This window comes from Phalacrocorax carbo, chromosome 1 (assembly GCF_963921805.1).
Source record: "Phalacrocorax carbo chromosome 1, bPhaCar2.1, whole genome shotgun sequence".
NCBI lineage: Eukaryota > Metazoa > Chordata > Aves > Suliformes > Phalacrocoracidae > Phalacrocorax > Phalacrocorax carbo.
Window position 1 is genome coordinate 113,350,858 of NC_087513.1, and position 52,645 is coordinate 113,403,502.

General features: G+C 44.2%; 1 protein-coding gene across 1 annotated transcript; it reads right to left on the reverse strand.

Moving 5' to 3' along the window:
* Positions 1-20,953: 20,953 nt before the first annotated feature.
* Positions 20,954-28,864, reverse strand: ADAMTS1 (ADAM metallopeptidase with thrombospondin type 1 motif 1). The gene is made up of 9 exons (XM_064470266.1): positions 27,720-28,864; positions 27,015-27,361; positions 26,439-26,571; positions 25,831-25,998; positions 25,225-25,511; positions 24,791-24,977; positions 24,513-24,688; positions 23,462-23,637; positions 20,954-23,087 (listed from the first exon to the last, which is right to left on the reverse strand). Exons 1-9 carry the CDS (start codon positions 28,279-28,281, stop codon positions 22,346-22,348), a joined length of 2,778 nt encoding a protein of 925 aa, XP_064326336.1. The 5' UTR covers positions 28,282-28,864; the 3' UTR covers positions 20,954-22,345.
* Positions 28,865-52,645: the final 23,781 nt, after the last annotated feature.

A 52,645-nucleotide genomic window follows, 5' to 3' on the forward strand; every position in this document is an offset into this window, starting at 1 on the left:
TTGAGAACAGATGACTCTTTTTTTTATTATTATTTTTTTGGCAGAAATGTTAAAAAAACACATCAGTAACTGTAAAATAAAACTGCAAGTATTCACCCTGAGGCGGAGGCCTGGCATAAGAAATTTCAGAGCACTGAAAAATAATTTACCCCAGCAGAAGCAGGATTTTACATGGGAAATTGTTGGCCAAATGTAACTATTGGCAGCATTGTCAGCTCCGCTTATAAGAAATAACACACCTATGCAAATCAGCCAGTTCTTTAAAATTACAAACCCCAAATGATGTACTCAGCCATATAGCCAAAAGGAAGGTTTATTGCTTCAAGAGATGTTAGCCATGTTTTGAGTAATGTCTTTTCAGGAAAGGCTTATAGAAGATTAAGAAAAAAGAGAACTCAGCTGGCACAACGTTACTAGAAGACACTGGAAGCTGGTAATGCCTCCAGCTGCTCTGCTACCACTCTTTTCTATTCCCCCAGTTTCAACTGAGTTACGTTTTTCCCAGGCAGGGTGAGGCCCCTTTGGGTCAGGACTGTTACCGCATGTTGTCTGTCTCCTCAGTTTCAGCACAGCTCTTTCAGCACACCTCCAAAGTTATACAGGCTTTTGTTGTGCATGAGCCTTTCCTCAGCATGTGCGTACTGATGTCACTGCAACGTCACTGCACAAGCGACTGTGGAGAATGAGGGCTAGACCCTGCTTTGAGCCCCTTTGCATGCAGACCCCTGCCATGTCACTCTCCTTCATGGGAGGAGGCTGATATTTTGCTCAGAGAGAACGTGGTGAACATCTTACTGCAATCCCTTTGGCACTCTGGGAAGCGAGATATCATCATCTTTCTCTTCTTTGCTCACCACTCTCTTGTAGCATGCATTAAATGCAGAAAACCACTGACTTTCTAGTTGTCTTTATCAAATGTCAGAGGATATATAGGAGCTCGCCTTCAAGACACAAATGTATGCGAAAACAGACTTTGTGGGTTTTGCTGTGCACTGCTATAACACGCTTGTTACTTGGGAAATGTGATCATTGCTCTTGTAGGCTAGGTGTGTGCTCAGGGCTGCAACCTCTATTTCAACCAAGGCTGGATACCAAAAATTTTGCATCATAGGATCATAGGAAAAAAGTGTAAGGGGGGGGGGGGGGAGTGAATAAAGGGGGAGGCAAAAAAGAAAAAGAGGGATCAGCTCATTTTTGACAGATAGAAAAATGTAGCAAACCTAAAAATCTCCTCAGATCCTGAAAGCAAGGAGAATAATTTGAGAAAGGTATAGCTATATATTGCAGGGGTAAAACAGGATGCATTTTAATATCTTTAAGCTAGCTCATGTTTGACATTTAGTATTCTTACAACAGACAAATAAGTATTCTAGCATTAAATACATTTCCCCCAATATGCTCTTTTATATTTTACACACAATTTGAAACATCTGGTAAATGACTTGTTTTCCTGAAGCACAGCAGAGAGCATGCTTGGATGATGCACTGCTGTTTGTGAAATGTTTCTCTCTGTGGAACACTTCCCTTCTTCCATTTCCTCTCCATTTTTACTATTTGCTTATTCTGAAAATAACAACATTAATCTGAAAGTACCATAACAGATTAGAGTATTGATTGCGCTGTATGAATGAAACAATAATATACAACAGATGACATGTTTTACTACCGAAAAATCACAATGTTGATAAGATGGGGTCTTTAGAAATAAGTATGGTCCTCTTGAGAGTGATGAATTGAGATGCCACACTACTATAGTACAGACCACTGTACATAGTTTATTTGGAATTTGTCATTTATTTTGAGTGGTAATTTTTTGACAGGCAGCTTGGTATAAAGGTGTTCTCTGACTCTTATTATTCAGGAAATGTTGTTGAATGCCATTTATCTTTTAATACATGCCCTAGTCATCTTTCCCACTCAGTTCCTAGGCGATACATGAGATTTTTCAGTTTTCAGCTACAGTTATAAGTAGCCCCTAAAATTGGGTTGACTTTTTGTTGCAGTAAAACATATGGCCTGTTATAGAACTGAATAGCCTTCTAATGGCTACTGTTTTGAGAATGCCACCATCAGCATTGCAATAATTGAGAAAGGACATAATCGTAAACAAGATCAGACTTCTAGCTAGTTCAGATGAAATACGTTAGGCAGACATTATGGGAACTGTTACCTTCTGCTCTTTGACTAGAAACACCATAAGAGATACAAGAATAAGTAAATCTCTGCAATGCATTTATATATCTTGCAAAGTCTTATGTTGAATGCTCATTCCACTTCCTAAGCTTTACAAGCCCCGTACCTGGTTTTTTTTTTTAACACTTTTAGTTGTGAAATTGATTACATTCTTCACAATAGAATTATAGCAGTCAGCACACTCAGAGAAGTTGCATTCAAACACAGCAAAATAATACTGACCTTACACAAGCCTGTATTCCACTGAGCCAAATTCATCCCTTCAGTCATTTTAGTGACATCTGCATGCTAGCATACACATTTTTTGCCTAGAAGATATTAAGAATGAGGTGAGCAGAAAGTATCAGCCACTGCAAGCCCAGTCTTGCAATCCATCCAAGAATGGTGGTCTCTTGAGATGAATACTTTATAGCAGTGGGTTTTGCATCTACAAGTCCAGTGGGTGTATAGTTTGAGCATGTAGATTTCTGGACTGAAGACTATTTCTTTTCCTTCTACCTGTGTGAGATTACTTTCAGAGTTAACTAACAGTGAAGGCTTTTACTCCCCCAGTCCTTTAAAAAGATATTTTAATTATTTATTTTGCACGTGACACCCTTAACTGGCTCAGGAAATAGATGCGAAATGCAGAAATACAAACCTTTCCCCCTAATGCAGATGGCTATTACATCAAAAAACAAGCACTTTTTCACATGATAATATTTTTAGGAAGTCTGGGGTGGGGGAGAGCTTATTAACAGATATGGCCCCTGAGGCAGCTTATCTTTTAAAAACAAAACCCCAAAACTTAAATTACTACAAAATTTACCCAGGCTGAGTAATGGCCACAACTATTCTTACATTATATCACAAAATATAAAGGTATGTTCAGAAGTAGAGCTGGACATGAGAAGGGATAAGGTTATCGAAAGGTAATGGTGAAAGGTTTAAGGAATCTCTCCCTTACAGACCACAAAAATTAAAGACAAATGCAATGACACAACTGAAGTGTGTTTCCTCTAAGGAAAAACAAATGCCGTCTCTGGAAACTTGTCAGACAGCACTTCAGACAATAGGCAACTGGTGTGAATTTTATTTTGTAACTGATAACTTATTTTCTTACTCAAGTCTATAATAGGCCTACCTTCTAAGTGGACATTGAGAGTCTAGAGGAGTTTCAATTACTCCAAATATTTTCAGATGTTTTGCAAAAGCAAAGAAGTAATCTAACAACACTAGGTCATTGATGGAGAAACGGGCAAAGGGAGGAAAGGGAGTGAGGACATCCACAAGGACGTCTGACCTCCAGAGTCCAGCTTCCCCCATCCCCTCTTTACAGACTGAGGCCAGCAAGAAATGAAGGTCAGTGATGAACAAAAACAGAAGGAAGCACAAAATAACAATTTCAAGCTGTATAAGAGATGTGAAGGGAGAATGCCATATTCTGCATATTTCTCGTCAATAACTGGAAATGGCACTGTCTCTTCACTCTTGTTCCTCAGAGACTGCCCATACACTTTAGGAAAAACAGGTAAGCAACGAATCAACACCCTTATTTTATGCAAATTTGAACCATTATTGAGTTTCTTTGCTGTTACAAGAGTTTTCCTCTTCAAAGAGATCCTTATTAGTATTCTTATTCCGAGAAGTCAAGGTGACAGCTTATTACTCCATTTCTGTTAGAAATAATACCTAGCAATGTGTAGTCATCTAAAACTTACAAAAACTGTAGACATACAAATTAATATTGTGTGGACTACACGATAGATAGAAAAACAAGCTGCCAGAATCTTCTACATGAAAAAAAAGCCCCCAACTTAAAAACTCAGAAGGATTTTGGTGAGGGGAAAATATGAATTTAAAAATAAATCTATAGGTACTTCAAATGTCACAGTAATCCCCCAAACTGGACCTTAATTATGCTAAAGCAAGATCAGAATTTATCCCCTTACTGAACACTACCAAGCCAACATCAATAAAATCTTCACTTAGTTCCATTATGAAAGAAAACCGGTTATTTTGACGTTGAGGGCGCCTGACATGAAGCTGACTAGTCACAGTTCCTTGAAACTGCTGGCATAAATAATACATCTACCAGCCCATTATCTCTTTTGTTTTATTTTGCTGTGGAGGATAGGATTGAAAAGACTTGCTTTCCAAACCGTAACTGAGTGAGAACAACTCTATCTCTGTCTTCACATCTGAAAGCACGCAAGTGCAAAGATGAGTGTATTTTCTGTAGTGGCAGTAATATGAAAACCTAGATGTGTATTTGGGAGTGAGTGAAGTCCCTAGGTGGCAGCTGCGCTCACTGACTAAAGCAAGATTTGGTCATTGGAAACCTACTGTGATGACTCATAAGCAGAAAACCTCAGCCCATATGTTCTTCACATCTCAACACACAGATGTGAAAACCCTGAAAGGAATCTTCATTAAAATATCTGATAATACACTGAATGGATTCATAACACTTAATGAGCCCTGTCAGAGGAGTCACTGGTCACTTTTCTCCAACAAATCCAGAAAGGAAAATGGAAGGTGCTGTCTGAAATGCAGGGTAAACCCAAAACTTTTGACATAACCGGTCAGTCGCTGTGGAAGCTGGAGGAGCACCTGAAAGAAGATGCTCAGAAACTGTCAATAAAACAGCAGGAGGGAAAACTTATGGGGCTTCACAGTACGCAGGACTTGCAGAGGGAAGCCACCATGGGCAAGGATGGCAGAACCTTGTTTGCCTCCTCAGAGACATCTGAGTGGGAGAAGGGATTTAGGCAAGGAATAAGAAGTTACAAGGACTCTTTGCTACATGTGCGTACAAGCCAGACGCTGTGCCCCAGGAGGAAGAGTACTGCGAAATAAGTACTCAATTACCTAAAATTAGAACCAGTGACATGGTTAACTTATTATTCTGCAAGCTGCTGCCTTAGGACATGCTTGATATTGAGAAGATTCATTTCTATTCATGTATTTTAGCCTGCCAAGCAAAATTTTAATAAATAATTGTTGTGTCCCTGAACTTTCCTATGCTTTTATGCAGATTTGAAAAATCAGTTTGCCATACTGCATGGATAGAAGCTTATTTGAAACTGAATGCACGGCAAAATAATGCAAAACCAAGTGATGAAGTGAATAACTAGAATTTCATATAAGAACTGGTAAGGTGAGAAAAATTATGTAACTAAGCTTCCTGCATGCCCTTCACAAACCTTTGTAACTGGAAACACTGATACCGTTTGAGGAAAAAAACGCCATGGAGACTGCAAGATGAAAGATTTTATGAGAACCATTAAAGGGCCTCTCTTTTCTTCACATCTGGCTTAGCCTATGTTGTAGATTTCATGTGGTTCAGCTATATCTAAAAATATGGAGGCAGAATTGCTTAAAGTCAAGCAAATACACTATTAATGAAGCCTAGGACAATAACTGATATATCTTTAAGATTACCTCAGAGGTTGCTTATTCATGTCTATATATCTTCTGTTTTTTACTTATTTTACTTAGCTTAAAAAAATAAAATTTAAGAGTTTTTACAGTAAAAACTGTCAGGTATTGGCTTAAGACTACTTAGCATGCTGATGTGGCACAATGGTACAAATCACACCAAATTACACAAGGTGTGAAGAATTGTTTTCATTTCCCTTTCCCAGGTCTCATTTATTTTGTAGACCCCTGTGTCATTTAAAGGTTTATTTTCACAAATATTAATATACTATTAATTTATAGTATTTACTGGATAAAGAAAACAATGCTGGAAAGAATTGAAGCCTGTCTAGCCATATACGTGGTGCAATCCCAACTGCTTGCCTACAGTCCTTCCATGGGCTTGTCTATTTTTAGACAACTATGAACCAGAAAGAGAACTGGGGTTAATCATAGAAGGAGCCATAGTATTTTACATGAGGTTTTGGGACAAGAATTTTAAAACTTGGCTTTTATGTGTCGATGCAAAATCATTCTTTCTGCAGCTGTTTCCAAAAGATTCTTTTTGCCAAACTTTTATCTCTTTGGAGGAAGTAGAATTAGGGAAGGGAAACTGAAGACGCTATGGCCTAATTCTGCTCTCAGACTTTCTACAGTGTCATGTTTCTCTCTCCTTTGCTTCTGAGACCATATTTTTAATGTCAGCAGGATAGGGGAATGGGTCCAATGTCATGGAGGCACCGAAATTTGACCCTTCCCTGTGAAAGAAGGCAGGGATTTGCGTGTCTGAACTTGACTGGAGGTAGCTACCTGTCACACGAAGCCTGAGCAGTGTGACCCCAGGAAGAGGAGACATAAATGAGGGGACGCAGAAGTCTTGATTGACTGACTTACTGCGCCTCCTCAGCCACCTCCATTTCTTCCAACATGCCCATCTTTCTCTACTGAGCGTACTGGCAACTGCAGTTCTCCATGATGCACCTAAATACATTGCTGAGAAGGGTGTTCACAGCATCTTCTTTACAGGCGGGACTATCTAGAGGTTGTTTGGGAAGCCCATGTTTTCTAATAAGCACTAGATTTTCCTTCTTTTGTACAGACTTTAAAGTGCCCCAGAGTCCTCACCACCAGTTTGGACACTCAGACTTGTCTTTCCAAAGTAATTAAGCCCCTATATGTGAGCTATCAAGTCTGATTTGCTCCTATTGCAAAAGGCTTTGAGCCCAGTTCATCTTTGCTGTATGTGGCCTGGGACAGCCATAATGGGTGCACAGCACCAACAAACATTTTACCTTCATTTTTACCAAAATTTAAATTGTTCCAGGGTGATTGCACCGTGCTAAGGTGTGAGTGCCCCAGCTGTTGGCCGAGGCATGTCAGTGCTACGTGCTGTACTGTCACAGAAAGGGAATTCCCCTGTCCCAAAGACCCATCCTTGCAATTTGATCCAAGGGCAATGAGTATACCAGCACTGCTCAGTCTGGGGTCGATGAACTGGAGCATTTATTTTATGATGGTCATGTAAGTTGTCAGTGTGCTCAGCACGCTGCCCAGAGCCATGGTGGGTATGTCACTAATGCAATATACAAGTTGGCAGAGGGCACCTGAAACATGGCAATATCGTGTAACAAGTTCAAATGAACTTACTGTTCATGCTGTATAGCAGATGACTGGAGTCATAAAGATGTATCTGCAAGAGGTCTGAGATGTGATGACCATTAGCCATCTGGATAGTGCAAAATGCAGACTGAAAAAGCAAAATGTATTCACTGTCAAGACAGCTTTTCTCCTCACAAAAAGTTCTGTTAGTAGGAGACTAAAATAGCAACAAAAATGGACAGAAAAGCAGCACATTAAGGCCTAGTCTGTCCTATAATCTTGAATGTATAGGCAGGATTCTTCACAAGCATCTTCTATTCCATACTTCCTAAGAAGCCATTTAATTAGATCCTCCCTTCAGTGCTCCCTAAAGAAAGGGAGCCTCCCCCTGCAGCTGGTTTAACTCTTTGTTCACAGGCCTCATATCCTGCTCTGGAACATTTGTACAAATTCCTGTCCAACAGATATTTTTCAATTTTTTAAACATCCTTAACTTTTTTCTCCAGAAAAAAAAGTCCTCCATGTCGATCCATCTGAACGCCCATCCTCCCCACCACCCTCCCCCAGAAAGAAAAAAAATAAAAAATAAAAAATAAAGAGGTGTCTTTGCTCTCAGTGCTTCTAAGTGGACCTGTTTGTCCAGGAAATTGAGCGGCAGGTAAGTGATAGTTACCTACATCTCTGAATGAAAACTTTATCTGAAAGCAAACTGCCTGCTGGGTTCCATTAATTTGTGTTAATACATATATATCTCTTCTGCTTAGGAACAGAATCGTTAGACACCATCTATGCATTCCCCCCTTTCTGAAATGCAATGTGCCCCTTGCCTTGCTCTCCACCCAGAAGTAGGAGGAAGACACTTGTTTCAGTGTTTCCTCTACCTTAATGGCTTGATCTCTGTAAGTAAGGACACGGGTGTTGTGTTTACTGCTACACATGAACACTCTGCAAAAGATAAATATAAAAAAGCAATGAAAATGACTCACAGGCCTGCAGCCGGGTTCCTCCGCTCTGCTTCTGCAGCCAAGAGCCCTCTCCCTGAGGAGACATGGCCTCCTGCCGCCTCAGCCAGCCTTGCCCTGCTGCTGCAAGCTACCAAACACATCACCTGTGTCCAACAGCCCTCAAACATTTCTGCATTATTATTCTGTATTATGCTCACAGTTTTTTTCTGGGGCTGCTTAAATATGAGATGAAGCGCATGAGCCTGTGGTGCAAAGGGGAATCTACCCTGACTTGGCTGATGGGGAGAGTGTCCAGGGGTGGGTATTGCCCATTTGGGTTCTCTTTGTGCCATCCATGTCTCTGTTTACCTGGTTGATGTTGTCCTTCCTGACTCAACCGAGTGACAGCAAACCCACCCTCTTTGGTTAGAGGAAGCCAAAGAGACATGATGAGAGAAGAGATAAATTACCCCACAGCAGATACAAAGGGAAAGAAGTAGGTGCTCCTAGGTAGGGGAAGTGGTGACGTGACCGGCTCCAGCCCACCTGTCAGGTTACTGTGTCCCATCCCTCACCTCAGGTAAAGGGACTGCAAAGCACCAGAAGGCTCCGCCAGCAGAGAAGGGGAGAACGGGCAGGGGTGGCTGCAGAGGTGCCTCTGAGACACCAGCCCCACGCCAGCACGGTGTCCGTCCCTCCCCGGGCTGGGGGCGAAGGCGGCTGTGCCCAGCAGGGTGCAGGAAAACCAGCGGTGTCCTCCCTCTCTGAGCGCCCTGCCAACCCCACCTCTGAGTCCCTGTGTCATCATTTATTGAAGGTGATGGTGGAGGAGAAGGATTACAGAGCACAGAGCTACGTAATGAATATATATCTTCTCTTTTCAGGAAGGGGGAAGAAAGTGGAGGGTGTGAGGTAGGGTCTCTGGAGATGCAAAACTGAATTCTTCTAGGGGGCTGTAGGGACTAACATTGTCTCACTGATTTTGTAGTGAAACTCATCCTTAATTCCAAGAGAGAGTTTGAATTTTGCTTTGAAACAGATATCACATTATCTCACCCTATAAATTAACTTGCTTTCATTTTATTTAGCACTTTCTCTGCCCAAGAAATGTGCACATTTCAGGGATGGGGAAAAGAAAGATAAAAAGAGAGCAAGATTTCAATGCAGAAAGAGAATGGAGAAGAAAGAGAAGGCCATATGGCCGAGATACTATAGCCGCTTATTGTACAACATGCAGAGACAGGATTTTATGATCTGCTGTTGTGCTTGAATAACACAAGGACATTTGCTAATGTAAAGCCCATCATGTTTGAAAGGCCTGCTCAGCCCTTGACAAATAAAAAAATCATCTTCTCCGAATTTAAACTAAAAATCACAATAAAAATAAAATGTTTGCTTATTTGTGCAACTACTGAGATGAAAAAAAGTTATAGTTTAATACAAACAATAAGGGCTAAATTACCTTCACTCTACTCCAGCCACTGCAAATAGGCTACTCGGTATTTCTTTTAGCTGCTAACAGCTTTTCAGAGTTCCTTTCTATCATTTGCAACACGTACTCTATTGCACAATATTTACATTTTAAACAAAAAAAGGAAAGCTTCCTGCTCTCAAAAATAGTTGTTTCTGATAAAGCCACTTAAAATAATACTCTACCTCTTGGTCTCAAACTCTCCAACAGCATCATTTCACCACTTATTACACACATAAAAGAACATGCAGGTTGTAAAGATAAGTACACAGAATGTAGGAAATTCAGTAATTAAAGGCTGCATCACAATATGTCTTAACCTCCATCACTTACAGCAAACATTGGCCTATAATTGGGATTGTTACTGTTGCACTATAGAACAAAGCATTTTACAGGCAGAGGAATAGAAAGCCACTGCCCCAAATTCAATCAGCTGCAGCTAATTCAAGGGCTGCATCCAATATGTCCCACTCAGTCTTGTCTTCCAAGGCATATTTCTTGCATCTGCCACCTGGGTCACATTAAACTAATCAGCACAGATTGAGCAGGGAAAGTGCAGGCAACCTCCTGGCCTGGGAGGCCTAACCCTCGCTTGTGTGTATGGCTTTCCCAGCACGCTGCTGGCTGGGGAAGACGACATGGTCAGATCTCCAAAGCCATGGCATTACCTTGGGAACAGCCCTTCAGTTTGTGAAACAGGAGGAAAAAAGGCTCTGACCTGTACTTACTGCAAAGAAAATGTCAGTGATAAGAACTGCCTCTTTGGAGACCACCCCTCTCACCAGCATGTCTCTCTTGTCAGTGCCACCCAGAAGATTTTCCAAGTCCAAAAGCCTTATCTGAGTCTGTGGTCTTGCTCGGCTGTAATAGCCCATAATTAAAAACTAGCGAACTGTTAAAGCTAATAAATAGGCCAAATGTTGATCCCTGCTGCCATTGCTTCCCCTCCTTGGGCAGGATAAGGAGACTGTGAAGTTGCTAGATCATTTTCTTCCCCATCCCAAAGACTTCCTGCCCTCAGGTGATGTGAAACAGCTTGTCAGCAAAGAGCATGGCCTCTCCCTGGCATGGAGGAAGCCCACCTGAACAGCCACTGGGTCCCTCGCAGCTGTTTTGGAGCAGGGACTGCCTGGCCACTTGCCTCCTTTTGCCTGTGATGGAGGAAAGCGGTATAGCTCTGCATTTTCCTGCTCTTTCCCTGCGGCGGTGCCATCCTTGCTCTGCGTGCAATTTGGGCAGATTAGGGAATCTGGAATATTTCAAACTCTACTTGATAAGTGTTTCCAGTCATAATTGTGACTTTAGCAGTTCTGGGCCCAAACCTCCCTGCTGTGACTTTGCTAAGAGGAATGGGCTGATCTTACTCTCCTCATAAAGGGAATTGCATTGACCTCACGTGGCTTTACTCTTATAAGTATATCCATAGGGTTGGACTCCTTAATCAAGCCACTGAGATTTGCATTTATCGTTACTATGAACTGCTAGCAAATGCATTTCATTCCCCCGTCTCTCTTCATCTGCCAATACGCTATAAGAGCAAAGTGTTGTGGAAAATCACTTCATCAGGAAGGAATCAAACACTGTTGTGAAATTTTCCTTAGAGTAATCCCATAATCTGGCAGTTCTTTGAAGAAGTCGTGCATCTGTAATGTGCAGACATCTTATTGCTAGGGAACAAAGCTCGCCTGTAATGACTATTTGATGTTAAATTTAAGCTTAAACAAGACTGCTGTTAACTGTTGCTTCTGCATGACACTGCCTTCACATTTGGATTTCAAAGGACTGTAATATTAAATTGTTTAAAAATAGCATTTATTGTTTCCAAAAATAATGCTGCCATCCTCAGATTTTAAAGTGCTGCTGACTGTGCTTTGTCTTCTGAAAGTTTGTCAGCTTTTCCATCACAGACCCTGCTGAGAAGCATATGGTGTGGGATTTATCATCTTCAGCTAGCTGAAATGGCATGTGAGGTGAAATTTTTAGTCTCCTGGGTATTGGAAGCTTTATTTGTGTAAAGTTACATCCATTAAGATGGTTTTGGTGGAGGCGTTGGCAAACCTCATATGCTATGCAGTTCCTGAAATATTTTGAAATCTCCCTCATGTTTTGTATGGGCCAGATATTTAAAGGTAGTGGATAACTAGCAGGGGCATGGGGGTATATAAGAGATGGTATGTGGTGCACAACCTCCTTCACAGTCCCACCACACTGTAGTCTGAAATGTGGGAGAAATGCAGGAGCGCTGGCCTTGTCATATCCTGCGCCTCTGAGCAGCAAGGAGGGGTAAGAGAAAAGAGTTATTGCCTCCCTCTTCCTCCCACCCAACATGAAAACCAAGGGGGAGAGGGAGACTGATTTCCTAAAGCATACAAGAGAGAGAAAACTATTTAATGCCTGTCCGTGTGTAACTGGGTTTGCCAACATGGCTTTAACCAGCGGGGCTATTTCTGTACATGTGAAAGTGCAGAGCTAATTTAGATTAGCGAATGAAATTTCCTTGTTGGTATAGCTTAGATCAGTTCTCAGAATAGAATAAAGGACTTAGGCCAGTATAAATGCGTCTTCATTAGGATTTTTTGCTGTTACAGCTATAACAAATTGGGTTGTGTTTTTCTTTTCCGTGTTCTTCAATGACATTACTATGCCAGCAATGCTTTTAAGAGCAAGCCTTACTTAGGCAGGTCTTGCGTGAGTCTGTCAAACAGCCCCTAGCAAAAGCAAACAAGCTCTCACTAGTCAGACGCGTAGGCAGACCCAAAGCAAGAACAGAACTGGCTGGCTACAACATACATTGGGCTCCGCTGCAGGATAACATGAAGTAGATTTAGACCACTTGACATTCAGGATGTCAGATACTTAGGTGGATGGAAAAACCCATGGCCATGTGAATTGTGGCAAAAAGCAGCTAAGCAGCATGTCTGTAAGTTAAAAATTCTCCTCTAGGGTTGCGAAAATGTATGTGCCAAACCCTTATCTTTTAGTAGTTCAGGTCTTGAGTAGCAAATAATTTCTGTTCTTTGAAGCACTTTCCTGGAATCCAACTGAAATTGAATGCAAATCATAGGATTTATTTTCCTGGTACTGAAAAAATCCACCATCTTTTTGTTTTCCCCTACATAGCTCTCAACAATGCCCCACAATAGGCCAGGTATTCATGGGTGCAGAGCTGGCGCTGTCTGGATGACACCAGGTCAAATGTCACTCTTCAATCCAGTTCTGCCAATGGACCCTCCGTAGTCACGGACATAAAAAAGAAAAGTGATTCTCCCCCAGAACTGAGAGCTGAAAACACCAGGACAATAAGGACAGTGACTTTATGAAATTGTATTTTCTGTTCTCTGACACAGTGTTCCTCTTCAGGCCAAGTCACTAAACCCAGTCTCTGCGGGAGCCAATAAACTAGATTTTGTCCCCTCCTGCTTTAACAAAGTCCTTTGTAGTTTTGCCATAGCAAAGCTGTTTGAGCTGAATGACTGGGACCTGCTATCTCTATTCTTGGAAGTTACGGCCTATTCATCCTTACAGGCAGCTTTGTTGCTGCACATTAGGTAGTCTGCAAACAGTCATCAGATCAACCATTTCCAGTGGGAAGCCCTCTCCTGGTATCTTTAGGGAATGTAGTGTGCAAACATTGGTTTTATTTTTCATTCTTTTAACAAATAATTTACACGCTAGGTGGGAAAACACATGTCTTGAGAGAAACCAGCAATCTGTAGAATAAATGATGCCAAACACGCAAGTTGTTTTGTTAGCTCTGAGCCCAGATCAGGTTCACCCCGGCTACGGGCCACGTATGATTGCGCTTGGCCCTGTGCTGGAGTGGGTTTCGGTCAGTCCGTGGCTCAGCAGCAGCCCAGGAGCCCAAGGGAAATGCCAGTACCTGCAGCACAGGAAGGCTAGAGAGGCTGCTTTGCAAAAGCCCAAAGCAGTGCTGGCACCAAGATGGTGTCGCTAGCTTACTTTAAATTTTCTACTGTTGCCAACATCTTTATCTTCTCCTTCAAGCCTTTACATGACTCTCTTAATACTAGAAAGTGAAATTACCATACAGCCATAAGCAACCCAGGTGCTCACATACCTGTCAAATTCCCAACAAATATTCTGTCTGTGTTGCCCGTGAACTCTCATCCAGAAACTCTTGAGAGCCTGTGTCCCTCTAGGACAGCCCAGCTGCAAAGCCCCACTCCTGCCCTCCCAGCACCGGGGGTGTCTTCAGCAGGATGGTGTCAGTCTCTGCCTCCTCCCCCTCCTCTGCGCTACACCCCAAAGGCAGGGGCTCTCTCATTCATTCCTTGCAGTTAAAGCTGTCATGCAGTGCTGAGAACATCTGTGGCACAGACTTAAATAATATCAATCTACTGATTTTTAAAGTCAGACCAATAGGAATCTAATTTAAAACCTGGAATAAAGTTGTAAGTATATGACTTAGCCTCACCAAAGCCAGTGTCCTTATGTGGGTAATATCCTTTACTTCAGACTGAGCTTTGGAAACAGGCTTATACAAATTTTTGTCTCTGTGCAAATGGAAGCATTAGCTCTGAATTGCCTGGCTTTTCCTAGCTTATATCAGATTCAAAATTATTTTATGCAGGATTTTAACATTTATATTCTTTAATGCCTCCGACCTTCTTGTCTGCCAGGCAGCTGTTTAGTGTCCCCTTGGACCTGCTCCAGCAGGAGTTGAATTCAGATGTCACTCTGGGGGCTCTCCTTTCTGACATCAACTATCATTCCTTTAAAAGTGCAAATAAATAAAACTATAAATTAAAAGAATCGAGAGGAAACATGTGCAATTTTTTTTTTTGTGCATCAAAGGCAACTGAGTCCCTCTAGTGCTTCCGTGTCATGCTCTGCACTTGTTCCAGCAGGAGGATAATGAGAAATGGAAAACATCAGTCTTCATGATTTTAGCGTATCCCCAAATGTGTGTATTGGTTCACTGGGAGAGAAAAAGGAGATGGATGTTACATTGCATTTAATTCACTTCTAAACCTGCCCAGGCCTGATTTCTAAGCCTGAAATCACCCCAGCCTGAAATCTAACTTTCAACATACGTTTCAAAAGTTTCCACAATTAACAATTTCACAAAACCCCTTCCCTTCCCTTCCCTTCCCTTCCCTTCCCTTCCCTTCCCTTCCCTTCCCTTCCCTTCCCTTCCCTTCCCTTCCCTTCCCTTCCCTTCCCTTCCCTTCCCTTCCCTTCCCTTCCCTTCCCTTCCCTTCCCTTCCCTTCCCTTCCCTTCCCTTCCCTTCCCTTCCCTTCCCTTCCCTTCCCTTCCCTTCCCTTCCCTTCCCTTCCCTTCCCATCCCTTCCCTCACACAGTTTTATCTCTATGAAAAACTTCTAATCAAAGTTTGGCCTCTGGAGTTAATTCAATGTGTAATTAAGATTCCGACTGAACAAAAGAAGGTACGCGTTTTGTTGTCTCTCTCAGGTTTGTCCAGTGCTGCCCTAAATTACAATGGGTGTAAGCACCCGCTTCAGTGCCCTCGTGAATCAGAGCTGTACCCACAAGACATCTTTCTTTTATTAAAGTAGCTACGGACAAGGCCAGTTTTGTGACTCAGTTTAAAGAGTACTTCATGTTTTTGCTGCTTATTATTCAAAGCTCTTGGTCGGCAAAAGTAGATCATATGTGTGAGAAACAGAAGTAGTACAGACTTCGGTGGGATGTGGTCAATATCTATGCAACTTTGAAGCCATTTCTAATATAAACGATGCCCTGCTGCTGTCAGATTTAGCCACTGCCCATGTGCCAGACCCTGCAGAATGAACCACTTTTTTGTGCTTAGCTGTGCCTTCGGTGCATGTCGTCGAGCATCCCTCTTTCTTGATATCACAGGATCCAATTTTTTTGACAGTCTGGCTGTCAGAAATTTGAAGAAAACAGAATAAGAGAAACAGAAGTGAATTGTTTTAAAGCTTCATATTTTTTATGGTATTTGTTTTCAATTAGAATTAAAAATTAGAAAAGATTCCCCATTAATGTGTTGCTTGACAGAGAAATTTTGAATCCAAAGAATTTAATTGCAGTTGTTTTCTTATCCCTAACTTCATCTCCAGTTTTGCGCAAGGAAAATCGTACAAGTGGCAGTATGTATTTAAATTGTTAGGGAGAAGACAGACATATTGTCTTAGTTATACTGAAAAATATATTGGTGCACAATTAAAATGGCCACTGCTTTCAGCTTGCCTGATTATAATCTCTACCATATGACTTCCCTCTTCCCTTAGCTCCAATATTTCCCACTGTATTGGAACAACCAGTGCTTGTAGGAAAATGTATTATAGTTGAGTGCAACTAATATTGGAGAAAACATTAATTTTCAAATGGAATATCTGAGAAGAATCATGAGCTGGTAGAAACTCAAATTAGTTTTGTAGCATTCTTACACAAAAGTACAGTATATTAAGGATGACAGATTTTGCACTGGTTCAGCTTAGATTTGGGATGCTTAAAATTTAAATATTGTCCAGGCATCTGGGATCTCATTAGCTTATGGTCATAGGCTGCAGTATGGCAAAGGACTATCCTTTATCACATTGAAGCTTTCGAGCACATGTAGCCAGCGTACAGGGAAAGGTACTGCATGAAACTGTACTTCTGTTGCCCAACATTAACTCTCTTTTGCACAAGACCCTCCTACACTGCCAAGTACTGCAAAATAGGTCTGCGAGTCCAAACAGTGCTACTTTCATCTCCAGCAATAATCAGTATCAGTCCGCCCCAGGCTCCGGGAGCATGAGCATTTATTAAAACACCATGTTCACAGCACCGCTTGTGAACCTGCTAACTATGTTTTGACTTCCCTTCTGTTGATACGGGTTGTTTTGCATTTTGAGGGGGAATATCAAGCGTGAATGCATGTTCGTGGCTGCTGTTTTACTAGGCAATCACCAAAGTTTGGTGCTGCCATGGAAGAGCTATCAAGTGGGCACCACTAAGAAAGGTGGCAAACTCCTGGTCTCTTTTTCTGTCTCCACAAGTTGTAACAGTACACTCTGTTTACTCAAAATGGGGCAAAATGCAAATGTTTATGCAAAATGAAGGTTGTTGCTGAACGCTCACTTACACTCCTCTTGCATCCTGGACATGTCCTAGGGATTCATCTCTGTGTTTTGGGGGTGTGGGGGCAGGCGATCAGTTTACTGTGTTCGGGTGACCTTTGCTAGGGAAAACTTTTCACCTAATTATACCCTCTTTGCCTTGAGGACTAAGCAGTCATGACCATATCACACAGGATTTACTAGTTGCTCCAAACGGTGGCTGGTAGGCACGTTTGCAATTGCATGGGATGAAAAGCTTTCCCGGGTGTATGAGGCTCAGAATAACATCGGGCGGTTGAAGCAAAGCTGTGTGAGCAATTTCACAGCCAGCTGATAAGCAGAAGCCAGACACTACAGTGGGAGTGTTTGCCTAGGAGTCTGGGCTATTCTTCTGAAGCTGTCTTTCCGAATTTCTTTAGGAGTATTTTCTTCTCCATTCCCTAAGCTAGCTAGTGGGTTAAGGTATTTTGTGTAAAATTTCCCCCCCACCTAGACCATATCACCTATTTGTCCTACAACATTCAACAAATCACATTACTTTGCACCTGCTTACCCACTTGCGACGTGGCAATGATAAAAGCACTTGTTTTTCTGTACGAGGTGTGCCAGACTTCACTGAGACACGTACGGCGCTTGGAGACGTTGATTTGAATGAAAGCTTCTGTGACACTACAGATGAAGGAATCCAGTTGCCACATTACCAGCTACGTGGAGCTGCATTTCAGGAAGAGAAATGCCAGTTTTGCTAGTACCTGGCAAATCAGAGTGCTGTTCACATACATAACTCTGGGGCCTTTATGCTCTAAGTCAATGTCCTGACACTAAAATTATAGCTCTGAATATACTCAGGCAACTGATGGCTCTGAAATGCAGGTATCAGCTGCTAAAGTATCTAGCAGCTCTAGACAATTTCAGGATTTTTCCATACAGATATACAGTTACTTCTTTACTCTGAAAGCTCAAACAGAAACAACCTCAGTAACAGCAACCAACCTTTCTCTGCTCTGAAACCACATGTACTATAATTAGTGGCAAAATAGTTCTTTGGGCAACACCAACATCTCTTGTTTTTACAGCAACAATTGGAGGGGAAAGCAGCAGCTTAAGAACCCTATCGCATACTGTTTTTTTGTTTTCCTATTTACTGTTAATACAATTTCAAGCAGTAAATCATATTATTTATGATTTTAACAGTGCCACAGGATAAAAGATTCTCCAGATTTTCTAGTAGCACCATTTACAGTGCTTAGCCAGCATAGATACCACAATTTTACACGTAATCAGACTAGAAGGTAGTCCTCCAGCATCACTATTTCCCTCTTTGAACTCCCAATTTTCTAACTCAGATGGTGAAGTTTGACGAATGGGTTGTGGAGATCTAGCCCTCAGACTGGACTTCTGTCCCAATGCCAAGCTCTTCAAGGCCACTGAAAGGCTGGAAGGAGTTTTTCCTCGGTCTCATAATGCCTGAAATGGTGAAGAACTACTCACTACATTGCTTTCATTTGCCCCGCTCTGCCCACAGAGAGATTTCAGCCTTACCAAGAGGCAGTTCCTGCCTCCACCAGGAACTGGACGATCACTCAGCCTTGGAAGCAATGAAACCGGGGGTGATTAAGGAAGATGCATTTCATTCATTTAGACACCTGCCTCTGTCCACACCTCTGAAAATACTTGAAGATACAGATTTAGTCTACCAAGCCCACACTACTCAGCTAAACCCATCTATCTTAGGACACCAAAATGTTAAAAAAGCAGGCTATAGCATCGGGCTTCTCGGCACCTGGGAGGGAGCCGGACAAATGTGGCTCCAAACTGGAGTGAGGTTGTCCTCAGCTGGAATGCTGGAAACCTCCCACCCAACCTGTCAAGCTGGCCAGCTGAGACAACCTGGTTGAAAACAACAGCTTTCATCTAGGGCCTGGAGCCCATTTGGGCACCAGTGGAACCAGTGGCCCTGGCCCAAGGAGAGAGCACCTGGGCTGGCAGAAAGCACCAGCTCTTACACTCACCCCAACACAAGCTTCAGCGCCGCTTCTGCTCCCGAGAGCATGCCTTATGAGTCACTAATAGAGTGTTGTGATTCCTGCTCACAGCAATGAACGCACACACAAGAAGCACTTAACTATCCAGTCCTTTGTAATAAAAGCTATAAATTGCCAGACTCTTGGTGCAGGGGATGTGTTTAATTGTGAGCTTGATTGCTACACGGCTAAACTATGCTCCACTGTGTTTCCTTCTTTCTCTTTGCTGGGTCACCCAGAGCAGCAGACTTTCTTGTAACTAAAGGGCGCTTTGGAAGGGAGCAGCTCTTTGATTGCGTTGCTTAATTAATACATTATTTGAAGCATGTTCTCTATAACCCAGCTCTACTAAAAACAGTGTATAATTTCATGAACCATATTACCGTATTACAGATGCAACTGCTGAGAATTCGTGATCTAGTCAAAGTAAAATACGTAGTCAGTAAACTCTGACTTGGAAATGCCGTCTCGGTCAGCTGCGCTACAAATATGGGTAAAGAGCTGACCTTCTGCTGCTGTGTTTATGCTCTGAAGAAACGAATGCCATCATAGAAAACAGCCTGCCATTATATCATAACTTTTTATTAGTTCATCACTCATTTTATTATGCAGACTTTTGCAAGAGTGTAAAAGAAAAAAGTGGTTGTTATTGCCATTTGTTACTGTAAAACACCAAATGTGTTTGATTTTCCTCACCCCTTCTGACGCCTCACTTAGCTCTAGTTTACCACGGGGCTGACCGATCCAATCTAGATAAAGCGGGCCGAAGCGTTTTGGAGAACAGCAGCACCTTTTGTTAAAACGGGGGGAATGTGCTGCGTTTGACTGGATCCAAATTCCCTTCAGCACGAAAGGCGGTGCCTGAGAAACACCATTTTTCTCTCCCAAGAGCCTCCTTAAGCACTGCTGCAAGAAGTGAGAGTACGTCAGCACCTTGGGATTGCTTTAATTGATATGGGTAGGTCTGGGAGAAGCCGTTTCCTCCACAGGGCTTTTTTAGCCTTGCCTTGAATGTTTCTTCTAGGTTGGTGAGAGCAAATTTGGGCAATCGCCTTCACCCAGAAGTTGGGGGATCTCGCCAATTCTGTAGATATGGCAGGGTCTTGCAGTTCCAGGGTTGTAGCTCCTTGGGCCCTTAAATGGAGACTGTTTCAGGCAACACCAACCGACAGCTATGTGTTAGGATATGAAGTCTACGAAAAGAAAGAGCAACAGCAGAAAAGGAAAATAAACCCGCTTTTTTTTTCTCTTGAAAATGTATATGTTCCTCATTTTAACCTGATGGAGCAAAATATACAATTAAAGAAAGTATTATTTGTTGTATTTATAAATACTTTTAAGTATTTATAAAAACAGGAAGTGATTGGGTCCCTCCTAAATAATGCTAGAAGTAAAATGTTCCCCAGTAATTTTGCATCTCAAAGACAAAATAGTGGTCAATGAAGTGTGACGTGATGAGAATTTTTCTGTGGGCTTTAGAGGGGCCAGGATTTTATCCGTGGAATAAAGTGGGAACTATTTCTGCAAGACAGAGTCCAAACATTGGCAAAGGAAGTTTTAATAGATTTTTACATGACACAAAGCCAAAAGTATTCATAAATGACTGATGTCAAATTCCATGGCAAAAATCCTACCGAGTTCAACAGAAGATTTTCCCTCGACTGCAGTGGTCATGAGATCAGAAACGAGGGAGCAAAAATCAGTTTCTCGAAGCTTAGTATGTATTTTAACATTATAAAACGTGTTAGCAACAGCGTTAGAATGGCTCATTCATAGAGTACTGCTAATTAGAAAAGCATGATCGGGAGGCCCTCCAGAAATCTTTGAGAGAAACCTCTGCCTGCTAGTTAATGGTTTTGAATTTTGCCTCCTTCCTTCCCAGCAGGGTAAGGTTAAGCGGAGCAGGTAAAACTGCTACTTTTGTACATATTTTGTTGGTTATAAACACCACTGACAGCAATACTCCCTCTGTAAGCAGCTGTTAAAACCAGTGGCATCAGGCTAGTTGCACTCCACTTTTTTTTAAAAGACGAAAGAGCAGTGCTGAGCGCCCTGTTAGTGGTTAAGTAATAAAATACAAAATTACCCCTTTTAACGTGGTATATGACATTATGGGTCGACTTTTCCAAATCCCTTCACTAACACAGTCAATTAGTAGCCTAAGCTACCAGTCATTTTGAAAAATGTGGTTTAGCTTCTTTTGTAACATTGCCTTAGATTCCAAGCTCTTTCCGCTCCATGGACTAGTTTTACTCCAGTGAAATAAAGACGCTCCATTTCCAAAATTTATAGGGTTCATTTATTACCTCTAGTAACATATTATACTGTATAAATACTCTATCCTTGTTATATGTCCTTTTAAAAAAGCGATAACTTAGAAGGTCACATTAGACAAGAAGTATAAAAATAAATACGCTCATTATATGCATTTATTACAAATTATAACCCTTCCCAAAAGGGAAAGAAATATAAAATACTTATAAAGTATATAAAATCTATAGTAATATATTTTACTATATACATATGGAAAGCCATATTCTCTCATTGTCTATGGACTGGCACAAACTTTAATTCTGCAAATGCTGGCGTACTGCTGTGGATGGACCTGCTATCCTTCAGCTTTGCCTTCCCGCCTTATCAGTGATCTGAGCACTACAAACCCATCAGGGGCCACAGAGGAGAGGTTCCCATTCATAGCGGGATTTCTTGGATCTTTTTTTCTTTCAACCCAAATGCAAATAATTTCCATTGGCTGGGGTACGGTGAAAGACTTGAATGTGAAAGCACGACTCAGATGCTCACAAATGCCATCAGTCTGGTTGACAGGATGGTAGGACCAAGCTCGAATCAGAAAAGCCAGTGGAAGGTATGCAGGAGGTACAAAGAGCAACTACTCAGAGACGCTACCTGCTCCATGCAGATTTCCACTTTTCCTAGCCTCTGGATTACATATGTCACCGCAACGGCATCAGAGCGGATGAGAGAAACGGACGGGCACATTGGGATGACATAAAGATACTTTAAAAACGTGACGTTCTAGTTATTTGTGGAGTTGACTGACTGTTCTTAGTATTGCTTACTCTTTACAGGTAGAGAATATGGCTTTATTTTTATATAAAACTATTCTCTGAAACAATAGCAGCCATGAATGACATAGTTAAAGCTCCTTTTCCAATCCTGTTTTTTGCCCTTCGTGAGGTAGGTAAGCCCTGACCAATTATTTGAAGCTATCTTTTCCACGCCCCTTTCCCTCCCCGTTCCTACACACGGGGACTCGATCAGTACCAAAACATAAATCCAGAAGAAGGGAGAAATAACTGAACCCCCATGGGTTTGCTCAAATGAGTTTTGGGCACTGCTCATGTTTTGTTTTGTTTAATTTGTAACAGACTTTAAAAAAGGCAACTGTAATGCCTTCGGGCCTTATCTGCTGAAGACGAGTGAGTGACATGGGTCTGCTATCCTCTCAAGTTTTCAGTTGGCAGGGTATTTTTAGGATGCAACACCAACCAAAGCTATTTGCACTGTCCCACCTCAACGGATCCTCACCATGAATTCGGTATGCAAAAACACATGCGCTGCCTCTAGCCCTCTTTTTTTCAGTGCATTGTTCTGAAGGAAACAAAATAAAATAATAAAAAAAATTTAGCTTTCCCAACTTATACTATTTAACTGCAGTCTGTAACGTTGCAGAAGTCTATTAGGTGTTTCGGTTTCTTGGAAGGCTCACAGCTTTCTTGCGGCAGCACGCTGCCGTCGTAAGAAATACATTTCAACAATCTCTTCTTAAAACCTTTCCCGCACGTCTTGGAGCAGGGCGACCAGTCCCCCAGCTGCCACTGCGTGCAGGGCACGTCGGCGCAGGGACGGACGTCGCTGGGCTTCAGCTCCCGGGCGCAGTCGGCAGCCGGCCGCCCCCGGGGGTCCCGGCACTCCACCGCCCGCCGCTGCCAGCCCGAGCCGCACGACTTGGAGCACTCGCCCCACTCCTCGATGACCCACTCGGAGGAGATGATCTCCCTGATGGCGTTGAAGGACTCTTTCTTTCTACTGGGTGCCTTCTCCGACCCAGGCTGTGCGGGCTTCTTCACGAAATAGGTGAACTTGATCTTGGGCTGCGGCAGGTCCCCCACCGTGAGGACCTGGATGGTCAGAGGCTCCTTTAGAGGGCTGAAACTGCGGATCCTCTCCAGGGCGGCGGAGGAGCCGCTGTACCTCAGCACGCTGCCCTTGTAGGTGATGTCCTGCTCCAGCGTCGACAGGGTGTAATCGCCGTTGAGGACGTAGGTGCCATCTGCGGCTTTGATGGCGAGGAAACTGCCGTCGTGTCTTGCGCCCCTGTGGTTTCGCTGCTTCACCTCGATGTTGGTCGCCCCGGCTGGAATGGTGACGACGTCGTGGTAGCCGGGTCTGCCCAAGAAAAAAGAGAAAGACTGAGTCCTCCGCCCCTCCCTGCGGAAGGGAAGGCACTGCTCAGCACAAGACTGAATTTCATTTGAAGCCAAAGCGTTAAGCTCATGAGCTGCCAACCTAATTGAATTAATGGATTAAGGGATTTGCAAAGTCACATCCTAAGTTATTGCTACGGCAGAGGCGTGCCCACATGGAAGGGGCTTCCTTTCGCTGGGATGTCACTTTAAGTTATCTTCAGTCAGATGGCTCTGACAGATCAAATCCCAGTTCCAACAATGAATGGGGGCAGCAGCTCACTGACTTGGAACCCCAAAGCTTACACCCACAAAACATTCACCAAAACAAAATAATAGTAGCAGTTACACACTCACTTTGCTCTAACGAGTGTGCCAGACACTTTCTTGCAAGTAGACCCGTTGCCACCACAGATACCGCATTTGTCAAACTTCTTATTGGATCCTATCATACGGTCGCAGCCAGCCTTTACGCACTGTCCCTGGACGCAGACGGAGGTGGAATCGGGGCTACACGGGGTACCGTCCACAACCTTTGCAGGAAAGAAGCATTAGGGCATTTGATTAGAAGGTGCACATTGCTTTGAAATTGCAGAATACGGTCATGTACAAAATATGGACGTGTGGAAGACCTGCAGCACCTCTATTTTCAAGGCTTTTGCAACAAAAAAAACCAAAGCAGCCCACAGAGAGTTGGAGGTATGTAGTGCTACTTCACCTCACTTGCAAAAATGATGCCGTGGTGACAGGAGAAAACAACCCATCTCCCCTTGAACCCCTCCGTCCACAAAACTGTTTTACTCATTTCATGTAGAGAAAGAATGTTGTTTTCTAATGTCACTGGAAGGGAGTCATGTCCTCGAAGTACAGGACCAAAATTGCTTTTAATGGTGTTCAAAGTATCTTTCATTTCCAGCAGTACAGTACTGCTCTACAAAAAACATCCATGTCATCGCCCTGGTACTTATCAGCTCTGAACATCTTATGACAGTGAGTTCAAGTAACTATGCAAGATGAACATTTTTTCCTTCTGTTTGTTTTAAGCTGTCAGTGTATTAGTAACCGGTATGAGAAAGCACCAATGTTTTGGCAAAGAACCCCCACAGTTTTCCAAACATATCTCGACGTAATCAAATTGGTGGAAGGAGAGGAAAGGAAACCAGGGTGGAGTGGGTAGAAGAAGCAGTACGTGTGAAATAACAACTGGAAGGACTGTGCCAGAATATTTAAAGCATGCTTGCACTGATCAAGCTGTACATGTAGGAAGAGGAGAAGGAAGAATCTAGCTTAAATATGAGAAAGACCTAAGTTCAGATTTCTACACACCTTGACTCTTAACTTCGCATAGAGTTAGAGGAAACAAAAATCTTACTCATAATTAGATGGAAGAGGTATAGTTTTGAAATACCTTTGGCTGTAAAACAAAGAAGTATCCTGTTCCTTTTGCTCGGCAGACCAGCTTGCACCTGTCTTTTGGAGAGACGCCAGCAAACTTGGGCGTCCACTCCACTGCAGGTCCGCTTCCAAAGGGAGACTTGGAAAACTCATTGTGCTTTTCACATTGTTCCTCCCTAAAGGTTTTGCCTGCAGGCAGAGGAAAGACAGGTGGACATCAGATCACCTTCTGTACATGCTCTTCCTCCACAAGGTACCTTTCCTCCGCCTCAAAAATGGGGAAAAGATTACCATCATTGTCTGGACAGTCCTCGATGTTACATGATCTGTATTGCACCCGCTTCCCTTCACAGTACTTCCCCCCGTTCCTCGGGACAGGGTTGTCGCACTCCCTGAAGGAGTACTGCACTCCACCGCCGCAGGTCCGGGAGCACTCTCCCCACGCACCCCAGGAGCCCCAGCTCCCATGCACCGGTGTCTGGAATGACAAGCAAAAGCAGAACAAAAAAGTTAATGCAGTAAAAGCAAAACCAAACCACAAAACCCACAACCACGCTGATTTTTACCTAAGCCACTTGTAAAAAAAAAAAAAAAAAGCCCCAGGTTTGTTTTGTTAGCTACCTGCCCAATTTATTCAAGCCCTTTTAACTGATAACTCCCACTGAAGCATTACCCGTGCTACTCTGCTACCCAGGATATAATCTGATTTCTGTTTTAATACTTACATCATAATGCTTCTTCTCAGTTTTATTCACACACTTGCCATTCATGCACCACTTCCCTTCCCCGCAACTGGTGCCGTCTGCCCAAGGGAAGTGTTTGGTTTGGCACACGAGCAGTCCTCCAGAAGTGCCAGTACACCACAGCGTCGTACACGTACTGGCTGCATCGGGGCAGTGCTTGGACTCATCTCCAAATGTAAACTGGCACTGCCTGTTGGCGTCATACAACGTGCCAGGCAAGTCAGAAGGAAGCTGGATTGGTTTGTGGGGCTTGTCCAACAAACACTCACCTGAAAATGAAGAAAAAAGGGAAAAAAAAAAAAAAAAAAGCAGACAATGCAGTCAGTGAGTTCGGTTTCAGAAGGGAAAAATGTATTTCCATCTCTGGAACAGCATTTGCTTTCTAACACAAGTCTTCGAGCCAATTTGTGCCACCATTTTTGAAAAGCTAAGGGTCTTCTAAATTAATTTGCAGGATATAAAAGGTTAACTCTATGCTGTAGCAGAAAGCACTGTTAAGAAAAAAAAAAAAAGGAAGAAAAAAAAAAAGCAAAGCAGTAAAACACAAGAGCTTAAATGCCACATGAATGGAAAGCTTAATAATCTTACCATGACCATTATCCAAAAATGTTGTAATCATGTAGGCGCTACATGGAGACCAAGGCTGGCTGCGATCCAGATTGGAAAGCATAGATGCCATCATGTGGAAATCCCGGCTTATTCCATTAATACCAGCACATTGCTTTGCATCGTCATGAGGCATGTTAAACACGTGGCCTTAAATAAAAGAAAAAAAAAAAGGAAAGTTTGTGACTTTAGGAAGTCTGTCCTATGCATTACCGATACTACTTTAAATATTACTCTAGGGCTGCTCATAGCCTGGTCTTTAAATAATAATCCGACTCTGAATACTGCCAAACTTTAAGCAGATGGCACTGTGTCTTTGCTCCCCTCACAGGCTTCTCGCGTGTTTTTTTTTCTGCAATCAGTCAAATACACAGCTCTTGCAGACAATGCCATGCAGACCAGATTTGCTTTCCCCAGCTCAGCCCTGCTACATGGCAAGGCTTTGCCTCCTCCCGACCCCGCCGGGGAGCGCCGGGTGCTCCATGCCTCGCAGGGCGAGCCCACGGTGCGGGCTGGGCAGCTCTTTGCTTTTATGGCACTGAGCTGGCTTCAGTTAATCACGTGAAATCGCCTTTCGAAGTTTCAAGTACCTAGTTCGTGGGCTGTTGTGAAGGCAGCCTGTAAACCGTCATCTTCTATGATAGAGCAACTGCGGTTTAGATCACAAACTGTTCCCACATCAGCCATCCCGAGAGTATCACATGTCTTGGCACCACAGAGGTCCTGTAAAAAAAGGCAGTTTCATTATTAATCAGATCAGAGACTTAACCTTGGCAAGAAACACCCAGCCCTGGCAGTTTGCCTTTACTTATGGAAAGAGCATAAATATTCAGCACTTCAATGGGTATGATGGCAAAAATCTGTCTGTGGAACATACGCAAGGGTTACACGTAGAAATAAAATGCATAATTTCCATACTAAATCTGCTAAAAATACACGAGGCGGAAATACGTTGCACAGACTGTGAGTTTCACCTGAAAGGGCGCAAACAGCAAAATAAACGACTAAATAAAAAAGCAGTTCATTTCATTTTTTGCCTACTCTGCCGAAGCTGTGATGACACAAGGCTGCCTCTGAACACTTTTTCAGGGGTGTCCTGGCAGAGGGGGCCTCCGGGGGTAGGAAGCAACGGGTGCGGGGATGGATTTGACCTCCGTGTCCCTCACCTGCCTGGTGAAGAGGATTGCCGTGTCATAGTGTTCAGCGTGACGGTCACTGGGGGGGTTGTGCTGCTTCTGCCAGCTACAGAAGTTTCTCAAAGTCAGAGCTGCGTTGGAAGAGATATCGGGTCCCTTCCGCTCCTCGTAAATGACCATGATCTTCACCACCACGAGGCTGATGGAGTTGCGGATGCTGGGGTGCTTGTACAGCTTGGCTGCCACGGAGAGCAGCGTCAGGAGATAGTGCTTCAGCCCGCTGCCGTGGAACTCGGCCATGGACTGGTCGGCTACCAGCATGGTCTCCACGTAGCGGGGGCTGGACACGAACCTCTTCTTCCTTCTGCTTCTCGTTTCTGCGTTAAAAGGAGAGAGAGGCAGAGGGAGGGAAAGCGCAGGTTAGCGCAAGAGGAGGAACCCAAACCCCACCGATACTCCAGGTTTGCACCTAAGGGATGTACTCCACGGTTCCCGCCCCCAAACTTCGGCAGCCTCGGCCGAGCGACCCCCCCGGGTCGCCGCCGGGCGGAGGGGCGGCACCCGGACCCGCACCCGAGCGGGAGCGGCCCCCCGTCGCCCCTCGGGCTGGGGATGACGGGGAAACGCCGGCCGGGGCTACGCCGGGGCGGGGGCGCAGGTGGGCGCAGGGCGAGGCGGGTCCCCCCTCTCTTCCCTCCCCGTCCCAGCGGAGGGCGGCGCGCCCCCCGACGGTACCTGCGTGCCCGGCGGGCTCCGGCCCCGCCGCCTCCGCCTTCGCCTCCGCCTCCGGTCCCGTCTCGGCCACGGCGCAGCGGGCGGCGGGGGCGGCGCGGCGGGTCCCGCGGAGGCGGAGGAGGTGGGGGCCGCGGCGGTGCGCCGTGCCGGGGGCCGGCTGGATGAGGTACTGGCGGCCCCGCAGGGAGAAGGCGCCGCGCATCCCCGCGCAGAGGCTGAGGGCGGCGGCCGAGGTGGGGTCGCGGTTGACGGTGCCGGAGTAGAAGCAGCGGGAGAGGTCGTCGTCGTCCTCCGGCGGCGGCGGCGGCGGCCCGCCCAGGTACTGCAGGGTGAAGTCCGGGGCCAGGAAGCTGCTGTCGGGCTCCAGCTCCAGCGTCAGCCGCTCCCCGAAGGCCTCCAGGCGGAAGCGCTCCCGGCCGCCGGCAGCGCCCAGGCGCCGCGGCACCACCAGCGCCCGCCGCTCGGCGGGGTGCTCGGCGCTGCACAGCCCCAGCACCGCCGCCAGCACCGCCACCGCCACCGCCACCGCCGCCGCCACCGGCGGGCGCCCCCCGGTCCTCATCGCGGCCGCCGAGCTCGGGGCGGGGGAGGCTAGCTGCTGCAGCCGCTGGCTTGGCGGAGCCCTTTTTATTTCTTTATTTGCTTATATATTTCTAGATGTATATTTTGGAATTTTTTGCAGTTCAGGTTTTGGGGGTCTCTCAGTCCCTCGCTGCCGGCGGAGGGGCGCGGGGGGGCCGTGTCCCGCGGTCACTGCTGAGGCGGCGGCGGCGTCCCCATGGCCGGGGCGCGGCGGCAGGGAGCGAGGGTCTGCGAGGGGAGCGGCCGTTCCCCCCGTCTGTCTCTCTCTGTCTGTCCGTCCCTCTTTCTCTGGCTGCCGTTTCTCCTTCCCGCCGCCTCCTCGGCTCTCCCCAGCGGTAGCGGTCGGGGAGGGAACTCCGGCGAGTCTCCGCTGGCGGCCCCGGGACGGCTTCGCCTGCACTTCCACGGCCCCGCGGGGCGGGGGGAGGCGAGGGCCGAGACGCCTCCCGTCCTTGCGGAGCGGAGAACGGAGCGAACGCCGCCCCCGGCCCTCCGCGCCGGGCCCACTTCGCCCGCAGTCCGGGCGCCTCCGCCGTGCGGGGTGAGTGCGGCGGTCGGGGCGGCCGCTGCCGCCCTTTATGGGGTTTGCCCGGGCCGCCCCCACCCCCGCCGCAGCCCGCCGCCCCCCGCCGCGCCGCCCCTCGGCCCGGGCCGCTGAGCTCACTGCCTGCGTAACGCTGCCGCGGGCGGCCCCCGCCCCCCACCGCCCCCCCGACGGGGCGGGACGGGACGGGACGGGGCGCGGCGCGGCGGGCTGAGCCCGGGGTCGGCCCTCGGCGGCCGGGCGGGGGGCGGGCTGCGCCCTGCCTCCGCGCCGCCGCCCCTGCCTCCCTGCCTCCGCCCCGGCCGCTTCCCCCCTCCCGGGGGCCCGCCCGGTGGCGGGGGTGTCGTACCCCCCGCCCGGCCCCCGCGGATGTGCGGGGCGGGAGGGGTGCCCCGCCGCCGCCGCCGCCCCCGCCCTCGCCCCGCGCTCAGCGTGGCTTGGCTCAGCCCGGCGGGGGCACGGGGCCTGCCTTGGAGCGCCCGGAGGGGCTCCGGGCGGGGGCTGGGGGCTGCTCCCCGGGCTGGGGAGCAGCAGGTGGGCGGCCCCGGGCTCCGGGGCTGGGTGGGGGGGAAGGGGGGGGGGGGCGGAGGGAAATCCCGGTCGTGTTCGTGGCTTTTCCTCTTCTGTTTTTTAAAAGCAATACCTGCCCTTTCGCAGCCGCAATAGCGCCAGTCAGCGGTGCACCTGTACTTCTGGGAAATGGTTCCTTTCCAATCAGTGAAGCAGAGACATTTACGTAGGTGCAGCCAGTGTTTTCCTCCGAAGCCGCAACCGTCCATAGTGGTTCGGCTAATCCACTTAATTCTTTACATGCAATAGGGGTGTGACGTGGGCGGCCTGAGTAATGCTGCTTTCTCCTTGCTTGAGGCCTTTTTGGAGGATGAGGGCAAAGATTTGGCGAGCAAAACACGTGAATGAAGACAGAAGCTGTGTACCTGTTGGTGACAGCTCCTGGATTTCCAAATTAAAAAAGATGCTTGGGTGTGAGTTGGCGCTGCGTTTTACACAAGCATGAAACTCAGAGGCTGGAAACAGGTAGCAAAATAGGTTGTCCTGTGACAGAGCAAACATTTCTAAAACTTTATTTATCCACTCTCTCTTAGGATGGAGTGGCCCATTTATGCCACCGAAGGGCTGTCTTCCTAATTTAAACCATGTCATACAAACTCGGAGCCATGCTTATGTGGCAATTGCACGGTCTGATTGCCGGCTGCGTTCCGATAGTACATTTATTTCCTGTAGTGTTCTGTAAATCATACAAGTTTAGAAACACACGTTTTTTGAAGTTGTGCAAAAAAAAGGATGAACAGATGAACCCAGTTTCCAGTTACTTATTCCACAAAAGTGCTGTTGTCCCACATAGTGATGAGCAAAACCAGAACTGGGCCTCAAATGAGGGATTTTCCTTGGTGTACAGCAGGAAACGCTGGACTTTCTGAGCAGTCTTAGCTTTGACAGCCCGTGACTGCTGCCCGTTAGTAAAGTCGGGAGTGGAAATACCCATTCAGTTACAACAGAGGCCTAATTTTTCGCTTAAGTTGGAGATGTGTGCCAATCTCTACCCTTATCTTTGCGAGCTGGCAAAGTGTGCCCAACTCTGTCATGCTTCTCCTAGGATGGAAAGCTCACAACAAAGGTGCGGTTTATTCAAGCTGTTGATTTTGTGTTACATATGGTGCATACCTGGCAGTCGTATGTGTTTTGAACACTGCAAGTTTAAAAGTCTAGAAATGGGGTCTAAGAAACACAGAACTGAAAGGAAAGCATTTTTATAACTTATTTCTGAACTCATGTTAGATGCTTGCAAAAATATTAATTAAAAGTACGAAAACTTCCCAGTCTGTCAGCGTAGTCAGTGTAACGCCCAGATCAGCAGGGACTAGAGCTACGCCACCTCGGTATCCGCCCAGGACACGTCTGCCCAGCTGCTGGGAGCACCTTTCTGGTAATTTTTTGGGGTTACTTTTTAGTTTTAAAAAAATCTCTCCCGACCACCTTAAAACAGCTTTTTTTGGTGTGAAACGTCTTCCTGGTTTTCCACCAGGTGGCACTCGCCTATAAAAAATTTTTCTCGAAGACTGTTTCATGGTTCATCGCTTGGGTTTCAAACCGTGCTCTGGTGGAAGAGCTTACATCTTCGTGCTGGTCTCAATAGTTCCATCGTTAAGACAAAAGTTTTCCTGGCCTTTGTGTAACATCCGAGAAAGTCTTTTAGTAAAGAACTCGGCGATTGCCTTGTTTCCCCCGTACTGCTAGCTGTGCCGCTGCCAACAGGCACATACATCACGGTGCGTGAACATGGATCAAGTCGTGAAGGAGCATTTACAAAAGGTTTGCTTCCTAGCAAATGTGCGGTGTCGCTACACACCGCCCGTAGCGTCTTGCAAGCACTTAAATCTGTTTCTGTGAATAACCCGGGTGAGTTTAGCTCGATTATTCAAGACTAGAAGGCGTGTGCACGCGTGTTTGCAATCCGTATCAGTTCGTATCGTGTTTTGTGTAAATCAAGATTTAGAACTTTTGCAGAATTCCAGTTAGAGGGATAAAAATCTAGAAAAGGCATAAAACTTGTCTTTTTCATAATTTCGTTGTGCTTCTTGGAAAGAAAAAGGTCAAGGAAAGAAAAAATGGTAATGCAAAGTAAGCCACCAGGTGGAGTTAACAGATCATTGTATTTTCGTCTACTGTGCAAGAACAGTGTTTTCTGGATTAGACCTACGTGCTATCAGTAGCTGCGCAGCATTAACAATGGCAAAGTTTTAATTTCTTTGCCACTGTTTAAACTGCTGTTTCCAAAATTCTTAAAAAAGAAAAACAACCCACACTTTTTCAGCCTATTTGTTTAAATGCTGCAAAATGATAACTTCCTTCAAAAAGCATTATAATTTAGAATTAAAACAGCAGGTGGCACATTAGGCCTGCATTAAAGACATGATGCTGTTAAAAAAGTCCTCAAAAGAACACTTCCAATACCCTTAAGCCATTTATTTTAGTCAGAAATTAATCGCTCTTTGCAGAACTCTTCTCCCATTGCTGCTTGTGACTAGGGAAAGGTTCACCCACCATCAACGCTCCTATTCTAAGTACTCTCTCATTAGCTGTTGAGCAGCGTGAGTGGTTTGGCTTGGTGTAGAGGAAGGGAGTCCGTGGTCATTCAGGGTGAATGACTCTGCCGAACAACATTATTTGTTGAGACTGTTTCTCTTTGCCATCTTTTGTGATACACATGATTAGCTTATTTTTTCCATTTATTTATTGATTTTCATGTCATTAACAGATGTCTTTTGCGAAGCAGGATAACAAGGATAAGAGAGAAAGCCTCTGACTTTGCCTAAGTGTTTTGGTAATCAGCAGTGATGGGAAAAAGCAAAACAGTGTCCATCATCGCTTTAATGAGAAGCATACTTTTTTTTGGGGGGGGGAAGGAGGAGCATAATGCGTTTTATCGTGGTTATCTGTTTCCCCATAATTTCTGCTTTACATGAGCTAATTATCAAAGTTGCTGAAAAGAATAGATGCAGAAATTTTGGGAACCCCCCAACTTTTATTCCTAAATAGCCTATGTAGGCCTGTATGCACTCATAATGAAGCACTACCAAGTCTTTCTACTTTCTGTTAGTAAACTTCTATCAACATTGGATTCAATGGGAACTTGGTCTACCTCTGGCTGCGTGAGTCAAACTTTTTATTGTTCAGCAAATATAATGCACCGGACTTTGGGGTTCAGGATTTGGCTAGTTCAATTTGTAAAGGTAAAGGCAGCCAGGAAGCTTGGTTTCGTTTAAACTCAGCAACATTTGCGGAAATGAGAATCCGGTTATTTGGTGCTGGTCCTTACTTAGATCACAAAGACATTTTCTGTGGATATTTTGCACCGTCTACCGTAATAACACTCCTATGATTTTAATACAGTTACAGTCATTATAACTGATGGCAAAATTTCTCCCTTTAACAATTTTTTATTGGCCACAGGTAGGAGCATATGTAGTGCAGGTCACCGTACACATCTCCTAATGTCTGCCAAACAATCTTTCAGCTGAATTTTTCTTATGGCTTCGTCATACAAATTTTTACATCTGCTTGATCCATTTGCCTCTGAAATAAGCATGGTGAAAAATGTACTGAGCTTTGTCCACGACAAAATATTTTCAACCGTTTTGTCATTGGGCAGGAGCAGAGGGAAATGAAAAACAGGGAGGGCAAAACTCAGTTACAGAGTGTAGGGACCACAACCACGGGTCTTATCGTTCCCTTACTGTTTATTGGGCAGCCATAAAGTCCCCCTAGTCACCTGTGGCTTTCCACGTCCTCATTGTGTTATAACCATAAGTCATAGTCTTCTCCTGACAATAATAATAGGACAGATCCAGCAATGAGGATGGTGACGTGGGCCGTGCTGGGACTAACGTGGAGCACCTTTCCTTCTGTTGCTGCCTGCGTCCAAAGGAGGATGGCGCTCCATCGCTAATGGTCTACACTGCCTGGTGCACCTGAGCTGAATGGACTCTGCGGAGAAGGCCAGGCTTCGATCTTGACCAGGAGTTGGCCACGTTCATAACCACGTATATAACTGTCTACTGTAGTATCCCTACCTGATCCGAGATATCAGAGGCTGTTAGCACCTCCCAGCTGTTTGTTGAGCGATGTGCTTGTTAGAACCTGTGAGCTAATGCATTTTAAGCGATATGTTCTAAGAGTAGTGGAGGCAAAGCTGTGCACATATTTTATACTAGTTTTCTGGCTAGATCAACAACTAGGGGATGGCCTAGCATTTAGTTCTATGTGATCCTCTCCTCCCAGCTCTTATCAGTCACATACCATAGCAAAAATCTGTTAGGGCATCACGGTAAGTCTGAACAGGGAGATTTGCATAAGAATGTGAATTCAGACATGACTGTATCACGCATAAATCCACAGGCAAGTGGTTTAAAAGGCTGTTGAGGTCTGACATGTGTATCTCACTTTCTGGTGATAGAAGTATTCCTACTGAAGAATTTGCGTCACCATCTAAATTGCTTGTGAACAGCTGACCTAAATCCAAATTTTCATGGTCAAAACAACTGCCAGTGTCGAATATACAAAAAAATCTCCCTGGAAAGAGGGGATCAAATAAAAGGAATCAGGCAAAACAACACGTTGCATTATAGTATGTCTGCAAAAGTGTTTCAGAAGTTATATATAACTGTAATGTTGGCTGCAAAGTCCCTCGGCAACTGGCAAGGAGCACATACATGCATACCCTGAGCTCCACCACACTTCAATATTTTCATCACACCGCGATTTCAACAGATAGCACACTTTCTTCATGTACTTTGGACAGACGATTTCACAAGTAATGCAAGAAGTGTTACAGTTTCTGTGAAAGTCCTTATAATGAAAACTCATCACTGTACCTATTAATAATTTTTAACCTTCAAGACATCTGTGTGATGTAGGAGATAATTGCTGTCACTTAGCAGATGTGGGCAGTGGCTGCACTGATTCCAGGGAAATTTCCATCTTTCTAGGCAGTGCTCTGCTTGTTGCTTTCCTAGTCTACCTGGACATGTGCCAGTCCTTCTTTGTGACCAGAGCCTATATCATTCTGGTCCTACCTATAAAAAAGTGTCGGGAAATTTGAGCATAAACAACAAATATTTTCTGTAGTGCCAGGCTGAGCAGTTTCCTCACCCTAGTTCTAGCAGAGCCACACAAACAATGGTGTCGGCTTAGCAGAGGGTGGGATGCATCGCAGCAAGTGGTGGCAACGGCCAGCTCAGCCTGGAATGCAGGGGAGGGCAGGAAACCCTCTGATCTGGTGTTATTGGGTCTATTATCTCATTGCAGTACTGCTTCCAGCCCTAAACTGCCACATACGCATCGTATTGTACCGAACTTAACATGCACGAGGACATATGAATTTGAGGATCCATTTTACTAACCTTCCTTTTCTTCTTCACATCCTCCCTGTTTTTAATCATTTAATAGCCTCATTTACATGCCTTACTTTATCCATATTTTTGTTTCATCCCCTCTTACCCCACCCTTCCTCCCTGTTATACTGGATAATCAAGAGTTGGCAGTAAGCGTATTTAACAAAGGGCAAAAAACATCAAGGAAAGTGATTAACCACTCTCCACTCCCCAAACAATTTATGCACATGTTTAGACTCATCTAATCTATGTTTTGCTAAAAGATGGATTAGATGGAGTTTCCTCTTGGTTCGCAGGAATGGGGCTGTCCTCCTCAAACTGCAGTTCTTGGGGCTCCTCTAGATCTTGGTTTGTTAACTTGCTCTGAGAGGCTTCCTCTTTTCCTCCCTCTCCCTTTCGAATAAACCTCACCTTTCTTATGTGTGTCTGAAGATGACCGCTGCTGCATAAACAGCCTTCGTTGTAGCATTCGTGTGAAAACTTTCTTTTTGCCTGGCACAACTTTTTTCTCTCTTGAATAACCATGACATCTAGGGAAGGAAGTTAGACCCTTTCTAACTGTGGTTATAAATTTGCATGTGGGACAGTCAGTGTATTGTCTGCTCTCTGATACAGTCCAACACATTGCTTGAGGTTACCTGAAAACACAGTTTAAAGTACGGGCTTGTACTCGTTATCAGGTTCTCCGTCACCTATGACAGATATTATGCTAATTGCAATAATCAAAGTAGCGTTTGAAATGTTAGATTGCAATTTTTCCTCTTTTTCTTTAGACATGGGTCTTGCCTTTCTGCACCTTGTGAAATGTTTTTCTGCGTTTACTATAATGAAAGGGAATTCTCCAGACACCAGTCCCAGGGGTATTTTGTATCCTTTATAGAAGTTAAGTATCTTGCATTTTAACATCCAAATATCTTAGATCACCGTCACCTTTCCTGATACTAAATATAGCCCAACTTGTGCCACATTGGTGCCTGACACATAGTTACAGCCCTGCTCAGTACAGCCAAGGGTAGATTTTGCTATACAAGCACGCCAGAAGTCCTCTGCCACCTTCTAGAAAGCGTGAAAAAGAAGAATTTCAGTTGTTTCAGATATGTGAGCCACCTCTGTGGTCCTCAATATGCTGAGGACACGGTCCTTAAATTTGTTGAGGCACTGACATTGTTTCCTTTGCCTTTGGTAAAATGACAATGTCTTCCTGTCTCTGTGGTCTGACATCTGGGTCGATTAGACAGGAATATCTGTAGACCATGTGGGACCAGAAGATTCTACTCTTTCTGTCAGCATTGGCACACAGGTGGACATTCTGAGCAGTCTTAACCTTTTTTATATGTATTTTAGTACCTCCTCTTACATACTAGGTCATGGTTGGTGTTTTCCATCTTAAATCCTGCTTTGATTTCAAATAAGAACCTATATTGGCTGAGCAGCTGCTTCCATGAGACTTGTATCACAAATGGGAAACAGCATTTATAGTGGCCTCAGCTTACTGTTGGGGTTCTTCCTCTGAAGTCTGAGGCTTCAAACCAACATGCAACAGTAGCCATTTGAGGAGCAAATGGGGAAATGCCTTTGTTATTAAAAAAGCAGAGTGAAACTTTGGCGAGAAAAGGGTACAGAATCGAGCAACAGTTACGCATTTCTGCATCCAGCAGTTGATTAATAAGCCTCAACAGCTCTGAGCTTTTCTTTTCTAAAGAGAGGGGGTTTGATATGTCAGTGCAACTTTTTTAAGGCCAAAAGAGTTGCTAGTCACAGTGTTTTCACTAATCTCGGCACTACCTGCAAGCAATTGTAACAGCGATCGTCTGGCTGCCAAGCTGGACCTGTATCACAAGTGGAGAAAGTGCTAGCCAGCCAAGCATGAAATACTCTTGCCTGCTTCTCTTTCATTCAGAACTGATGGAAATAACATGTAAGTGAGTAAAAATCTCGGCAATACGTCCCGCAAGAGAGAGAACCTTAAAAGGCAGCTTCACTTAACAGCAAATTTGGGGTTTTGCATCAGGATCTTTACTTAGATGCTTTAATCAGGGCATTCATCAATTTATCCCGTGACCTAAGCAAATATTTCAGAAATGCTGCAGGAGATTATAATGCAAAATCATGTTTTTAAGTACAGTTTTATGTGTCTTTCTTTCATGTTTGCTGTATACCAAAATAAGGTGAGGTGTCTCTGTAGCTTTTGGGAGACCTAGCTGTGCTACAGGCTCCTTTTGAGATGAGGAGCAAATCACCTAAACTTAAGTCCAACAAAAACCATAAATACATAAAAATCAGTTACAGAATCCAGTAGGTAGGTCAACTCTATTTTCTAAAAGTTTGTTGGCTTTCAGGAGCCCTCATTAATTACCTCCTTCTAAGCATTATATTTTTGACTCTCTCATTGTGCTTATATGGCTCTCAAATAAGCAACTCACAGTCATTAAGGAATATCTCGTCAAAAGCCTCTAGCGAGTGTTATCTTTATTTAACAGGTAGAAAACTGAGGTACAAAGATACTCAGCAATTTATTAGCAATAAGACAAAATACCTTTGTTACATCAATGCAACTCAGATATTCGCAGAGCCTCTACCTCTGACAACTTGTTTCAGCTATTTCAGGACAGGGCTCATGATGTTGCTGATCCTTTCTTGCTTATTGACGGTTTTATCCACATTTTGAAGAAGACATGGGATGGCTACCTCTGAATTTTCTCTGCTTTCCATCCTCCTTGTTTTCTAATGTTAGTCTTGAACTTCAGATTGCTTCTTCGCAATCCTTTTACGTTAGGGAAAAAGTAAATGGGAAGTCCTTGTTTGCTCTCAGGTTTAAGGGCACATAAGTCAGTAAGACTTGTTTAGGTGTCTTGGGATAGAAGAGACACCTAAAAGGCCTCCCTCAGTTCTAAGTATATCTATACGTCAACGCTGACACATTGTTTTAATCACATGGTCAGCTGAACCAGATGCAAGGCTTCATCTCAGATTTTGCCTGACACACTGGGATGCTTAGGATCTCTGTTTTATTGGTGAAATGAGTAAAAGAGAAGGTTGTAACGCTAATCTTGGGCAAAGAGCTCTAGAGTATTGTGGTGGGTAGACCTTGGCTGGCTGCCAGCTGCCCACCCAGCTGCTCCCTCATTCCTTCTCCTCAGCAGGACAGGAGAAAGAAAATAAGAGAAAAGCTCATGGATTGAGATGAAGGAGGGAGATCACTTACCTGTTACTGTCATGAGCAAGCCAGACTTGACTTGGGAAAAATTAAGTTAATTTATTGCCAATTAAAATAAAGTAGGATGGTAAGAAACAAAACCAAAATCTAACCCTCTATTCCCCACTACTTTTTTTCCTAGGCTCAACACCACTCCTTAATTTCTGACTCCTCTGCCTCCCTCACAAGTGGTGCAGGGGAATGAGGAATGGAGGGTTGTGGCAAGTCCCTGACAATTCCTCTTTGCTGCTTCTTCCTCCTCAGGTATTGTCTCTGCTCTAGCATGGACCTTGCAGTGGGCTGCAGTCCTTCCGAGCGAGCCTACTCCAGCACGGTCTCTCCAGGGGCTGCAGGGAAATCCCTGCTCGGGTGCTTGGAGCTCCAATTCCCCCTCCTCCCCCTCTCCACTCTGGGCTTGCAGGGCTGTTTCTCACACTTTTCCCCTCACCCCTGGCTGCTGGGTAGCGTTTTGCCCTTCATTACACAGAGGGGCTCAGCCGTGCCCTGTGGCCAGAACCAGATGTGTCTGGCACAGGGCAGCCCCGGGCCCTGCAGCCCCTGCCAGACCCTGGGCACCTGCACCTGGTACAGGCACTCTGATTAAAAACACTGCAGAAAGGCAACGCAGAACGATATCCTGCAGTTTCCGCTTTCTAACCCATTGTCTTTTTGCCTGACTTCACTGACACTGTCACCTGCTGCCCTTCCCCTTTGCCTTTTCCCTCTGCCTTTCCTCTTCTAGCCCAGGGCACCAGGGAGGGGGCAGCAGAAGCAGGGAGAAAGACCACTGCAGTGGCGTCATGTGTGCTGCCGTCACGGAAACTAACATCCTCAGGTTTTCTCGTCTGCCTCTTCACAGTGTAAGATCTTTCCAAGCCATGCAAAAATCTAATACCAGGCTCTCTCTTCAGGAATTAAATGCTTGACAAAATTGATCAAACCATTTTTATTAGGCTTGGATTGATGATATCCCATTTTTGGCTGTCCCTTGCGGACACTTCTGCTCCTCTCTGAGGGTGGCAGGTAAGGTGAGGAGGCCTCTTGCTGGCCTCTGCTTCCCCCCCACCATGTGTGTGCACCTGCTGCTTTCCTCCACCAAGGGGCTGGATCGGACCCGTAGCTGTCAGCAGGAAGGGTGGGAGCACGGGGGCAGTGTGGGCCTCCTTTTGCTGCTCCCTCCACTTTTTGGAAAATTTTAAATCACTGTAATAGTCCACTGCAGAGTCATGCTCGCTGTCTCCCTGGCCGATGTGCAACAGCTCATGTGAGCCACTTCTCTGGCACATAACCGTGCTTGCACAACTCCATATTAAGACTATTAATACAGTTTGCCCATGTGAGCAACCCTTGTTGCAGCAATGTAACACGTAGCTCAATCACATAATGTTAACAGAGAACTGGAGTGGACACGTGGGCCCCAGTCCTGGAAAGATTTATCGTTAGGCTTGACTTCTAGCATCTTGCTAACCCCTCGAGTGTTTGCAGGGTTGAAAACTTAATAAAATATTGGCTGAAATATTTTATTTACAAATGTTATCAAGAGAAAGCATGTGCATTAGCTTATAGAAGAAATGAAGTTTTTAAAACAAAACATCCATCGATCCTCTGTGTCAGTTTGTGCCATAGACACTGTAAGAGAGCACAGCAAGAAATAAACAGACACTAGTAAACCAATGCCTGGATTTGTATTTTCCCTCTTGTTACTGGTAGGTCTTCTGGAAAAACATCGTTCCTGCCTGAGACCAAACACCAAAAAAAAGTCAGCAAAACTTTCTTTTTTAACTTCCATTTATCTTCACTAAATTTGTCCTCTTGGCTTTAATATGCAAAGCCTTTGCTGTTGTGGTGTGGACAGGGTCCTTGACTTCCAGTGGGTATAAAGCTGAGCATGTGAATACATGTTTGCAAGAGATGCTTGGGACCCCTTTTGACATGCCGCCTTTGTTGTGCCACCAACTTTTTTTTGCATAGCGTGGCACAAGATATATTATTGTTTTAGGCGATAAAGAACTAAAATCAGAGAGCATGGGATGGTCATGAAACCTTTTCATTCAGTCTTATTTCTGTGAGTGCAATGGAGAAGTCACAGCAGATTTGACTGCATGGTTGGGATTGCCAAATGCATGCTTTTAACTTAAAAGCTATACTTAAAGCAAAAGTAAAGGTTTGGATACATGATTAAGGTTGATCAAGGAAAAAAAATCACAGGTTTTGAAATTTCTCGAATTTTCTAGGAGTATGTGGGCCTAAAGAAGAGAGGGAAGGGGCAAAGAAGGCATGGGGAAATCTTTTCCCATTATTATTATATCTACCAATTAATCTCAGTATTTCTACTCATTCTCTTATTGCTGAGTTCCACCTTCTGTTTATTTAGAGGATTATAAGTCTTAATTCCAAATATATTTAAATATGTGATTAAAATATTGCAGACAGAAAAATGCATAATAGTTTCACATGCAATAATATGTTTAGCAGAATAATTAATTTCATTGTGTGCACAAACTCAGCTGTCATTTCTGATCATAAGCTAGGCATAACTGGAAGGCAGGCGTCACATACCTTTACCCGCAGGCAGTGCCCTCTACTGTTATGAAAGAGGCCTGGATCTGATGCCTAATTTGGCCTCTGGCTCCCTAGGATCCACGGGGAGTACAGCTGAGGCAACCCCAAATTGGGTTGCAGTCGCCTCTGCCTGCCTCAGCTGCATGCCGAAGCCTGGGCAGAGGGACATCTGCGTGTCCCTTGCGAAATGCAAGTGTGTGAAGAGGCGCAAGAGTGTCCTTCAGCAGCTTGTGGCCGATCCAGGCTGTTTCATGCTTGGTAGACCTGCTGGCCAAAGTCATGTGGCCGCCAATGGGCTGCTCTTCTGTGGTGTGTTGGCAAAAGCAGGGTGGTGCTGGGCTGGTCCAGGGGCAGCCTGGGATAATCCTGTAGGAGTTAATGAGGGACATGGACTGGAGGAGACTTTCTGGGCTTCTAATGCTGACATCCCACAGGGAAGCATGGTCTGGTTACACATTATGTGGCTTCAAAGGCATAAATAAAAGCAGCTAGGGAAACCCCCTCCCTGAGACCTCCAAGGTCCCATCGAAGGGCTCCCTCTGAGCCTGTGCTTGTCCTTACACTTACAAAGTAGAACAGCACAATTCCTAATTATCTGGAAAGAAGAAAATTGGTGTTATTCTATGCTGCTTCTCTCACCAACATTTTCTTTCCCGATTATTTAAAAATCTCACCGGTTGTTGCTCAATAACATTTATGAACTGAGTGTGGTATAAAAATCCTAGGTACAGCGCAAATATGCACAGCTGTAACACACCTTTTAAAACCAAAGCACCATCAGGTAATTTAGCAAACAGAGAGGTAAAAAAATTCCACTTCATAAAACCATACATTTATATAATTCTAGTGATGCCAACTCAGCTGTCATATGGTAAATACATGAGCTAAAATAGGTTGTGTAAAGAAATTGCTAATAAGACAAAAAAGTGAAACCAAATTTGACTGAGAGGGGCCTGCCAGCTTTATTAATGTGGATTTCAAAGCTCTCCAAGAAAAATATTCTGTTTTTACCTTTTCAAAAGAAGTAAAACTCGGACATATTATTGGAAACACGCTGGAAAACTATAAACACTCAAGCTATGACATAAGGCACTAAAAGCTCAGAAAATATAAGTGACAACATTAACTCATGCTGTTTGCTTCAGGGATGGCAGAAAAGCAAAAGTCAATTAAGGTGAGGACATCCTCTGCTAAAACTGCCAACATTTGTTGCTTTATGTTAATCTTTGTGGCCCCAATCCCACAGTATTTTTCAGATATCGGCGGACAGCTGCGCTTGAACAGAGGCCTATTGACTTCATGTCATTTGAGCATCTCTTTTGCATTTGAGTGCTTTGATCTGTGTGGCTGGAAGCGTCTTCTCAGCTTCCTCCTACAGCATCATCCCGGCACATACCGACCACTTTCTTAGCACAGTCGCAATTCTTCTTGACTACTGCAACTCTGCAAAGAACTATGGAAATTCATTGCATTTAACTCCCATTAGATCATTTGATGGTACAATTATAACGTGACAAGTACCAAAAGCTCTAGCTGTGAGCAATATGAATGGTGGTTGTCCACAAGCCAGACATTTAATAATTAGTGCCAATGAAAAGAGACCAGACTATTGATGTTGGAGACTGCTGCATCCATAGACTATGTGGCCTCTCACGGGTGTGGTTTCATGATAAGGCCTGCTGTAGGTGCAAACCGTTTGTGCACCTAAGACCTGCTTTCCAGCAAAGGGCACAATGGCTGTAAAATTGAACTTGATTAATTTCTGAACTGAATTACACGTCTCTCCTACCACAGCAGAAGAAGGGATACACCGATGAAGGAAGTACCTTTCAGACTTGTGTCCCTGAAATGCTACAAACCACACATGCCTAAACCCCCTGCTCGGGCTTATTTCAACATCCTAACAAGCTTGCAAGCAGTGTTTGATTAGCCAACAGTAGGGGAATGCAAACCTTCTGACACCTCCAAAAAGCCTCCAACAAGCACTTGGACTAGGAAGTGGTGCCTGGGGAACATTTCCACACAGAGATAAGTTTAGTTGCAGACATCAGCATTTTGCTGGGGAGGCTGCTGTGTCCAAAATTTTGCAGTGTGTGCATATGTCATTTCAAGCCTAACAGCTAGCAAAAAAGGATCAGCTGGTGCTCTAGGCTTCAAGGCCAAATGCTGTAAATATCTACAATGAATGCTGTTCCACACATGAGTAATTCCTTTGGCTCTGTCTGTGCTGTCTCTGGGACCATGAGCACAGTACGAACCCTGACCTGCTCTTTGTGGGCCTACATTGCTGGCAAGGGGATATCCAAAGCCCAGCTACCTCCAAGCCCTGTACATTCTCTATCACAGGTGAAATTAGGCTTTGCTATGGGAAGTAGCTTGTTTGTTCTGGGGTAGAATGGGGTAAAGGCTAAAAAGGCTTCTCATCTCATTAAGGGAAAAGGAAACCCTGCTGAAAGCATTACTTACTTCACTACGCTGAATTTGTTCTTGCTTAAGATTAAACCAGTTGACAGCCAACCTTTTCAAAAGGACATTGTCATCTAATCCTTTTAGACTGTCTATGGAAAAAGCAGGGTTTTAGGGCTAGATTTGGTTATTTGTTACCATGTACCAGGTACCATGGGCATAATATTTCATGTGTGCTTTTCATCCTATGGCATCAGTGTAGGTGCTAAGGTGGATTTTTGGATGCTTGGGTTTTGTTTCTTTTTATTTTTGACGCACAATCTGATTTTGGAGCTAGCAGGGAATACAGAGTAAAGACAGAATATAAGCAATTAATTTAATGAGTTTACTGTTGGTCTTAGGAGTCAGAAGAAAGAAATTTGGTGATAAAGGGCGTGACTGGGATACATAGATAATTATCTGATAAAATAGCATGAACGTTGGCCTAAGTTGGAAAAAACCAGTGTTTCTAAATAGGAAAATATTTTGCTGCTGGGGATTTGGGGATTTGTGTGCTAAGAAAGGGCTGGGGGATTTCTTTATGCAGCATGGAAACACTCCCAGCAATTCATCCTCAGATTGAGTTGCTTTGTCATCTGACTACTGCCACTCAGCCGTCTATGGTCTTCATGTGGCTGTGGGGAGGGCTGGAAGCATTTTGATGCTGGAAGAAGACTGAAATATCATAATTAAAGGCACATACCTTTTTAAACAATTTCCCCTGAAAAATTTAATAAGAAATGCAGAAGTCTTGAGCTGTTACATAGGAGTCTGTTGCCTATCAAGGTATTTTGCAGTTATCATGACCGGAACAGTGTAAGCAGAGGGTGGAATTTGATTGATTTTATGAGGGTGCATATGTACTCCCACACCATAGGAGTGCCCTGAAGGAGCTTGTAGAAACTGCAGTATCTGTCCTGTTTCAAAGAGCTACTGTGGGCAAGGCTCCTCTGACCCATTTTCCCTTCAATTCTCAAAGTTGGTAAAGATTGATACAGGCGCTTCCCATCCCCAGCAGCTCCACAACAGCCTTGCACCAAGCAAGAGGCCTAGATGCCTATTTCCTTACCCAGCTGTCGAGCATCAGTCTGCCTCTATGGTGTCATTACACCTGCTGGCACCAGTTGTACCTCCTTGTCTTCATTTCACTGATTCTGCCAGGTTTGTCTCACAGTGGCAAATAGTGCCCCCGCTCTTGAACCCTGACTAGCACAGCCTGAAATCAGTGCAGCCCCCTTCATCTCTGCCCATTTGATCTTTAGGGAGCTCATACACATTAGAAAGCAAAATCTTATGGAGAGCTGTAATCTAGGATAAAAACCCCAAACGCTCCAGAACCAAGTTTAGGGAACTAGTGGCACATGGCTTCCTAGCCATGTGAATGATGGCAAATGTGTAATTGATTCGATTAAGCTCTTCTGTAGTATTAGGGCCACCCAAAAGATGGCACTAAACAACCTTCAGTCACACACAAACACACACACACACGAAATTTGCTTCTAGTACTCAAATAAATAGTTCACTAGCTTAATTCTGTAATTTTGTGTGCAAAAGTAGATGTCGTCATAGATAATTCTGTGTTAGGAAAATTGAGGAGAAACACTTTTATAAAAGCAGATAAACTTTGTACTGTAAATATTATTTTTCTAGACCCACATGAAAGCATTAATATTTTTGTAAATATGAGGATGTGACATTTGGTGAGCAGCATAAACGTGTTAAAATTACTCAGAAGTTAGGCACTGCACTTAAAATACTTGTTTCTTTAGGAGCTACTGATGATGCCGTTGCTGTACGTTGACCTTTGTAAATCTGTGGTTATTAGGCCAACGGCTTTTTTTTTATTTATGTGGGTGCAATGTGAAGTCATTCCACCAATGCCCACAGAGCCACATGGAATGTCAAGCTTTAGCAAGGGGAAGCTCTGGCCTATTGTCACTACCTTTCTTAATAGGTAGGGCTGATTATTTTGATTCTTAAATTAGCTTAGTTGTCTATGATGGGAGGAAGAAGACATGTTTCTACTAGTCACATTCCATTTTGTGATGGAATAGTTGAAGGGGAAAAAAGTCCCTTTCATATTTATAACCTCTGAAAACTCAGTCATGGGATGTAATTTATAATAAACCCTAAAGATGACAAAAGTGCTGGAGGAGGAATCCTCACATCCTGTAGGAGTAATTTTTTAATATGTCTTCAGTTTCATAAATTTAACCAAATACCACGTGTTGCTACTAAACAATACAAATGAAAGAACGCCACCTTTGCTTAGAGTAGAAATCATTTGGGTATGAAAAGGAGTTGGGAGATCTGATGCCTTCCACAAATGTTTGTTTCCCTTGTATTACGAGGCTTCTCTTCTGAATGTGGTTACCTGTTAGCTTACAGCTAAAGTAGAAGGATAAAAAGAGATTTCCCAGGAACTGGGAGAGATGTTGTGGGAATCGAGCAGTATAAGGTCTGCCTAGGTATAAAAACTGCTCAGTATCTTTACTGAGTTGCGGTAACCAGTACTAACATATAATTCAATAATTGCCTTTAAAAGCTCTGTAGTAATGTACAATTTTAATATCGTACATCAAGGCTAAGTGAAACAAGTACTTTTGCATCTTTCCAAGGCCCTCATAATTTGATTTTAAACAACTTTGTATTAGTAAAAAAATCTGCAAATAAGTCTTAGCGTAAAAATTAGATCACACCACAGGAATATATTTTGGGCAGTGGGAGGGGAGCAAAGCATTTTTCTGGCAATCATTGCAATATGTATAACCTTCATATTCCGAGGGGTTTTGAATTCACTGCAGATATTTCCTATACCAAAGAGGATGTATAGTTTCTTACATGAGCTAAAAGATAGCTTTTCAATGAAGTAAGAGCTGGAGGACGTAAAGGGGAGGGATGATAGGGAGGGAGAGAGTCTGAACTGGAACACTACTAATTCTCACAATGGTAGCTCAGTGAACAAAAATGCTGCAGAACAAACCTGCCTTCATCCAGTCAGTTTCTGGAAAGAATTGAAGCCATTTGGAACTGAGTTTTTACTTGAAAACTTTTTGGAAACAGGATACTGCTCCCAAGCACTTTCAGCCCTTTCGAGACCTGGAACGAGATTCATCTCACTCAACTTCAGACATCTGCACTCTAGCTGTCTACATCTGAACCCTATGTCCCTTTGTCACTGGAAAGAAACACACATTTGTAATGTGCAATTCATCTAACCTATTATGGACGCCTACTGTAGGGTGAAATGAATAGCATGTGTGAAGTGCTCATTTTCTCTCTGCTGAATTCAAAAGGCATCTATAAAGGCTGTTTCAGATGCAGATTTGAAAGTCTATGAGAGGAAACCCTTCCCCAGTGTCAAAATATTTTTTTAAAATTTTTGAAAGACCATGAAACAGTTGCCACAGTTTCATGTATTTAGACTTAAAAACTTAATAAGAGGAACAGTATAACATACCCTTGGCAAACAACATGGAATGATTTATGACAGCAGCGTTTGTCTTCATGGACCAACCTGCATAGAAGTCAACCACTGTACCATAAAGCAGCCTGTAGAGCTGTCTGAGGCCAGGGATGGCTTCGTCTGGTCAGAGGTAGAAGACTTCCCCGCATCTAATACCCTAGACGCTCTCTACCCCCTTTATAATCAATGGAGAGAAACAAGAGCCCGTGGGACACAGGTCATCTCATCCTAAGGTCAATGGCAGAAGCCACAAGTCTTGTACCTTTCAAGTGCCTCATTTCCTCTGTCAGTTAGCAGAGGTGCCTGGGTTGGCTAATTAAAGGCACTCCAAGAGCTGCTGCAGGCAGGACCAGTGCTTCTGCCTGCAGGAGGGAACTGCTTCTGTGGATGCAGCTGCAAGAGGGGACTTGAATGAAAAAAATAACCGAGACTGTCAACCTGATGCTGAAAGCAGCTGTAAAAAATCCTGGTAAAAGAGGAACAGTTGTTTTATATCAGTATTTTGGAGCCTAGAAGCCCACAGTACGTTCCTGGCTGTGCTTCTGCTCACTGTGTGACTTAAAACAGGATTAATTATGACTTTTATGTCTTCCAGTTGCTTCAGCTGGGAAACAGGGCAAGGATATCTTCTGGTGCCTCTTTGTTTGTCACCACTTGATTTGACCTGTGTAAGCGCAGACAAATTCTCAAATCTTGCAGCTCAACTTCACAGTTAAGGGAAACCTGGGGTTACTTGATTAGGATTATGCTTTGAATGGTGACACTTTCTTTTAGCTAGCTTAGTCCTGGGTCAACCCAGCATAACTTGTTTGGGAGAAAATCCAAGCAATGAATTAAACAGTGAGTCCTTGGAGATACAAACTTTGTCTTATTTTGTGGCATCATGCGTATATGTTTTGCATTTTTTTCTAATTTGTTCTCATTCTCCTGTTGCTGCAATGCATGCTGGCTCAAGTCTGGGAACTGGAGACAAGAGCAGGGGGCAGGTATTCCTGTTGGTGTACACAGCCTTCCTCTTTTTTTGGAACTACTCTGCAGAGAGGGCTCGTGTAACTCCACCGTTAGCCACACAACTCGCATGCTAAGAACATGTGTGAGGGGGCCACTTGATGACTCCTGCCATTAAGCTAACCAGTGGGGAGGGATTTTTAAATACTCTGAAGTGCTACTGCAATAGCTCTCTATGTTTATTGTATAAAAGAAGCTAAAATGCCTAATGTAGCTATATAATACGTCACTTGCGCAGAGGCAGTGAAAATAATTTTGAAGGCGAAAATCTCAGTAAGTTCGGTACTTCATGGGGAGAAAAGGGTTTTAGTCAGTGAGAACTGCATTAGCACAGAATACTAGGTGATGCAGTCCTGTTGCTGAGCTTGGAAGCAAAACCATAGTAATATCGGCCTCACAATTTTGCATTGGACCCATGTCTCTGCTGTTACTTTTCCTTCCCCTCTGTTTTTCGTAATTTCAGGCTTGTGTACTGTATGCGCTTTTGGGTGCTTACACTGTCTACACCGTGTTTCTGCAATTTGTTTGCAAAATATCTTGTAGGCTGAAGCTACTGTGGTGGAAATTATTAACAATCACAATGTGTGCAATGCCTAATTAGTACTGGAACTCAAGCCTTATCTTCTTCTCACACCCAGCCAAAAATCTGAAAGTGACTTGTATCATGGTGGTTGTGTTACATTTTAATATAACTTCTCAGTTCAGTCTGTAAGAGAATTCCTGCTTTGTAAGTGGCTGTTCATCTCATTGTTATCACGATTCTTGATGCATTCCTTTTTTTTACATTCTCGTACATTTGTATTCATTCACTATACAGGGGATTGAAAAAACAGCACTGTTTGCTGGAGTGGTCTGTTACAATGTTTTCTCCTAACATGAAAGCACGAAACCATCCAACTCTGCTGGAAAATGTGCTAATTATTTTCTGAGTGGGTAAAAGGTCACAGCCAACAGGGCAAAGGAAAGACAAGCAAGCTCCATATAACTGTGCATTGGAATTAAGCTAGGGAAAAAATATTTGTAAATACAGTCCATGAAAATAATTGTAAAGCTTTACCATGTTGTCAGCCAGGAAATCTGAGAATTATTTTGTGTCAAGACCAGAAAGGCTTACTCTCAGAAGCAGTTTTGGTACTAGCAAAGCATAGGGACATTTTATTTTCAAATTCATAAAGCAAACTTTGATCATCATGCAGGAAGTACACCAGACTTAAGAAATCCTGCCACTGACCTCTCTGGTAGAATAAAACTAAGAGAGAAGGGGAAATAAGTCACCAATTTTAAAATTTCTATTATGCCAAGACTTTTAAGAGAGTTTGAATCCCAAATGCACATTCTAAGAGAGGAAAATATTTTCTTTCATTGAGCAGCCCTGGGAGGTGGCTGGCTTCCCCCCACCCCTCCCCAAGAGTTTTTTTTCTCTTTTTTTTGCACATACATGTACATATACGAAGCCATTTGAAAGAAGTCCACTTAATTCCTCACTCTCAGCTCACATTTGTTACAGATTTTGTTTGGCTTCCAGTTTGCTAGAAGGGAAGGGAAGAGTGCACTCTAGCCAGGGAATGCTGCTGTCCACTGAAAAATGTGTTTGGATGGAGAAGCTCTTTTTCATGGATGGATTGTGGCTTTTGGCAGCAGAGGTGGCAGGAAGCAGTTGCCATAACTACTATATCGTTAAGAAAAAGAAGTGGGGCTCTAAGTAAAAAGGCATTTTTGAAATTATGCTTTTATTAACAATCCTGGTAGAATCAATCAGTTCAACATGATGGGTGACAGGATACTGAATGTGGTCTCTTGGGTGCACGCTAAGGATATGATATTAGGGCTATATTCAGGCATTGGCTTGTAAGGTACATAGGGGAGGAAAATATGTAGACAGCCAGAGAACTGAACATAATCTGCCTTGCGTGGGATTTCAGGGCTTGGCTAGAGTCACACTATGGTGCTAAATAGCAGACAAAAAAGAATATATGTTTTTCAAAACCTTTAAGGGTAGGTTTTACAAATTCACTGAAATGATTTAAAAACATAAATTACATTTGAAGTCAACACTAAGGACTCTACCTTAAGTGTAGACATAATTTAATATTTATCTATATTCAAGTGACAGATACTACTCAGATAAAAAAGCCAAGATATAATTAGTTAGCAATGAATATTACTGGCGTAGACCCAGGGATGGTTTATACTGGGTCAAACCCAGCTGAAGGTTTCTCATCCTCAACATTACACCACACATTATTGTCACTGGCAAATTGCTTTGGCACTTTTTTTGTGTGCTGTTGGAATCAGAAAACATTTCACACTGCTAAAATAACCTCTGTCTATTGCCATATGGATACCAACGTAGTTTTTGTGGTCCCCTAGCTACTTCACTGCAGTGCTTTGAGGCGTGTCCCAAATAACAAGGCTATTTACTCATGGGAGCTTTACTGAACTAGTCAGGTGAATTGGACTCACACCCCTGCTTAAACACCAGCTCCCAGGCAGGCTTTATCCTTCATTCTCACAAATTTCTAGGGTCAGCACCTATGAGACTGTCCCTCAACAAGCCTTTGCAACCCATGGTTGTGCTGCACCTTCAGCCGGGACCCTTACTCTGGTCCCGTGGTGAGGAGAAGGGCGCCCACGTTCCCGTTTCGTTCAGCCAGCGGCTTTCTCCTGTGTGATGACACCAAGAGCCCTTGGGGTATTTGTTAATTGAGCTTCAGCTTAAATCCCTTGTCTGTGAGGTGTGTTTCCTATGCTACATCTTACTGACTTGAGCACGTGTATCGAAGAAACTTTCTAGTCTACCTACTAACCCTTTGCTTTACATCCAGGTTCAAGATGGAAGAGATATTGTTTGTAGATACTTTTCCTTCTTGGAGCTTCCCCCCCCCCCCCCCCCCCCCCGCCTTTTTTCTTTTGTAGTTGTAAATGAGGACTAACTATATCTCCTAATTTTTTTGCCAATGTCTTCTTTTTTCCTAAATTACTAGGTCGTTGTCATCCTCTTTTACATATTGCTAGAGATCTGACTAGCTCTAAAAACAAACCAGGTGATGATTTAAATAAACATTATGAATGCAGCCAGAGGAAATGGTTCCTGGGGTAGAAGGTGCGGGCCCTGGGGAACAGGAGCCCAGGACTGGAGTCATACGGGAAAGGCCTTCAGCAGGCTGAGGCAGGCAGAGACCTTCTGGAGGCAAAGCTGCTCCACAGTAACCTCACAACTTGTCTTAAGTTCTGGCTCTGGCTCTGCCCTGCCTTAAGAAACTATTTTGGGGAAAAAAATTAGCCAAAAATACACAATGAACTCATCCCAAAATAATAATTATTTGGATGGAGAGGGAAATAAAACATCCTTTGCTTCTTTCTCCTCTACTCTGAAGGAAAAGTTGTTCATATATAATTCTTCGTATTCTTCATATTCAGTACTTCAGTTTTGTTTTAACCTGATGAAGGGCTAGTGTTCTGATGGTGATTTCCTGCATACATGAGGAGGCTGAGGTTTACACAGAGAAGTCCTGCAACTTCCCTTCTCCCTTTGAAGTGAAGCTGAAGAGCATTACAGCGTGCCTGTACGGCCAAGAGTCTGACTGTGTATTTTGGCATTTGAATGCCAGACTGGTTGGTAATTTCCCCTTAAATCCTTCCATAGCTCAAGTTCCTGTCGAAATAACCTATATCTCTGTAGCCGCTGGTTTACCATACAGAGCCTGCCTCTGCTGTCTGTGGCCGCTCTGCCATTTGGTTTACCCCTCAGAAGCAATGCTGTTTCACGTGCTTTTATTCGGTTGTGTGCAGCATATATTTAAAATTAAATACTGGCTGAAACCCCTCTGGATGGCTGTCAGATCTTAGCATGCCACATAAATATCAGTGCGAAAACATTCCTCCCAGCCCACACAGAATGCATCTAACGCTGTTTTTTCTGGAAAAAACCATCCCTAAGTACAGCGAGGCCTTCAGCAAAGGACCACTTCCAGTGGGCAGGGCCCTGTCTTAAACTGACCACTTTAAAGTGCTCTGAAAGTTTCCAGTATAATTTTCGTTACCCTTTAGTTACAGACCACCTTTACTAGGTAACTAAGCTCATTTGCCAACCCGTTGGGTAGCTGCCATCTAAGCAGTTGCCCAGGTGGCCTGCTGCCAGCTTTCAACTTTTTCAAGATGCGAGTTACCTGATGCTCTCAGGCACTGCAGGACCATAGCGATGTTCACTGTGCCGGTGCCTCCCTGCTTACCAAGCAGATGTTCCCCTGTGGTACCTTCACGGCTTTATGGCTGCACGGGGCTGGTTTCCAATGGGCCTCTGCTGGATTGCCAGTTGAGGGCAATTTGCACATTTTTTTGCAAGGATGTGCACTTTCTGAGCACTAACACATGCGTACGGCTCTTCTGTGGTTACCGGCACAGCTAGGGCAGAATTTACATCTGCAAACCTCACCGGGGCATATAGCTTTCGCTCATTACAGGAGAAAAGCAAAATTATCAAGGGGCATGAGAACACGCAGCTCCCAACAGCAGACGGCCCCAGAACGACACCTGCTACCACAGCAACTCAAAGCTTAAAAGAAGTAAGTGCCTCAGTGCCTCCAGAGACAAAAAATATAAAATCCATTTTGACTGCACTCTCTCAAAATAACACCACGAATGTGTAAGGGGAGACAAAGGTGACTGGCAGAACCAGCGCTAGAAAAAGAATTGATTTCTCATGCACACCTGCGCGAAGCGCTCAGATGAGCTAGAGACAGGCATGTCCCTGCACATATGGAGGATCTGAAAGGTCAGCCAGCTTCAACCCTCAAGACAGGCTGAGAGCCAATGCCACCAGGGCTCTCACGCAATGCTGTGGGGCTTGCCCCCGGACCCTCCTCTTCTGTCTCTACTGTGACAGAGGAATAGATGGAAGAAATGAAATAAAGGCACACCAGTAAACCAAATTCAGGTAGGCGAAAATGCATGTGTATGAACTTCCTGTGGCAAAATGCATTAAAGCTAATAAAGATTACAGAATGCAACATTTCTTACCCCTTACGCCTCCTGAGGTACCCCTGTCTCTCCCATACCTAAACGCACATGCGTTCTCCAGAATTTCATCTGACTATCCTGTCTTACTGTATTTGTTTAGCAACACTTGGAGGCGTGAAACTGCAGTGGCAATGGCCACAATGGCCTTTTTAAATAAGCTCATCCTTAGGTTGCACCTGATCGCTACAACAA

Coding starts and splice junctions, on each gene's coding strand:
- ADAMTS1 (XM_064470266.1), bottom strand. CDS start 28,281: ATGAGGACCGGGGGGCGCCCGCCGGTGGCGGCGGCGGTGGCGGTGGCG. Junction 27,362..27,719: donor GGAGCCCGCCGGGCACGCAG/GTACCGTCGGGG, acceptor CTTTTAACGCAG/AAACGAGAAGCAGAAGGAAG. Junction 24,978..25,224: donor CTGAGAAGAAGCATTATGAT/GTAAGTATTAAA, acceptor TTGTCATTCCAG/ACACCGGTGCATGGGAGCTG.